Source organism: Calliphora vicina, chromosome 1, assembly GCF_958450345.1.
Source record: "Calliphora vicina chromosome 1, idCalVici1.1, whole genome shotgun sequence".
In the NCBI taxonomy this organism is placed as follows: Eukaryota; Metazoa; Arthropoda; class Insecta; order Diptera; family Calliphoridae; genus Calliphora; species Calliphora vicina.
Window position 1 is genome coordinate 110,745,630 of NC_088780.1, and position 66,291 is coordinate 110,811,920.

Below are 66,291 nucleotides of genomic sequence, written 5' to 3' on the forward strand. Positions count from 1 at the left end.
GCATTATATGGGAGCTATGACTAATTATGGACCGATCCTTACAAAATTTAGTGACATGACTTTTAGTATATATATAAATTATTTGTATTGAATTTCATTGGAATACCAAAATTTTTAAAAGATTTATGTTAGTTAAAACGATTTTCGGAAGTGGGCCTATGTGGCAGCTACGACTAATTGTGGACCGATCATCACAAAATTTGGTGACGCGAGTTCGGCTTATATAAAACTTATTTTTGCTGAATTTGGTTTGGATATCTATCTAACTAAGATATTTATGAGAACTTAACTATTTTCCGATATGCCAATCGTATGGGGGCTAGGAGAAATAATGCACCGATCCTAACCAAATTCAATAGGCTTCGTCCTTTGGGCAATATAAGAGCTTGTATCAAATTTTGTCGAATTATCTTTGAAATTGCCTGTTGTTTGATTACAAGGTTTACATGGTCGGACAGACGGACGGACGGACGGACATCGCTTAATCGACTCAGAAAGTGATCCTGAGCAGATTTATATACTTTAAGGTGGGTGTTGGGACAATATTTTTGCACGTTACAAACATCAGCACTAACCCAATATATCCTCCCCAATATGGTGGTATGTGTAGGGTATACAAAAATATATTATTTGTACCACTTAACTATCTTGTTTTGCTTTTAATTTTGTATGCTTAGATTTTTTCGTGTCCTGTATGAATATTTTAAACCATTTCTCGGTTCGCACCTCTAGGTGACGTGAATGTAGACACAATTTAGCAGGGGAAAATCTAAAAATCAATAACATAGATTGAATGTATCGAATTTCGCGTTAAATTTCAATCGTTGCTAAGAAATAAAAATAAATTCTAAAACAACAAAAATCTCGGTAAACAAATTTCTGAAACTAGTTTTGAATCTATCTGAGATGTTTCCTAAATTCGAATTTAAAAATATTTTAATCGCGAAACGAAAGTTTTAAACTCGTCATCTGTAACAAATAACAAATACTTTTAGTTATTTTCTGCAAACAGCTTCACATTCACGTCTCTCTTTGTTATACAAAAAACTGATATTACAAAAATTGCGTTGTAATTTCACAAAAATATATGTAGATAAATGTGTTAATGTACGATTATATTGTTTTAGGTTTTATTTTGTGTTTTCTTTATCAATATAAAATATATGCATAACATATTCTAAGGACCTTATATATGTTGCGTGGTGTTGTATTTTGCAATTGAATCTTTATTTCTAACCGCCCGTATTAGAGACACCACATTTCGAACGCAATATTGCTGCTAATCTTTGGGTCAAAGGTTCTGTGGGCGATTCAGAGTCACTGCACGAGGCTGAGGGTACTTTATTGCCATTACTGACATCCAAATCGGTTGTATGTAAATCTTTGGGAAAGTGTAGATTTGCAGGCACAATGTCATCTTCTTCCTCCAGCAAGAGACTAGAATACGAATGTGTGGTGTTGTCACTGCGACTGCTGCCTTTGCCACCACTCGATGAGTTGCGTGATGAATTTGAAATGTTAATTGCAGCATCCACACCACAAGCATTGGCTGATGAGGCATCCAAATCTAAAACATCGCCCACAAGTATTTGTTGTTCATCGACGGGTAAATCATCACCACTACTGCTCATGATGTCATCTTCATCGTCTTCGTCGTCGTCATCCTCCTCATCGTCGTCATCTTCACAGTCATCGTCATCCTCATCATCATCGTCATCTTCCACATCTTCGTCACTTAAACTGGCATCTATTGAACCACAGCCTTCTTCTTCGTCCCCCTCTCCCTCCCCATCATCCTCTTCATCTACCTCTGCACTACTACTGCTGCTCACATTTGAATTTGGATCATTATTAACTGTGCTCATAACCGCAGAGGCTGCTTTACCTGTTGCACCAATGTACGCTCCCTCTCTAACATGTCTTAAATATTGTTCATCATGTTCGTCACTTTCTCCAGCCGAGGGATCTGATGATGGTGCTTCCAATATTAATTCAGGCGATGATGAGGATTTGTTATAGTTTTCATCACTGTCACTAGATGTATTAGTACCTAAGGTTTAGAACAAAATGCTAAGATTAGAAATAGTAAATATTTATAGATTTAATTGAATTAATTATACAAAATTTATAGAGTTCGACCAAAAACCGGACTGAAAAGGTCGGTTTCAGAGCTACTGAAAAACGTTTGTCACCGTGCATTTTGTTTGTCTTGGTCGTTGTATGATATATAAATAATTTCTTATTTCTGTAAGTGCAGTGCTCCTTTTCGACTTAGAGAAACACACATTAAAATTATATATCATTGACTGGCCCTGTCAGGCCCTGGTGTAAGTGTAGTCAATGTCAGAGAGTCATTTTCTTTTTACATACAGAGTTAATATTATAACCATTCTCTATACCCAAGTATACAGTCAGGTAACCAGTTCTGGTTCAGTTATCTAGAGAATTTTTCATTTAAAGTGCAGCAATATTTTGAATAATCTTTTTTTATTTACAAAATAGTGTAACTTATTTAACTACAGTTTTAATTTTTTAAACTTGACTGTTTTTGCTTACTTACCCCGTAATTTATCCAATATCAGTGGATAAAACTCCTTTGCTGTGGAATTGTCTGGTTCATATTGTAAAACTGTAACGATAATAAAAACATTTGGATTTAGTGGTAAAATTTATGTTTTAATTTAAACTTTTTACGCCATTTTTTGTTGGGGAAATATTGTGGTAAAATGTTAACAAACAAAACATAATTTTTTTCTTTCTACTTACTCAGTTTGCAATATTTTAAAGCTTTCTTGTAATCCTTGAGCATGACAGCAGAGAGAAACTGTTTAAAATAAATACAATAAAATAAATTTAAGAACTAAAGCAAACAGATATTAAATTATTTTGATTTTGTTATATACTTTTTGAAAGTTGTAAGCTTTCATACAGATTTATTCCTAAATTATACATTAGGGTGGCAATTATATTGGAATTTTACCGATTTTCGGTGCTACCAAGCTCTAAAACTTTTGTCTGTCATATAAATATCTAGTGCAGACATTTTATTTGAAGTTTCGAGTTTTGGGTCAATTGAAATAAAAATAAAATCAAATTAAACATAGATTTTGTATTTCAGTTATCTAAAGATGTTTAAATATCAAATACTGGCTGATCCATATTAAAAAAAATGCTTGTGTTCGATTTGTGAATTTGTGAGAAGCGGTTTGAAATGGGTGAAAATAGTTGAAAAGAAAAAACAAAACGTATTGTTGAATGATAATTTTTATTCATATAGGTTTGGGTTATGTTTGATTTACATTTGATTTTAAAATATGTACAATGTATCTTATGGTCATAGAATAAATTATACATAGAAGCGTTACTGAGAGACAAAGAACCTAAGTCTGTTGTCAAAAACCTAAGTCTTTCAACAGCAGCAATTTGAGTGATTACAGATCGTGCTCCTTTTCTTGATTAAACGCTTATTGGCCAAGTTATTAGTGAATTTAAATATTGTGAGTTTTTATATAAAAAATCGATTTTTGGCCAGAAATATGAGTGATCACAGATCGAACTCTTTTTCTTTGTTAAACGCTTATTGGCCATGTTATCAGCGAATTTAGATATTTTGAGTTTTTATATAATAAATCGATTTTTTATCAGAAATATGAGATATCGAGCTGCTTTTCATGATTACAGATTACACAAATCGATTCGGCCAAGTTATTAGCGAAATTAGATATTGTGAGATTTTATATAAAAAAATCGATTTTTGGCCAGAAATATGAGTGATCACAGATCGAGCTCCTTTTCTTGATTGAACGCTTATTGGCCAAGTTATTAGCGAATTTAGATATTGTGAGATTTTATATAAAAAAATCGATTTTTGGTCAGAAATATGAATATGAGAAATATGATCTGTGATCGAGCTCCTTTTCATTATTAAACGCTTATTGGCCAAGTTATTAGCGAAATTAGATATTGTGAGATTTTATATAAAAAAATCGAATTTTGGCCAGAAATGTGAGTGATCACAGATCGAGCTCCTTTTCTTGATTAAACGCTTATTGGCCAAGTTATTAGCGAATTTAGATATTTTGAGTTTTTATATAAAAAATCGATTTTTGGTCAGAAATATGAGTGATCACAGATCGAGCTCTTTTTCTTGATTAAACACTTAGGCCAAGTTATTAGCGAATTTAGATATTGTGAGATTTTATATAAAAAATAGATTTTTGGTCAGAAATATGAGTGATCACAGATCGAGCTCTTTTTCTTGATTAAACGCTTATTGGCCAAGTTATTAGCGAATTTTGAGTTTATATATAAAAAATCGATCTTTGGTCAGAAATATGAGTAATCGCAGATCGAGCTGTTTTTCTTGATTATTTTTGTCCAGAAATATGAGTGATCACATATCGAGCTTGTTTTCTTGATTAAACGCTTATTGGTCAAGTTATTAGCGAATTTATAATGTAGACAACACTGAAATACATACTTTTAATTAGATTTTTAAAGTTTGTATAAAAAATGTGTTTGTATCCTCTAAATTAATTTTGTTGTATGACAAAGAATGAGTAATTTTATTAGCTATATAGTTTTATTTCAAATTTCAATAGTTCACGTTACCGCTAGTGCGCTGTATTTTGTTGTTGTGTCAGCCATAAAAGTTGGGAGAGAGTAATTATTTTTACTCTCACTGGTGCGTATAAAAAGGAATTAAATAAAATGCTTGCTTTTAAAAATATATTTCCTAACATAAGGCATGATACTTCAAGTATCGTGGGTTAGAGAAGGGATTAATTACGGTCCGGTGATTGGAAATTCTTTTCTGCCTACAATTCCCAAGTAGCAGTATTACAAAAAATGCCTGCCTAGGTAGACAAATTCTTTTAAAAAATCTTTTTTGATGATATTGAATTTCTGCCTTTTTTGGGTAAAATTTCTATCAGCAATTTTATTTTTTTGTATTTAATCCCCAAATGAAATTGAAATTTTATTTCTTTCTTGTTTAAATTGGTCGTCCTTAAATGAGTCGTTCTTTGTCTGCAACATCAGGGTCCCCTCGCCGCCAATTTTCACCAAATTGCTTGTGTTTGTTAAACAATAAATACAGAAAAATAAAAGAAAGGCAAATGCTAGCAAAAACCTTTTAACCTAAACTCTCTGCTGGTAAGAGTTGAGATTTTTTTTATTCGCAAAACATTTAAAACTAAGTATTTTTCCCCTCTTATAACTTTTTAAACTGTTTTAGGAATGTTTTCTAACAGCAAATTTGTACGAGTATTTTGTGATGTTAAGAGGAACATATATGATGTTATATACTTATGAGTTGAAAGTTTTAAGTGTTCACAGTTAAGGGCATAATTATGGTTCATAATTTTTTAATAACTGTCTTAAAATATTTATTAAAATAAATTCACTGTACTGTAATCCAAAGATAAATCCCTGTTTGACAAATTTGTTTATTAAACTAACATACGTTTCAAAAAGTACATAGAACTTGATAAATTTGTGTCATGATATTCAATAGTTGTCAAGAGAAAATAATTATCTGGAGTAGTCTCCATTTCGTCAAAGTTGTCAGAACTTCAGCTCAAACTAACTTTATGATAAATATTTGTATATTTTTGTTGCATATTTACCTCTGCTAAAAATTCGGTTGGTGCTGATATGCTTTCGTCGGCATCTGTGTACTCTGATAGACTTTGACTGAGATCTTCATTTGATACGGAATTCGGTAGTTGGACGCCACCCACACAAGCGGCGGCAGCCGATGCAGCTGCTGTTGCTGCATTTGATGCTGCAGCCATTATATTACTGATATTGTTTGTATTATTACAATTGTTGTTATTGCTATTATTAATGTTGTTGTTGTTATTAGTATTGTTGTTGTGGTTGATGTTAATATTAATGCTGTTGGAAATGTTGTTATTATGATTTTTAATATTTGTATTAGTTATTGTTCGGCTAACTGATGCTGCGCTTGCTGCTGCTGTTGTCGTAGTATTTGAAGTTACATATCCACCATTGCCATTCGATTCATCCATAAAAAGTAACTAAATGAAGAAAATACATTAGAATATTTCAAAAAAGGAAGAGAATTTTTGTTTTCGTCTATTCAGCATTTTAAGCAAACCAATAGTTTAGAAGATAAATACTATAATAAACATCATTAAATTTATATCAAATGAAATATATTTATGATCGATATTTGACTAATCAATAAAACACCTGAACATTCGATTTAATTTGAGCACGCCAAAGTTTATATATTGCAATATATTTTCGGTATTTTTTTTAACGAATTTTGATAAAACGTCACAGAATTATTTTAAACGCATTACTATTGTTACTATTCTCGAACATATTCATCTCAGCGTTAAATTGGTTTCATGATTCGATTTTCACATTAAACTTTTATTGGGTTTATGACTTAAAAATGCGGGATTTACAAAAGATGTTTTCAATAATTTATATGTCATTTTGAAGGGTACATATCTGTCATTTATTTGCACTTAGTTATTTAACATTATAGTGTAAACAAAGTTTTGTTTTGTTTCGAAAAATTGTGTACCAGCAAAGCGTCATATGCGGGAAATGTTGGTTTATTTCTTTAATATGAAAAAAATGACACTGAAGCTCACCTATTGCTCACTAGGGTGTCCCAAACAAATTTTTGTTGAGGCTCAAGCTTAATTTGAAAGGGTAGAGTATTTTTGAGAATTTTTTCAGATTTTTCGGAAGAGGTTTAGAGGTCGCTCAAATCGAGTTTTTTGCTAAAAATCGGGTTTGTCGGCCTTTTTTTGAGTTTTCTTCATAACTTTGTCAAGACCCACGATTTTCATTGCTTTTGAGGACACAGTTTAAAAGAAAAATGTCCATGCTTTATTTTTGTGTGCAAACATTTTTAGTTTTTGCAATGAATTGGCTTATTAAGGTTTAAAAAAATCTCAAAAATACTCTACCTTACAACCTTTCAAATTATGCTTGAGAACCCACGAAAATAACAAAAAAAAACTTTTGTTGGGACACATTATTGCTCACCTTGCGAAAGATGGTTTGTGCGGTTCAGAAGTTGTAATTTTGATACGGAAGACAATGAATTGGAGCCATTACTCCATGAAGATTGTTGTTCAAGAGCTAGCGAAATCATTGGGCGCTTTTCAAGCAGCAATTTCAAAACATTTGCGTAGCAGAGAGACCTTGAACGATATAAAAGAAAATAATTTTTTCACCGATCCATTACGATTACTCGAAGCGTAAGATATCGTATGTGAAGCCCGGCCAACCAGCCGAATTGACGCCAAAGTCAAATATCCATGGCGCTAAGGTTATTCTCTGTATTTGGTGGGAGCAAAAGAGTCCTATCTGTTATGAGCTGCTGAAATCTGATTCGATTGAAGCGAGCATTGGCCGAAAAACGCCCAGAATATGCAGAATAAGACATGAAACCGTAATATTCCATTATGACAACGCTCGGCCACATGTTGTAATAACGGTTAAAAAGTATTTAGAATGAAGTGTTAGGGAAGGTTTGCCTTACCCGCTTTATAGTCCAGACCGTGCTCGTCCGACTACTATTTGTTTCAATCGATTCATAACGCTCTCTCTGGGATACGCTTAACTTTGGAACAGAATATCCCAAATTAGCTGGATTTGTTCTTGGCCTCAAAAGATGAGCAGTTCTTTTGGCTCGGAATCCATATGTTGCCAGAAAGATGGGAAAATTCATAGGTAATAATGGCCAATACTTTAAATAAATTAATATTTTACAAATGTTTCAAAATAAAAGCTAAAAATTCGAAAAAAAATCCCGCAATTTTAAGTCATATACCCAATAAATCCAATAATAAATTAAATTATTATAACGACTTTTTAGGTTGTCTTCGGATGTATATGAGGATTTTGAATGTGGTCATATGTACTTTTAATTACTTAGTTTATTTACAGTCTAATTAGGAAAATATTTGAAAGCAAAAATACATACATCCAGTGAGTGAACAAATAATTCATAACTACGAATTTCCAAAACGGAGGACAGACAAATGTATGGTAGGTTTTAAAGCAAAGCTAACAAATACAACAAAGTATGGGTGAATGATTTAGTTCACAATTTGAAGCATTCATAGTTTATGACTATAACTTGCATCAACACATTTGAATGCGAATTAAAACTAAGAGAAAAACAACAAGTTAGAGTTAGCTATATTCGGCTGTAGCGAATATTTTTTAAACAAATAAAATTTTTGTTAAACAACAAACTATTATTTTAAATAAATTGGCGTTAAAAATATTTTTTAACTAAATTTCTTTTAAAAATGGTTTGAGGAAAAGAAATCTCTGTTGAAAATTTTTTATTTTAATATTTTGCTTTCAGAAAACATCTCGGTAAAGGAATTAAATTTTCAACAGTATTTTAAATGATGTTGTGGGATATATAGATTAGGGTGGCCATTATTTAACGAAAGTTGGATATTGGGCATTCTCACCCCCCCAGTTTGGTGAACATTAGTAAAAAAATCATCCCGAAAAAATTGTAGGTAAATCGGTTGGGGTTAAGACGTGCCGCAAGCCCTCTGAAGTTTTGAGATGCATTTATAAGGGTAAAAAATTAATTTTTTTCAGTTTTTGTAAAAATTTTGCCATTAAAAAATTACTTTTGCAATTTAATTTAAAAGAATTGAAATGTGTACGGCTTTGTGTTATATTTTTGTTAAGTGTCATCAAAATCGGCCCAAAAATGTACAACATTTCGCTATCTTTCCAAGAGAAATTCCAAATATTGAAAAATTTGACCTTTGACCTTCACGATTTAAGGTTTAACGTTCATTTCATTAGAACTTTCAGAGTATATTTAGAATTATCTGGACTATAAAATTCTGAAGAGGTTTTACTTAAAATTCATAACAGTAAGGATCATTCGCTAAGAAATTATCAAGTAATTCATTTGTTTTGTTTCGTTTGGCGTTGTTGCTGTTTTTTGTGTTCTTGATAAATTTAGGATGCTGTAGGCTGAAAGTGGGCAATGTACATACATATACATATACTAATTATAAAAAATAATAATGCATCCACAACAAAGGTGAAGGGTATATAAGATTCGGCAAAGCCGAATATAGCACTCTTACTTGTTTTTACTAATGTTCACCAAACTAGGGGGTGAGAATGGCCAAAATCCAACATTCGTTTATTAAGGGCCACCCTAAGGGGGTGAGAATGGCCAAAATCCAACATTCGTTTATTAAGGGCCACCCTAATATAGATATGTATCATATATTTATGATCATCGAATAGTTTTAAAGTGGATCTAGGGATGAACTGTTCCTAAATATTGAAACACTCTTCCCGAATTATAATTTAATTTTTCAGGCTGAAACAAAACCGAAAATAATATTTAAATCATTGCTCTAACTAATTCGAAAACTTTTCAAATTCACTATTGTTTTTGAAATGATTTATTTATTTTTTTTAATTTTGTTTGGATATGTAGTTCTGTAGCACGCCTTTACATTGTGGACTCTATTCATCTCATACATACATATGTATCTAGAACTGGCTGAAATCGGTCGATTAATTCACCTAGCCCCCATACAAATGTCCTCTCGATATTATAATTTGCTTTTCATAACTGTTTAATATATGTAGGTATATACACAATTTTCGCCGCAAATAAATTTTATATTGAGATCCGCCGTGTCGCTCCTAAGGGCTTTTTAGTGTCCGCCATCAAAAACTGAAGTCAAATACTCCTCTGCTACAGCTATGTGAAATTTCATGCCACCATATTCTGTTATGGTTATTTTTATAACCTACATCTGGTGAACATAGTTTAATGTCTTTCTTAACAATTTAACTTGATTTTCGGTAAAATTTAATATTTTGTTTTTATATTATTTTAAAAGGAAGTCGTTAAACTTAAAAATTACATGATGTCTTAAATTCATTTCGAACATCAATCGATGAAAATAAAGTCTTTCAATCGATGGGAAATTGAATTATCACAGTATTTTTTTATATATTTTAGTTGAGTTTGAGTACTTACATTCGACATGTTTCTTGAGAGAGTATTTTTTGTTTTACACTAAATACTCTTTAAAGGAAACACACACACATGCACTCACTAATACCACACAGGCAAAAGGAAACGACAGAATGCTGATGTTGCCGCTGTTGCTGCTGGTTCTTGTGATATTTGCAGTTCTTCCCGTTTAACACTTCCGCTAAATTGATTTTTTTCTTCTTTTTTTTTGTTGTTGTATATTTTCTTTCACTGTGTTTTTCTTTTCTTTTCTTTTCGCTGCACCACTGAAGACTAATTTAATGCTTGAATATCCTTAAAAGGATTTATTTTTGCTCTATATACGATACAATTTGTTGAATGTTTTTTTTTATTGAGAACTTTTTTCTCGATTCATTTTCGTTGTTTTTCTTTTATGTTGTTATTGTTGTTGTTCTTTGGTTGTTGTCTTCGGTTTATAGTTTCTTTGTTTGGTTTTGCTGTTGGTTTCGTATGTTAATATAATTCAGTTCTTACTTCTGGACAGATACAGGTTTCATTAGATTGTCTAAAAAGAGGAAAGAAAACAAAAGGAAATAATTTAATTTTTTGATTGCTAATTCTGGTATTATTTTGAGTTTTAAATAACTCATATTTTCTAATCTGTTTTAATCGATATAAAGAATTTTAGAACTAGAACAGAACTAGAACAGAACTAGAACAGAACTAGAACAGAACTAGAACAGAACTAGAACAGAACTAGAACAGAACTAGAACAGAACTAGAACAGAACTAGAACAGAACTAGAACAGAACTAGAACAGAACTAGAACAGAACTAGAACAGAACTAGAACAGAACTAGAACAGAACTAGAACAGAACTAGAACAGAACTAGAACAGAACTAGAACAGAACTAGAACAGAACTAGAACAGAACTAGAACAGAACTAGAACAGAACTAGAACAGAACTAGAACAGAACTAGAACAGAACTAGAACAGAACTAGAACAGAACTAGAACAGAACTAGAACAGAACTAGAACAGAACTAGAACAGAACTAGAACAGAACTAGAACAGAACTAGAACAGAACTAGAACAGAACTAGAACAGAACTAGAACAGAACTAGAACAGAACTAGAACAGAACTAGAACAGAACTAGAACAGAACTAGAACAGAACTAGAACAGAACTAGAACAGAACTAGAACAGAACTAGAACAGAACTAGAACAGAACTAGAACAGAACTAGAACAGAACTAGAACAGAACTAGAACAGAACTAGAACAGAACTAGAACAGAACTAGAACAGAACTAGAACAGAACTAGAACAGAACTAGAACAGAACTAGAACAGAACTAGAACAGAACTAGAACAGAACTAGAACAGAACTAGAACAGAACTAGAACAGAACTAGAACAGAACTAGAACAGAACTAGAACAGAACTAGAACAGAACTAGAACAGAACTAGAACAGAACTAGAACAGAACTAGAACAGAACTAGAACAGAACTAGAACAGAACTAGAACAGAACTAGAACAGAACTAGAACAGAACTAGAACAGAACTAGAACAGAACTAGAACAGAACTAGAACAGAACTAGAACAGAACTAGAACAGAACTAGAACAGAACTAGAACAGAACTAGAACAGAACTAGAACAGAACTAGAACAGAACTAGAACAGAACTAGAACAGAACTAGAACAGAACTAGAACAGAACTAGAACAGAACTAGAACAGAACTAGAACAGAACTAGAACAGAACTAGAACAGAACTAGAACAGAACTAGAACAGAACTAGAACAGAACTAGAACAGAACTAGAACAGAACTAGAACAGAACTAGAACAGAACTAGAACAGAACTAGAACAGAACTAGAACAGAACTAGAACAGAACTAGAACAGAACTAGAACAGAACTAGAACAGAACTAGAACAGAACTAGAACAGAACTAGAACAGAACTAGAACAGAACTAGAACAGAACTAGAACAGAACTAGAACAGAACTAGAACAGAACTAGAACAGAACTAGAACAGAACTAGAACAGAACTAGAACAGAACTAGAACAGAACTAGAACAGAACTAGAACAGAACTAGAACAGAACTAGAACAGAACTAGAACAGAACTAGAACAGAACTAGAACAGAACTAGAACAGAACTAGAACAGAACTAGAACAGAACTAGAACAGAACTAGAACAGAACTAGAACAGAACTAGAACAGAACTAGAACAGAACTAGAACAGAACTAGAACAGAACTAGAACAGAACTAGAACAGAACTAGAACAGAACTAGAACAGAACTAGAACAGAACTAGAACAGAACTAGAACAGAACTAGAACAGAACTAGAACAGAACTAGAACAGAACTAGAACAGAACTAGAACAGAACTAGAACAGAACTAGAACAGAACTAGAACAGAACTAGAACAGAACTAGAACAGAACTAGAACAGAACTAGAACAGAACTAGAACAGAACTAGAACAGAACTAGAACAGAACTAGAACAGAACTAGAACAGAACTAGAACGGAACTAGTCCAATTATATGTAAATGGTAACAGTCAATAAAAAATATTTCCTATTAAATATGATAATTTTGAAGGAATATTGAAACATTTATTTTATTTTTATCTTGCAATACGTAATTATCTATAATTCCTTTTTATTGACTTTAAACTTTACAAAAATTATTTACCTCTAATTTAGTTGTCCTGCAGAAAATTATATTGTTGTAAATACTTGTTGCCACTTAAAATAAGTGCCATTTCGTTTTGTCTGTGTTTTGTTTATGATTCGAAGCAATCAATAAATTTAAAGTCCTTGACAAAAGACAAGTTTCTAAGTACAGTGGGTTTTCCTTGCCTTCAAAAAAACACAAAACAAAACTAAACAACTATTGAACGTTTCTGTCTACGAAAGTGAAAGATGGGGGAAAATGAAGAAAACAATAAAGAAAATCCCCTTAAAAGCTGTTAAAATTGAATTAGACATGCATGTTATTCACTTGCAACAAGAATCATACAGTTAAAGAGAGTAACACACACAAAAACACACACGTACTTGTTTAAGCGGCAACAATTCCACACCACAGTACAAACATTTTTAGTACAATAAACTGGTATATATGCAACAATCACTCACCCACTTAGTCAGTCAGTCACTTATACTCTTACAGTGATTAACAAAATAAAAAGAACATTTTGTTCTTTGTGTACCCTAAACAATCATTGATATTATGAGTTTGTGCTATTGTTTGCAACGCTCAAGACTAATGGCTCCACAGCACTCCCTCCGATCTTGTAATCAAACTTCCGTTCGCAATTTTGAAGATATCTTAAATTTTGTAGACGACCTTATTATAAATACATATCTAAGATATATAGATCAACACAACATTCATTCGGCACAAATAAATTTAATGCAATAAGAAATCCCATTCAAACATATCAGACCGTTTCCTGATCATTAATACGTCCATAAATCTGTAATGAGAAAGGAAATGTCTTATGCTTTAATCGAATTGTCGTCCACATCAATATCATTCAATTTAGACTAAAAAAAAAACTATGTTATCATGTCGCTATATCGAGCACCAGTAACAGTCACTTCTTGATCAGCCCCACACAATTGCATGTGGGTTTCTGAACCTAAAATGGGCCAATATTGACGATTAAAAGCCATTAAGCAGCTTAAATGCATTTAGTACGAAATTAAAATTTTTTTGCACAAATACTCATGTCTTAATTCAGGACAGTTAACTGGATTGTATTATTTTAAGACAAATTCTATGAATTTTTGGCTATGCCACTGCAATGCATTCATATTGCCCTGATTATGAAGTCGTTCGACTATACATATTTAAATGAAATTCAATAAAATTAAAGAAAATATCATTGCATTTGAGTCTAAGCTTATGTTATGTTATTTCTATAATTTTTTTATGTATTTTCGTGCAATAATGTCCATTTTTATAAGCTACCACATGTCTTACTGTTCTATTTATATGTTTGCTTATATTGTATGCTTAGATTACTTCGTGCAGTGAATACGAAAACTACTCTTTCTTGCATGGTACTCGTATTTATCGGGCACTAATCGTTACGTTTTAAATTCACTATTAACATTTAATTTCCATTAGTGGGAACCTATGCTATCTTTTAGTCTTAATTTGTTTAGCACTATTTGAAATGGCATTAATTTTGGCGAATAATGAATGAAGCAGAGTTTCTCAAACATAATTAAAAGCATTAAACTCTTAAAATAAGTTGAGTTTCTTTTGGTATTTCTCAATTTCTAATATTTTAAACCAACAACAGATAAAGGAAAACACTATTTAAATAACCCTGAATTTGGCATTCCTTGTTTGGTTAGGCTAAACTGCATAAATAAATCAATGACTACTTTTAGCCATTTTTATGCAATATGTCTTCCCTACCGCCAATTAAAACCTACATATCCATACATACTAAATATTTCCTTTTCCAAAGGCCAACCAACTAACTGCTTTATTAAACGATATCTCGTATCTTGCTAGTGGTATCTACAATTTAAACATGCTATTCGTCGTCGACGTCGTTGTTATCGTTGTTGTTGCTGTTGGCCGTCTGCATGCCTTAAATAATTTGGTAACAAGTTTTTTCATGTCTTCCAACAAAGTGACACACACAAATATTTATTAAGACAAAATAAAAAAAAATCTAATAAAAACAGCCGTAATCATACTTTGTCTAATGGATTTTTAGAATATTTCAAAAAGTAGTTGGTTTTTTTTTTGTTGTTTTCATTTTGCAATATATCCCACCACATATACAGTTCACAGAGTGGCTTCCATTAAAGGTCAGGGGGATATATGGTATATCCACTAAGTGATAAGTATCAGACTTGCATGTGTCAGTTTGTCTGTGAAATTATTTTGTTTTCATATAGGAGGCCAATCCGATGTGGTCATTTAAAAGTTGATTAAATTTTTGTTGATAGACAGTTTTACACTTTTATATAACAAAGAGTTCATTACTCTCTTTCGCATGTCGTTTGGAATTTTATTCCAATTTTCGTGTATTTTACTAGAAAACTGTAAGTTAACAATTCTCCCAAAGCCTCCTCTAATTATATCAAAAATACTACTGATCAATTCAAATATCGCTGTTTGCTTGTAACGACAAGTGTGGACGGCATTGATCTGGAAATACACAGATACGTGACGAATTATTTATCCTCTATTAAAAAATATCTCAACGAAAAGTTTCCATCGAGTGTATGCAAGGAACTCTTGCACAGTGGAACAAAATTAAAATATTTTACAAATAAACTGAATTTCACTGACTTGGTCCTAAAAAAAAGTTGGCCAAACAATCAAAAGTCTGCCGTCAAACTGATTCCAATGTTATTAAACAGTATCGAGAGAACTTGTCCATTGATAGAAACCCTGGTTGAGGTAGAAGGAATTGTCCACATGATGTTTCTAAAGCATTGGTAGGCGTTCATATTGTTGAGATTACGAGCATTTTCGTGAATTTACACGTACACAACCCTAAAGTAAACAAACCACACAGCAAGAGCGTAAAAAATACAAATAACTCATTTAGTTGCAAACAATAGAGCGTAAAAATACAAATATTTCATTCTGTTGCTTGATGTTGTTGCGGATTTTTTATTTTTAACCCATACATGCACACAAACTACAATTTCTCTTTTTGCGCTTCCCTGTTCTAAGCCAATAAATAGAAAGCTTTTTCAATAGATTTCCCAACACATCCGGTAGGAAAGCAGTCCGGTTAGCTCAGTACTCGGACCATTTGGTACAAAAAGTTAAAGCCAATGGAGGTTTAAAAACATACAAGGCTGAAAAAGTTGCTGACAGGAACTCTGCTAAAAATTTAGAGGCCAAAGACAGAGCACATAAATTTTATACAAAAAATATACCTGCTGCACATAGATGGGGGTAGTGCACTAATTTTGCAGTTCGCACTAATACTTAGTGATAGTGCAAAATTAGTGCAATAATTTTGTTCATATTTAGTGCTGAGTTGAAAATTAGCAGCATCACTGAACATTAGTGATAGTGAGTTAAAAAATTTTGCACTCAAAATTAAATTAGTTGATTTAAAAAAATGCAATCATCAGTTTATTGCAACTTTTTTTTTCTGCACTAATTTGAGTGCAACTTCAAATTGTGCACTAAATTTTTAAGTTCAAAATGGTTTAAATTTATTTCTGTGCACTAATTTAAAACATAAGACTAATACTTCATTAATAATAATAAAAAATATTAAAAAATTTTATTTTTCGAATTTGGATTCAACAATTTCATGATCACTAATTTTTGAAAATTAAGTGATAGTATGTTAATGCAGCTTTTTTTTGATTGCAGGTTAAAATTTTGCACTAATTAATTGTAGTGCATATTTTTGCACTAAATCTTCGTTTAGTGATAGTGAAAAAATTATCACTATCACTTTTTTTATAGTGCTAGTTAAGAAATAAGCATTATCACTAAAGCTGATAAAAAATAGTGCAAACTAAATATGTATGTATTTTATGTTCAATATTATATGTTTAATGATAAATGTAACAATAATTTGATGTAAAGAAAATATCTACAAAAAACTGTAAGTGTTCTAAATGTTTGTTTTGAAAATATTGTTTTAATTTTAAGTTTTATTATTTAAATAGACGATCCCTTGAAAAAGTAGACATAACATCTACGAAACGTCGGGAAAATTGTAATAAAAATATGATTTTTTATTTACATTAAGGAAGTTCAGGCCCTATTAGCTTAAGACACTCAACAACTTTAAAATAATTAAATTTGGCCAAATATAAATACTAAACAAAATTTTTTGCAATTTTATTGACAAAACGTACGTACGGAAAATTTGTCGCAGCTTCCGGGTCAATATTTTCGATGTTCGAGGGAATGTTGTAGAAAAGTTTAGGACCCAAAAGCAGAAAACTTTCCCAAAAAGTTCATGGCATGGCAAGCAATATGCAGCACAGAGGGATTTTGGTGTTAAAAAGTCAATTTATCAAACATTCAATTTCAAAAATCAAATGATGCAGTTTTGTAGAGAAATGTTTAAAGATGAAATGTACACTTATAGTTTAAAGAAAAATTTTATTTTATTTTTAAAAAATTTAAGTAAAGTCCATGCAAGGGTGTTAAGCAAAAATTTAATTATATTTTCACGCAATTCAGTGGTTTATATATGTATAATTTTCCTAATAATACCATTTACCTTTAACATATTTCAAAAATATAACATTTCTCCATAAATAAAAAAAAAATTATGGGGATATCGTAAACCGTTAAGAAGATATGCCCAAATCTATAAGTCTCTAAAAATTATTTTATTTTTGATTTTCCATGGAAAAAAAATGTAGCCCCACTTTCCCCCAAGCTGTTGCTTTAATAAAATGAAACTTGGGAGTGTCTTGTTTCGATTAAAAGAAAAAATAGTTTTCGGAACAGGATGAAAACTTAAAATAGTTTGTCGAATACTAAACGAAATATCAAAAAAATTCTTATCTATGTATGGGTTTCGTGCTCGGTGGGCGTGACCGATTTTATTGCGTTCTCGGCATGCGTTCTTCTTTTGTTTCAAAAAATATATGTACCAAATTTCTAGACTTTTACTTGGATAGGAAAAATTTTATGCGAAAAAATCCATTTGGACTGTATGGGCAGTGGGCGTTGGGCGTGGTTGATTTTGATAAAATTTTATTTTTTTCTTAGTTTGGTCCATATAATTCTCTGTGCCAAATTTCAGCGCTCTACGACAACTCCTTATAATTTTTGCAAAAAAATGTATGAAGCCATCCCTCTGTGTGCAGTTGCGGCTAAAGAAGTCAATCATAAGACTTCTTAATGTGTCCACTTATTTTTGGCCTGATTTGGCATCCTTTCATTATTTCTGAGTAATGCAGAGGGTATGTAGTAGTTATTAAAAATCAAAAACTGTTTTAAGACGACATATTTGAAGAAAAATATATAAATATGCAATGCATATTATGGATATATGGTTTTGAAAAGATTCTTTTCAGAATGCCCACGATCAAGTCTATGTATTTATGTGTCAGTATTAGTGTACTCACTCCTACCACCTGTATTTAAGCCAAATTATTTTGTTAGATGCAGTCGAATGTTGTCTGAGTATAAATGCAAACATACAAACATACATATATGTATGTATCTATATTAGGGTTGGCCTTATATTAGACTTTTTCAATTTTCGTTGCTACCAAGACATAGAATTGTTCTCTGTCAGCTATAAATTAAATGCTGAAAATTTGATCAAAATCCGATAACATTCAGAGGATGCAAAGTAAAAATATTTTCAAAAAATTTATAGATTAAAAGTTGAATAAATTTGCAATTAAAAATAGTTTTTGTATTTTATTTATACATAGATCATTTTAAACAAGAGTGTAATATTCGGATGTGCCGAATCTTGAATTCCATATGAATTCATTAACTGAATCATTAAGAGATACAATTTTTTTTTTTATTTCGAAAATGGAATTAAGAATTAATTCTTTCGAATTTGATAAGAGAAAATGTTTATACATATCTTATATTTAAACATCTACTTTGTATACCCACCATAAAAATTTTGTCATTCCGTTTGTAACACATCAAAATATTAGTACAGATATATATTCCGGGTCCTCGTAAAATTCTAAGACGATTTTGCAAAAATTAGTTCTAAGTACTCTGAAATTATACTGTAAAGTATGGCGAAAAACGGGTCACATATTGATGGTGGGTATACACGATTCGGCACAGCAGAATATAACTTATTTAATTGTATTTTGTGTAGTTGAAATTTTCATTTTTTAGTTGTTAGACGACGGAGAACAATTTAAGTCTTTGGGAGCATTGAAAATCGAAAAAGTGCTAAAAACGGTCGCCCTAATATACACTGTGGTTTTATTTGCAATTAAATGTTGCTGTGTTTTTTTTCTGTTTTAGCTGCACCTACGTTGTTGTTGTTCAAGGCAATACAACAACTGATGGATTTAATTAACTAAATTCATTAAAATGATTATCCGCATGATAAGCAGAAGAAAACTGCTGAGTTTGCTTAAACGAAATGTTCGTGCGGTGCAGTGCTTAAACAGCAGAAACCAAATTGTTGAATGTCATTTTAAATACATACATACAAGACTTTTCAATATACGTATTCTTGCATTTTCTTAAATAATTTATTTGAGTATCATAATTATTTAATTACATCCAAATTTAAAAGGATTGTTTAGTTTCTTTGAGTTTTAAATTAAATCCTTTGAATTTATATCAAGGATATACGTTTTTGGTCATTCGTGTTGTTGCCAAAATGTTGCCCCCTCAAAACCAAAGGCACTAACTACAAACAAACAGCAACAAGAAGAAAAACCTAAACTTTATGTATTTGCATGAGCAGTTTTTGCACAAACCTAAACTAGAAAGAAACAAAAAAAAAAAAAACCAAACTTGTTCTTAAATCAATATTGGCTGGCGTTCTTTTAATAGGATGGGTTGGTCGTACAGTCTGACCATCTGTCTGTCCAACATAGACAGTATAATTTTGGCAAACTGTTCATAAATTGTATCAATTTCAATGCAGACGACAACAACAGCACAACACAGCCAAATATTATGGAAATTTAAATAAATGCAGGAAAGAAAAAAGAAAACGACCTATATAGAGGCAGGTGCGCATTCACAAGAAGGAGTCTGTTTGTGCATTTTGAATAAAAACATTAATTTCGTTAATTTTATATTTTCTATTTCTAGAATATATCATTTGTAAATATCAGAGCTGCAAATGAATCATTCTTTTTTGATTTTAGTTCGTTTCGAATTAGCTAAATTTTGAATTAATTCTTTTCCCAACAAAAAAGAATCAATTCAAACGAATTAAGCCGACATTCCAATTCAAATGAATTTGTAAAAAGGAGTTGTAATTCGTTTTCAATTCAAATAAATCTGTAAAATAAATTGCAATTTGTTTCCAATTCAAATGAATTTGTTAAAGTCAATTGCAATTCATTTCCAATTCGTTTAATTTGAATTGATTTTGAATACATTCTAATGATTTAGAACAATGAAGTGCAATTCAAATGAATGAAATGAAAAATGAGTTGCAATCAATCAAATTCAAGAGCAAATAAATAAAATTTTCCCATTTTGATAGGATTTTCGCCGATACCTAATAATTCAATTCCTATTCTGCCGCTACCTAACAATTCCAGTATATCATCATGATATTATGATGGACATTTTAATTCTAAGATTTGTTTGTCTTTGGCTGTCTTTTACATAAAAAATTAGTTGGATAACAAAACGACAGTGATTACTGTAGACTTACTTACAAAATCAATTCAAATTTCAATCAATTCAAATGATTTGGAAATTAATTCCTAATTCTTTTTCCTAATTCATTTCAATTCAAATAAATTGGAAATGTATTGCAATTCATTTTGACAAACTCATTTGAATTAGAAACGAATTACAATTCATTTGACAAACTCATTTGAGTTGGAAAAGAATTGCAGTTAATTTTTACCAAATTCATTTGAATTGACTCAAATTTCATTCATTGTTTTTGTGTGAAAAGCATTAATTCAAAATTTGCTAATTCAGTGCATGAATAATTCGCGAATTAATTCAAAAATTATTGATTTATTTCCAGCTCTGCTAAATATATATTAGGGGTTTAGAATCAAAGTCTGCAATGTCTATTTTTCTCATGAACTTATCTAATAATGTCATCTAGTAACATTTGATGAATGCTTGTGGTTAGTCAAAGTGCAGTTTTGCAGTTTTACATCAAGTGTTGGTATTAGAGTTTTTCACTTGAATTCCGTAAAATTTCCAATCTCGAAATTCCGGGAAATTGTGCGAGAATTCCCGGGAATTATTTGCATTAGTTTTATGTGATTTTTTTGAACTTGATTTTCTCTAAAAGAAGCTTAAGGCTTCAAAACAAATGCAGAAGATTCATACAAGAAAAAAGATTCAACCCAAATAAATCAATAACAAGTTCATTATTCAAAATATTCCAAAAACTCATGAATGTTCACGGCTGTCACAGAAATCTAAGTATTTTGCTTTTTCATAAAGAGTAAAACTAAAATTTTTGGAATAAAACCACCGTCCGTGGAATTGAATTTTGTTTAATATTATTGAGTTATCATCAGGTTTTAATTAACATCTTTACTTAATTTTTTATTTAATAAGCAAAACAATGCAGTTCAAAATTTAAAAAAAAATATTAATTTTTTGCGAATTAACATAATTAATTGGAATCTAACGAAGGTAGAACAAAATCTAATGGAAATTGCAGCCATTCCGATACAACTGACAAATGGTGACAAGTTTGTATATAACCAAAATTAGAAATAGTGTCAGTTTATCTCTTTATATTAAATCTTTATTGGATTTTTTTATTTGTATCCAAGACATTTTTTAGATTTTTAATGAAGTCTACATTTTTAAAATTGAATAATTTATTCTAAGCGGGAATTCCCGGGATCTCGGGAAATTTCAAAATGAATCCCGATTTCCCGGGAAATGTAAATTTTTCTAATATAGGGTTTATACGGAAGGGTAGGATCAATTATGGACCGATCCTCACAAAAGTTGGTAGAAAGATTTATGTTCATTTAAAACTTGTTTATCATTTTCTAAGGGTGACCTTATACGGGGACTTGGGAAAATTGTTGTCCGATTTTCGCCATACTTTACAGTATAAATGCAGAGTACTTAGAACGAATTTGTTAAAAATTTTATCCGGATTGCCGGATAATCAACATATTTATGACAGAGGGGACATTTGTATGGGGGCTAGGTGAAATCATGAACCGATATTGTCCATTTTCAATACCAAACAAGCCCTATCGTGTTTTCATCAGACAGACGAACGTACATAGTTAGATTGAGGACACAGAATATATATGCTTATGTGGGCCAAGTCAAAAATAATTTTGATGGTGGGTCTGAAAGTTACGATATTTTAAAGTTAAAAAGATAAAATGTTAAAGAAGTCGAAAATTTGGACGAATTCGAAAAAAGTGTATACATTTGCCCCTTCACTAAAGTACTTTTTAGTAATTTTATGGAAAAAATTTCGATTGAAAATAAATTTTGGTAAAAAAAATTTTTAATATGATAAAAATTGGTTGACATTTTTTGGGCAACAAATCGAGGTAGTCGTGTTTTTTTGTTTATGTCACAGCCTTTAGTTTGAAGATTTTCTCGACTTTAAATACAATCATTTAACAATCATTATTGTAAGTTATTTGCGGGCTTCGTAAGAAATTTTTCAATTAATCGAACGATCATTATTCGAATGGATACCCTAGTACTTACCGGTTCATGTTCGGCAGCAAACATTTACCCTCATCGCAATAGGGTAGATGTTAGCTTTATTGTATGGTGTTACAAAACCTAAATAAAAATACGTGCTATTTTGTAAATTAAATTTTATATAATTAAAATATTATAATTGTTTAAATGACAGACAAAACTATTGTTTTATTTTAGTCCATAGAGTTCGGAAATACTTATAGTTTTTCTCGATCACTTTGTTCAGTACTTTTTTTTTAATAGCAAATCTAGTGAAATCGATATTCATAAAGTTACAACTTCAAAAAATCATAAATAGGTTGTTTTGAAATTTATAATAAAATAGTTTCGTTCATTTAAAAGATATGTATATATATTAGTTTTCAAACGGTAAATAACAATCAATAAAAAAAATTAATGAGTTATGCTAATTTTTGTGATAACATGTTTTTCGACTTTTTCGGTTTTTTCATGCAAGTTAGGCTTTAGCCTTAGCTTTTTTTCATTTCTCCCACTGTGACCCTAAATATCGGTTTTAGGTTCTCGCACAACCACAATATGAGATTTTGTAACCATCCTCGGGTGTAGTTTATTGTTAATCTCCTCCATTTGCAAAGATTCATCTTTTTTGCTATCCTTTTGAACAATCCCAAACATAGTCAAGTTTCTTAAAAGGCTTAATAAAAAGTTAGTATATTTAAACAAAAATTTAAAATACGAAAGGAAAATTTTTGGGTTAAAAATGGGAAGCTCGGTTTTGAATTTAGACCCATGGTTTCTTTGGCGAAAATTCTTAGAATTCATCGTAGATTACGATTTCGATAACCGCTTGTTGCATTTGTTTGGCTCCATACAAATTGACCCACTCTAATATACATATATATGATGTTTTAAACTTGTAACTATGAGAATAACGTTATTTCACTAAAATGAAGTAATCGATTAAAACTTTTTTTTGCTCACTTTTGTATAAAGATTTTCAATTATCATAATTAAATTTCAGTTTCTGTTATTAAAAATGTATAATGTACAAGATGCTTATGGAGCTACTCCGGATAGCAATAAAAATAATTCTTTTTATTTTTAATGCTATATTACGACTTGAATATTATCCTCCAGAATGGAAGTTTTCACTGGTTAACGTGATACCCAAGCCGGGAAAATATCACACAAAAGTAGAATCATACAGATCCATCAGCCTATTGTCTAATATATCAAAGCTATTTGAGAAGATACTTATGAACAAGTTGTACCCGATGTTAACTGAAAACAATTGTATTCCGAATCATCAATTTGGATTTAGAAGAAAACACAGTATTATCGAACAAATCCATAGACTTGTTAACATGGTGAGAAAAGCGTTTGAAGAAAAGAAATACTGTTCCGCACTCTTCATCGTCATCTCTCAAGCGTTTAATAAGGTATGGCATGCTGGATTAATATACAAATTGAGTCAAAATTTACCCGCAAACACACATAACCTGTTGGAAAGCTATTTAACTGGTCGAACATTTAAGGTTAAAGAGGGAAACTTTTTAAGTACTGCACAACCCATTGAAGCTGGAGTCCCCCAAGCCAGTATCCTGGGACCTTTTTCATATATGATATATTCGTCTGATATGCCAACTAACAATCGCACTCACACATCAACATTTGCTGATACTGCTATTCTAAGCATTCATGAAAACCCTCAAGAAGCGTCTCGTTACTTACAAAACCACATATTTGAATTAGAAAAATGGTTAAAACAATGGAAAAATTAAAGTCAACGAGCAAAAATGTACACACATAACATTTACATTGCGTAGAGAATCATGCCCCCCTATTCATTTCAATAACCAAACAATAATTAAACAATCGGAAGTGAAATACCTCGGAATTAGAGATGCTCTGAGAAAATCCCGAAATCCCGACCCGGGGTTTCGGGATTTTCGAAAAATCTAAAATCCCGAAAATTAAAACAAAGAAATGTACATAATTATGTCTTTACAATTGAATGTAAATTTTTTATTTAGCAATTAATTTTTTTAGGCACTAAAAAGCATAGAATACTTGCATAAGTACATTATATAAGAAGAAATAACAATAAAGTATGTACATTAGAGTTAATTTCAAAAATTTGATTTGCGGGTAAAACTCAATTTAAATCCTCTTCAAATGAAACTGATTTTATCTCAGATGAGGAGCTCGAACAAAATGAAAATACTTCGATTGCTAAAAGATAAGGTACTGTTTTTTACCAGTATGTACATTAGAGTTCGTTTGTGACCAGGTCACTTCATTTGTTTTTCGGGTATCATAATTTTTCTGAAGGTTTTTGCGTAAATAAAAATAATGGCGTCCTTTTTTTTTTGTGTGCACCTAAAGACACACATTTTGAGCACATTTTTCTGTAAAGCAAAAACAGTTGAATATATTGCAAATATGATTTCAACAGTCGATTCTGCATCAAAAATTAATACAACTGATGTTTTTCGAATCCTTAAAAATATTTCCAAAAACCCACACATCTTATAAAAAAAAATTTAGTTTTTTTAAACATGCACGATGAAAAGGCATTTTAAGCTCAAAATCTGCGTCTTTAGGTGCGTTGAACTGAACCACCACAATTTATTTTTATTTACGCAAATACCTTCAGAAAAATTATGATACCCGAAAAACAAATGAAGTGACCTGGTCACAAACGAACTCTAATGTACATACTGGTAAAAAACAGTACCTTATCTTTTAGCCTTTTAGCAATCGAAATATTTGCATTTTGTTTGAGCTCCTCAGCTGAGATAAAATCAGTTTCATTTGAAGAGGATTTAAATTGAGTTTTGTTAGACAACTTACAAGAAATGGTGAATAATTGATTTTCTAGAGCCCCACTCAAGGAAACCCAAAAATACCATTAACTATATTGTAGAAGAATTTGAGCTTAACAACTTTGCTGAACATCACTTTGCAATATTCGCGCATGTAGAATGTCAAAATGCATGAAAAAGGCACACAAAAATGACAATTTCCCCAATTTATTTATGAAAAACGGGATTTGAAAAATCCCGAAAAGCCCGGGATTTAAAATTAAAAAATCCCGAAAACCCCGGGATTTTCGGGAACGGGATTCCCCGTTTAGCATCTCTACTCGGAATACATCTCGATCGTCGCCTTACATGGAAAAGTCATGTAGATGCAAAGTTGACTCAAATGAAATTGAAATCAATTCAAATTAATTGGCTTATTGGCAGAAACTCTACGCTTAGTTTAGATTGTAAACTTCTACTTTATAACATGATCATAACCGATATGGTGTTATGGCATACAGTTATGGGGCACGGCCTCAGCGTCAAATGTAGAAAAGATCCAAAGACGCCAAAACAAGTTTCTAAAAATGATCACAGTTGCCCCTGGTATATCAAAAACGCGAATATACACAAAGATCTAAACGTGCCCATTGTAAAAACTGAAATCTCGAAAAATGTACAAAAATATTTAAAAAAACTTGAAGTTCACCCAAACCCGCTGGCCCGCAAGATATTAGATAACCGTGGCCACACTCGATTAAGAAGGAGGGACACAGCAGACCAAATTTAGAAAGAAAAATGCCAATTTAACCAAAACAACCATGAATACAAAATTTTTTCGTCCGGCACTGGCTGGACTAATTAAATAATAATTATTAGATATAAGATTTGAACCACTTATTGTTAGTTCATTAAATAATGAAGATACAATAAATAAATGATGATAAAAAAAATGTATAATGCTTTTCCTGTTTATGTGTGAAGGGTATAAAAATTGCGTTACGATTTTGGTTATTTCTAAATCTTTATAAAATTTCTATATTTTTTCTATTCTTGAAACAAACCCAATAAATTACATAATGTTGCACAGGTTTTACTATAAATACACTAGCACATGAATGAAATAAAGTTCCAAAACAAATTTATAATAATTAAACTAGATTTTTCATTTGTTTTTAGTTCAGTTTTGTTGATTGTGGTTTAAACTCACATCCATCTGTGGTTTGTGCATTATGTTTTTGATTTGCTTGTAGCAACAGCAGACAGGGTTGTAAAGTTAGCAGCAATTTAATGGTCATAAAAAGGCCACCTCTTTGCTCAACAATTTACTCTGTTTAATAAAGCGGGCATCCTCATCATCATCCAATTCGGTTGAAAAGTAATTTAGCTTTTCCAAAATTTTCGCAAATTTCTTTTCGTTTACATTCGCACATATGCAGAATGATGTGGTGGCTGTTTCTGATGATAATGATGGTGTAGACGTCACATGACCGCCATTATTTGTATTCTCCAAATACATCTCAAGCAAAGGTCTCATGTATGCATTCTCCCGTTGTTTCATATTGTTAAGGTCATAAAATTCTTTCTCTATCGATTCCACTAGTGGTATTATTTCCGTTGCGCTAGTGGGCATTGGTTTAATGCAATATGATTTGGTGGCATCGCCCACCACCAATTCCGAAGATTTGTCAAAACAATCAAGATAAGCGTAGTAGTTGTCATTTTTTAAATCATTGCAAATGTTTTCGCCTAGAGTCTTGATATCGGAACGACGTTTTAGTTGGCGAAAAGATTTACAGAAACTCTCCACAAATGGTGTGCCGATTTGGGGACGTCTTGGCGATATCACTAAATCGGGAACACTGTAAAATACGGAGGTATTTGGCTGCAACTGGGCTATTTGGGTGGGTTGTATTAGATCAAACTCATCGGGAGCTGTATATTCAGCATTTAAACCGCCACGACACAGGACGTTTACGAATGCTAAATGTGCATCCTTTAAGGTAGCGTTCGCTTGTATGGGCTGCAAGATGTCTTCAATAAAATTTAATTCCCCATCGTGAGTGTAGATGATGTTATTTGAGGTGGCATGGGTCATCATAATAAAAATTAGACACTGAAGCGCTTTTAGATTCTTATTTGCCAAATATTTAATCCAATTTAAAAGCTGAGCTTTACTAAAATCTTCAGTTAGTATATAGGGAATACGGGCTATCTTTAATTCGCGTATCAATTTAAGCACATCATTTTCACTACCCTCTCGTATCTCACAGCCGGGTGGGTTATTTGTAAATGTGTAATTATTATTTATAATAGCCAAGGCTGGATTCACATTGTAAAAATACAATTCAGCATTTCCTTTCGATTGCACAGCCAGTGGGTAGTCAGTATCTGGCAGAAATTCACATAATTCTTGAGCCGATATTAATGGCAAACAATCCAGTATGTACAATATATAATCCATTGTTTGGGCGCGTTCATAGCAATCGTCGGTTCTCAAAAAACCTTGAAATAAGAATATATTCTCCAATTGGCTAAATTTAAAATTCAAATGATCTCTAACGAGCTCTCTGTCATCTGCTGTTATATGCCTTCTCTTCATTACATAGCTGTCAATAAGCTTATTCAGCTGTTCGTAGCCAACACAATTCTCTAATTGATAATTATTTGTTAAATTGCTTACAGGTTCTTCGAAATAAGTCTGCCATATATTGGTGTGGTTCTTGTAAGCCGGAGTCAGTCTATAAGTAGTCTTAATCAATTTCAATTTATAGTTTATGTGTTTATTGCACTGAATGGCCTTGAGAATTTTATATAGAATTCTGCTGCGACAAGAACAATAACAATTGATCAAAATTATTATTGCTGAATAGCGCATGTAGCGTGATTTTGCTAAACATTCATAGATTATATGCGGCTCCTCTATATCAAAATCTACATTGAAAGCACTGGGCCCTTCAAAGAATTCCAAAACTTTTCGATCTGGATGTGTTTCACAGTTAACTATGTGCAGTTTTAGTCTTAATCCCAACATTTGTAAACTTAACCAATTTGGTTTTTCCATAACATTTGGAAAAGACATTTTTATTATTTGTTTTTTGATTTCCAATATAATGTAAACAATTTTATAAAATTGCTAACGAGACAGACGTATTTAAAGAGTTAGCATCAAATACCGTTTCTTTTAATATCAAACTGTCATATTTTTTATATTATATATGCATAAAAACAAGCAGACTTTGACAGTTCGCAAACAGTTTGATAAAACAAAATTTCTATTGTGTTTGTACTATTGTATTTGTTATCAAAATGCCACTCCCTGTCGAATGTGCCAAAACAAATACAGCTGTAGATCATGAGTGATCAGTGTTGCCAGTGGACTATGCCTAAATACTCGAATTTAGCAAGATTAGATAATGTTTATTGCCAACATTTTGGACGACAATAGATATTTAACAATTATGATTAGAAACAAATTGTAAGAATTACTTTTACACGTAAGTTAGACAGACATATAACGAGTGTATATCAATGTGTAGGAAATTGTTTGTTTATTTCAATGAATTTATGATTTTTCTATAATAATATTGGCGCATATTCATAAACGATCACCCAGTGTTGACTTTTTTAAGTACCTATTTAAGTTATTCACAATTGGTTACTTTCAGCACAATTAGTTAGCACTTAATCATGGGTAAAGTTGTAACTAAATGCCAACTACTAATACATTCAAAAAAACAGCTGATTGATTTCATTTTAATACATGTATACAAAATGAAAATAATATAGAGATGTGTTTTTTTTTTGTCAACAACATTCTATTGAAAAATTTAATTTTACATGCCCTTATTTTAATTGATTTACATACAACCTATAACTATAAATTTTTTTAATAGCTTTATAAGCCTTTTAATTAATTACAGTATATATCGATCAAAATATTATCGAAATTTTGTTTTCTCTACATGTCAAAGCAGTAACTAAGCTAGTTATGAATTATGAATAAGATCTACAACTATCTATGAACTATTTTTTAGTTTCTGTTTTACTAGTTCCGACTTTAGTTATGATTTATGAATATGCGCCATTGAATTTGTCTGTAGAAGAATTTGTGTATTGCTATTTTTACTATAGAAAACTGTGTGTATAACAGTTTTTTCTATAGAAAATTATGTGTATAACAGTTTTATCTATAGAAAAGTATGTCATTCCGTTAGTATAGATCCTTATAGATAACGGAGTCGATTAAGCCATGTCCGTCTGTCTGTCTGTTGAAATCAATTTTCTGAAGACCACAGATATCTTTGGGATCCAAATATTCAATAATTCTGTCAGACAAGCTTTCCTATTTAAAATCAGTAAAATCGGTCCACAGATGGATGAGGAAAAAACCAGGACAACCTCGATTTTTTACCTACATATATTACTAAGATTACTAAGTCATTAATATAGACAATATGGATATCTAATGATAGATATTTCAAAGACCTTCGCAACGACGTATATAAGACCATAGTAAGTTGGACCTACAATGGGTCAACATTATTTAACCCGAATTTTTTTTTCAACAAAATTTTTTTTTAAATTTAAAAATAACAAAAATTTTAAATTTAAAAAATTAAAAAAAAAATTTTTAAATAATTCGAAATTTTTTTTTCCAAAAAAAACAAAAAAAAAAATAAATTTTGTTTACCTAAAAATATTTTAAATTTGTATTTTGAAGTATAATTTGGTGAATGGTATATAAGATTCGGCACAGCCGAATATAGCTCTCTTACTTGTTTTTTTCTCGTAACGAAATTTCACAACGTTGGAGTTGATGTTTTCGAGTTGATTTATAATTGTTCAGCTTCCTAGGCGGTATGGTGCCATTGGGTGGCTCCTTAAATTTGGTCACGTCGGGTTTCAATTGTTTTAAAAAAACCACATTTGAAAAACGTTCAAACATAGATTTTGATGAGTAAAATCCTCCGAAAAGGATGACCTGTAGTTTCTACACTTGATTATTTTTGTCTATGATATCTTTTATATCTTTAAATATATACATTTAGCTGTGAGAAAATGTCCTTTAAGTTTTTGATTTTCTTTAAATTCTTATTTTTTTGTATAAGTTTTTGATATATCCTTTTTGTTATACTAAAAAAGGTTATGTGAAGCAAAGTATCTATTTTGTTTAAACAAATAAAACTATTTCTTGTTTTCTTTATTTATTGTAATTAAAAATGTGGTAGCTTATTTTTAAAAAGCAAATAATTATAAAAAAATATTTTTACTAAACTTTTTTTAGTAAAATTAAAAAAGGGTAAAATTTACCACCACGTCATTAACTATGTCCCAAAATTTCACCTCGACAGTTAAAGGTCAAGAGAAGAAAAATAGAAAATATATTTTTTTTATAAAAATATAAATTTGTTCAAAACACTTTTTAAACAAAATTACACACTGATTTGCAGCATTTTTTTTTTGAGTGTACATCCAGCTGATGTTGACGTTTTAAATTTCGAAAATTGTGTTTAGAACAAAAAATTAATGACAATACATACATAAAACAATAATATCGGGTAAGTAGCAGTGAAATTTAATCCTTAAAGGTCCTATGGATGACCAAAATAACTTCCTTTGTTTGTTTTTACAGTTTTCATGTGCCACAACATATTTTGACATAGTCAGTCGTTTTACTACATATAAAAAATATTGTATTTGTTGCCGAAACGCTCTCACCTGATTAATACGCCTTGCTGACTAACATTTCATTTTTAACTCACAATTAAAACAAAGTGATTTTAAAAATAAATTCATACATACATATTAAAATAACGAAATATCAGTAATTTATTTGGTTGTCTGGTTTTTTTTCACGTAAATAAGTCTTTCACAAAGCATTGCATCCAAAAATGAGTGAACAAGATCTAGAAATGTCTGGATTAGGAATAAAGCTGATAACTGTTCAATGTAGAGAACATCCAAAAGTTTATACGCAATTAGCTGGTTGCGTGGAGTCATATGCATGGGATTTAAACGAAGACGATGATATAGTGAAGCCAAATGAAATCTATGAACGTTTATCAAGTCCAATATACACACACTATTCCACACTATTAATAAGGATAGATTGTTGTTATCGTCCCTGTCGCGGACAAAATCTACGCAAAATATTAAACGCCATCCAATGCAATAAATCTTTACGCAATAAATTGAAAGTGATTTTTACTTCCTATGTTTTATACGAAGAAGACGAAGATAATCCTTGTGCCGAAATGTGGACAGATTTCGACAGTTTTATAAGCAGTCAACTGGAGAACACTTTTTTGTTTCAGGAATATAAACTAGATCTTCAGTTGGAGACAGTAGTACAGCAATTATTTTCTGCACTGCAATGTCAGAAATTTATAACCGCACAAGAAATGCAAATGAAATTCGCTGGTCGTTGGGCACTCATACACCAGGGTGAAGGAAATGTTGAATTATATTTTTATGCTGTGAATCCAGCATTGGTCATTATCATAAATAATTACTATTTTAGAAATGGCACACGCGAGGGCAGTGACAAGGACGTTCATAATCTTATACATATGTTGGAGAAAGCAAGAACTCATTATATTCTAAAAGAAGATATTAGTCGAGCTGGTCTTCAAAGGTTGACAAAATATTTAAGCCGAAAAAATCTCAAATTACTTCAGAGTTTGTATTTTATTATAATGAGTCATGGCTCTGCAAATGACATGATCCACACGAAGGATGGCAAAGTAAACTTTATCAATGATATATTACAACCCATACAATTCAACGACAGCTTAAAGGAAACAAGTATTACATTCTTCAATGTCCATTGTCGTGGTGAAATAAATGCTGAATATGCAGCTCCTGATGCCTACGACAAGATACAGCAGACCCAAATTGAACAGTTGAAACCCAATATTTCGATAAATTACAGTGTTCCCAATTCATTTATATCACCTAGAATTCCTGAAAGTGGCGCGCCATTTATTGCATGTCTTTGTAAAGCATTTGACACTTTGGATTCTCCATGTCACATCAAAACTCTACATGAAAAAATTTGCAGCTATTTACAATATCAACCTTACTACGAAATGCTGGATTGCTTTAGCCAATCTTCGGAATTAGTTATGGGTGATGACACACAACCACATTGCATTAAGCCAATGTCTGTTAATGCCAAGGAATTTATAAAATTATTTAAATCGATAAAAAATGATTTTCGTAAACCGCACAATAAACACAATTATGCATTACGAAATAGAGTAAATCGTAGTTATTTTTACAACAGATATACTCGTATATTGAACAAGTATAGAAATATACATCACACTAGGACATCCTCATCCAAATCGGTGAACAAATCATTTTGTTTATATGCCAAAGGAAAGCAATTTCAGAAATATATGAATGAAAAGAAATATATTTGCAGCGATTTGAATGAAGAAACCTGTTATTTTGAGGAGACCAAAAGCCAATTAGAATTAGATCAGGAAGGGAAAGGTCGTCGTGTATGGCGCGAACTATATGCATACCGCGATTTGAATGAAGAAACCTGTTATGTTGAGGAGACCAAAAGCCAATCAGAATTAGATGAGGAAAAGAAACGTCGTCGTGTATGGTGCGAACTATATCTAGACCGATGGGTATACATAAACAGGTTTCGACGTTATAAAGAAACACTACTTACATTAGAGGATGAAGAGGATGAAGATATATGAAATGTTTATGAAAAAATCTACTATTTTTTAAAAAAAACCGGTTTGTCGGTTTAATTATCTTAGATATTTCAAGAATATACATACTTATACCGTTTTATATACAGAACAAATAAAATAACAAAAAAAGTACACTACACATTACATTTGTCGTTTTTAGTAGGAATATTGGGACGAAATGAAAAATGAATTTGAAAATGAATGTAGCATATCGCTGGCTTAACATGCAAAAGCTCTAAGTCCATATTTTAAAATTTTACAGGAGAGACAAAAAACATTCAAACTTTTTTTTGCGTAAATATTTTTGAATTCTGTAAACGCAATTTTTTTTTGTATTTCTCTTTGTTTTCTATGTGTGTAAAAGCAAAATGATAAAATAAGTATTTGCCGAGATAAAAGGTTTTTTGAACTCAGAGCTTTTCTATTGCTTAGTTTGTATTTTTTTTATGGACTTCGGTCTTTTTCTTAGAACTTGTCTTTCATTTCTTATTTACTAGTTTTTATATCTGGATTACTAAGTCATTAATATAGACAATATGGGTATCTAATGATAGATAGAAGGCTATAGTTAGTTGGACATACAATGGGTCAAAATCAGGAAAATATATTTTAATCCGAATTTTTTTTTCATCAAAATTTTTTTTTTGCCATAAATTCTTTTTTTTAATTTTTAAAAATTTAAAAAAAAATTTAAAAAATTTAACAAAAAAAATGGAAAAAACTTCTTTAAAAAGGGTACATAAGATTCGGCACAGCCAAATATAGCTTTCCTACTTGTTTTTCACTAATAATTTAAAAAAAAAAAAATTAAAAAAACATGAAAAAAAATTTGGAAACATTTTTTTTTAAATTTTAAAAAACAATTTTGAAATTTTTTTTTTAAATTTTGTATACCTAAAAATATTTAAAATTTGTATTTTAAAGTACAATTTGATGAAGGATATATGTATATTCGGCTGTGCTTTAATACGTTTGTATAGATGTTTGTAACGCCAAAAATATTAGTCTAACATCCATTTTGAAGACATTTCGATAAAATGTGATATATACACTTTTTTTAGGCCCAAGGACGAAGCCTATTGAAACTAGCTGAAATCGGTCCATTATTTCCCCTAGCTCCCATACAAATGTCCTCCCGAAATACGTTATACTATGGAAATCATGTCACATAATTTCATAGCTCGCTTATAGGGCCCGCTTCCAAAAATCACTTTAACGAGCATAAATCTCTTAAAAATTTTGGTATATACACATCTGCTCAAAATAATAGATACACCAAAATTTATTTTTTAAAAACGAAAAAAAATAATGGTATATTGGAAAATTATAAAAAAAATTCAGTCGATTTTTATTTATAGTTAAAAGGAGAGTAAAAAACAAAAACAAAATATTTCATAATTAATAATAAATATTATAAAGTAAATTAAATTTCTTAAATTTCGAAAAATTTGGTGCTCATAATAATAGATACATTTTTAAAAATTCTTATTAAACAAAAGCTAATAAATTTTATCTTAAAAAAATTAGTTTATTATTAAAGTAAAGCTAGTATCCAGTATATCCACCTTTGTTTTGTAAAACTTTCTCCACTCTTCTGGGCATACTGGATATCAAGTTCTGACACTTCTCCAATGGAATCTCGTACCATATTTTTTGCGTTTTCTCCCATAAATCGTCTTTATTTTTGAAAACTTCCTTCGAAAGCCTTATCTTTAATTCACTCCACAAGTTTTCTATTGGGTTTAAATCAGGGGATTGGCTGGGCCAGCTTAAAACAGGTACGTTATTCTCCAAGAACCAGTTTTTAACTAATCTTGAACTATGTTTTGGGTCGTTGTCCTGCTGGAATGTCCATATTAATGGCATATTTTCCGATGCATATGGAAGCATTACGTTTTCCAATATGTCTCTATACCCACTAGCATTCATGGTATCTTCTATTCGGAATATCGGACCAACACCATTCCATGAAAAGCAACCCCAAACCATTATGTTTCCCCCGCCATGTTTTACCGTCTTTTTTGTAAATTTAACGTGGAATTCTTTTCCTTTTGGTCGGCGTACATTTCTTTGGCAGTCGTTTCCAAACAAATTTATTTTTGTTTCGTCGCTCCATAAAATATTTCTCCATTTTTTTCGCCTTCACACCCGGACCATTGTAAGTGCTCTTTAGCAAATTCTAATCTTGTCTTGATATTTTTTTGGCGCATTAGTGGCACTTTTCTGGCAATTCTTCCCGGCAATTTAGCTTGTAAAAGACGACGACGAACTGTTTGTGGACTGATTTCGTTACATAGCTCCACAGAAATAGCTTTCGATGATATGAAAGGGTCTTTTTTAACCATAAGGACGATCCGCCTGGACTGGTTTTCTTTGGTCTACCGCGAGTTTCTCTTTTTTGTTTTTTAGATAAAGCATTTTGGACAAAATGTAAAGATCTTCCTATGCTCTTTGCTATTTCCCGTAATGATTTTCCTTGATTTCTCATCGTTTGAACAATTTTTTTCTCATCTTCGGTACAATGATGATTTCGTCCCATTTTCTTCAAAAGAGTCCTATTTTTTATAAAATTGTTGCTAAAATTTAAATTATTTAATTTAAATTATTTAATTTAAAAAAAATTGTATATAAACAAATTACACATTACTGATGTGTATCTATTTTTATGAGCAAATAATTTTTTGTAATTCAAATAAATTCGTTTTTAAAAATCAACATGAAAGCAAATAGTTGCCAGATTTTTGACTGACATGACATTGCCAGATAGAAATTTTAATAATATGATGTATTCTTAACGCTTGCTAGGAAATTTTCAATATTACCGCCATTTAAATTTTTTCCAATTAGGTGTATCTATTATTTTGAGCAGATGTGTATGTACATATTCAACGCAAATAACTTTGATGGCGATCTTCCGAAAATAACTTCTTTAAATTTTAAAAGAAAAATAATTTTGCTCATTTACTTAGTGTAGGGTATTAAATGGTTGGGCTTGATCGACCATTTTTTCTTACTTGTTTTAATACATGTCATTGAACAATTTGACAGAAATGGTTAAACTGTACTTTTTATAGGGCTTATTCTTGGGATAAATTGTGATAAATGTACGTAGCCTCTAGATCATCTGAAGCAATTATTATAATACAATTTAAAACATTTAAAAAAGTCTAAAGATATTTTTACATTAATTTGTTTTTAGAGAAATTGGATGAATCATCAGAATCTAAAATGCTTCACCGTTGGCAATATTTTTCCCTAGTTCCCATACAAGGTCCCCCTCAGAAAATTACTTGAACATTCATAAATGTCTTACTTATAAACATTTATGAATATTTATTTATTTTCAATATTTCGCTAACAACTTTTGTGCGGAATGAATGGTCCATGGTATACCTCATATAACCCCTGTATCAGAAAAATATTTTATTGTCAATAAATAATAAATATTGCTGGTGGGTAATTTCTACATTTTTCATTTGCGACCCCACAAAGTATATACATAAATTCTGGATCGTTATAGATAGCGAAGTCGATATAGCCATGTCCGTCTGTATGTTGAAATCAACTTTCCGTAGCCCCTAAATAACTTACATACATGATTCATACATCAATATGTCGGGAATTCTCCGGCTCGGTTGCTATTTAAAATCGACAAAATCGGCCCACAAATGGCTGATATATAAGGAAATAACCGGGATGGCCTATTTTTTTTATCTATATCTGGATTACTAAATCTTTAATATGGATATGTAATGATAAATATTTTAAAGTCCATTGCAACGATCTATATAAAGCTAAGTTGGACCTACAATGGGTCAAAATCGGGAAAATATTTTTTAAGCCGAATTTTTTTGTCATATTTTTCCAAAAAAAATAAAAAAAATTTTAAAAAACAATTTGGGAAAGAATAAAATTTAAAAAAAACTTTTTTATAAAAAAATTTTAATTTTGTTTACCTAATAATTTTTAAGTATAATTTGGTGAAGGGTATCTAAGATTCGGCATATAGCTCTCTTACTTGTTTTTTTAGCTTTGTATTTAAAAAATAACAATAAAGACAATGTAGGAGTAGGTATGAATATAAATAATAACGCTCGCATTCATACGTGCTCCTCAAGCTACTCTTCATGTGGCACAAGTAGGCTTGCACCACCTACGAGGAGGTGGTGTTTTGTTTTTTTTGTATTATAATATAAATTTTAATTACCACTTGTACTACAATTCAATCCTTTCGTGAGAAATACATTTGTTCTGTATGTTGACTGTGTAGAATTTGTATTTACATGCTGCAGCTCTAACTGCAGTTGTAGTGTTTGTTTTATATTTAATCCTTTTGGCGGCGTTGCAACGCGTTGTTTTGTATTTGTGATAAAAATTATATAAACACATATATGTATATATGTTTCCACATGCCAGAATTACGCCAATTTTGAAAATCCATTTTCTGGCCGCGACAGGTTTCCTCAGCAATCATCTGTCCAAGATCTCTTTGTCAGCAACATCAATTTAACTCTAAATTTTTAAGAAATAAGGATGGGCATTGCTTTCGTAGCTATCAAATCATATTTCTTTACTTTTGAAAGTGAAAACCAACTCGATCTATATTTCTAGATACTGAAGATTGGGCAGGGGAACACATCAAGGTTTCCAAAGCTGCTTTCCGTTTTCTGATCCCAGCTTTGGGATTTTAGAACATGTGTCCCAAAGTTGAAATTTTTTTAAAAAAATAGGTAAATTTCCGAAGGCCTCGAAAAATAGGACTTTTTTATACCATAATGTTCTCCGTAAAGATACCTTACAGAAAATCATAAAATTGTTATATGTTCTTAAATAATTTTTTTTAATAAAAAAAAAGTTATGTCACCTTTTCGCCCAAAAAACAGCAAAAAGTCTAAATCTAGGCATTCCAAAATTGTTAGTTAGACAACTAAATTACTAATAATATACAAACGATTTCATAGCAATAGCAAATAAGGATCTGAAAATTAACGATTTTCAATTAAAAAAATATATTCATTGTACAACACCAAAAAAATGACAAGGTCCGACCAATAAATTTTGATAGAGGAGACACGTGTATCGGTGTTTTGAATGTTTACATCTGAATTTCATTTGAGGGGGTGTTAGTCCAATAGGACTAACCTTGGTGCATATTTCATATCGATCGGAAGATATAGATTTCAAAAGTTGGTTCACTTGACATGAAATACCCTGATGCATTAAAAATAAAAGAAAACCTTTTTGTTGCTGGCTTAAACTACAGCTTTATAAAGGGTTAAATTTAATTTTTTTTATTTTATATTCTTCTTTCTATATGTCATGCTTTTAGTATTTTCTCAACCAAATACTACTGTCACACTGATGCTGACAGTGATTATATTTTGTGGCAAATAAACATGAACTAACATGGAATAATGCATATAGAAATGTGTTGTAGGGTTTTCTATTTATTACAACACCATTTGTCATTTGTACACATTTCAAAGTAGAGAACATTCATATTAACACTGCGTACTCAGTTCTTCCTGAATATCAGAACCCGGATATTCTTTAAAATTTCAAAGACTAAACAATTCTCAAAAAATTTAATCTCAAAATTGATATCATATAATAGCTAAAAGATCAGGAGTCCAATAATGTAATATGTTTTCGCCTTGATTCAAAAATAATGACGTACAATAATTTTTAATAATTAAAAACTTTTAAACTTTTTAGTTTGAGATCAAATACATTTTTTGAAAACTGTTTATTCTTTGAAATTTTAAAATCCATTTCAAAGGACTTCTGACCCGATCAAAAAAACTGTACGCAGTATTACTATATATTAGGGTGATCGATTCTTCGACATTTTTTAGAAACCGGTTTTCGGTTTCTTCGAAAAATTGCAATTTAATATAAACCGGTTTCGATTTCGGTTTTTTAATACTTAACCGGTTTTTTGGCAAAATATTAAAACGGCTAGAAATAAGAAGAAAATAAGTTTTATTTTATATTAAAGATCTCATACTTATGATAAAGAATATACATACATGTATTCTAATTACAAAAAATAAGCCTTTCTAAAACGCTTAAATACTTTTTAATTCTAATTTTGATTACTTCTTTTAACGTTCACAAGGTCTTCGGGTCAAATTCGACCCATTTTAATATTGAAATGGAATTTTTTCTAAAAGTGAGTAGTTTTTTGATATTTTATGAATTTTATTTAATTTCAAATATCAACAAATACAAATTTCAAATTAAAATTAGATATTTTTTGAACATCCAATAAACATGATTAGTGAATAAGTATAATAACAACTGACATATTTAATTTACATGTCTTTGCAACTTTGTTTGTTTGCATTTACATGTATAGACGAAACTCTTTTGAAATGAGTCTCTTATCATAAATAAACGAAACTATTAAATTAATCAAAATCTAAAACAATCCAAAAAGGAATATTCTTTATCATGCTTTTAATTTCTCCAACATATACAATCAGCAAGAGAGTTTTTTTCCAAGAAAAGTTTTATTAAATCTAAAGAAAAAAGTCGTTTAAATTATTTTCTCCCAAAAATCTCACACATCGCTCATTTGCTGCAAAAGTCAAAGAAAGTCGTTTCGGGAAACGTTTCGTATATTTTGTATTACTCAGTTCAAAAAAACACGGATTTTGAGTTGTTGCAGCAAATAGGCGATATGTTTAGCAAAATGATCTCAAATACCTTATTTGCTGTTTTTTATGTTTTTGTACACAAAATTCGTTGTTGTATTTTGAATTTAAAATTAAAATAGAAATTATTCGGTTAATCGAATAATTTTAAATTAACCCATTATTAACCGAATAAATCTATACCTCGATTAATTATTTGCTCGATTATCCGATTAAACCAGAAACCCGATTAAATAAATACCCTAGTATCTACTAGGGTATTTATTCGACTAATGATCGTACGATTAATCGAATAATTTCTTACGAATAATTATTCGAACAATTTAAAAATGGCCATTTTCGAATAACGAGTAATTCGAACAATTTTGTGTAGAATAATCGAATAAAACGAATAAATGTTCATATATATTTAAAGTTATTAAATTGCTTAAAATTTTTCATAATTTCAAATTTAAATATGTAATAATGACTCACAAAAATTGTATTGTTTCTGAAATTCGACAAATAACTAAAGACAAAGGGACTTTCGATCACTGTAGATGAGTGTTCCGATAGCTCCTTCTATAAATATATAAATATTACTGCAAGAAGTTACAATTCTATAAACAAATCTTTAAAAATTTTTAACTTAGGACTTGAACCAATGAAAATAAAAGGTGCGGAATAAAATATTTGTTATTTAGCCGGCGAAATATTAGAAGAATCGCATCGTGATGTTATTAACCGCGTACGTAAGTGTTACAAAATATTTAATAAATCGAATGATAAACACATATATTGCAAACTAACGTTTTGTTGCAAGAAAAGCAAGGATTTCGACTTATACATGATGTTAAACATCGTTGGACATATTTGTCTAACATGGTAATAAACTTTTTGCGTATTTGTAAATGCATCAATCATGCACTGCCTGACTTCAAATTAGCCACGTTCACTGAAAATGATATCAAACTTTGGACCATTTTCCCTTTATTGTGTAATTCCCTTTATTGTGCAATTTCCTTTATTGTGTAATTCCCAAGACCATTTTATTAATCAAAGATTCGGCAACGTTGATAGAGTTTGATGTATAATACAATTTGTTATAAATAATTTAGAAATAGTGAATAATTAATTTACTAAAGAATTAGTTACTCAATTTAAAACCCGAATTAATGAACGACATAAAAAAAGTTATATTGTATTTGAATTCAGGATCATGTCCAACTAGCTCAAATTTTTTAAAGCATAGATCCAAAACGGAAACTAAAGTGTTTGCTAGTCAATTGTTTTGTAGATTGTTCGGGAGTTATTCTGATCAGAATATTTCTGTTGAAATCTAATGATGTACTTTGTTTTCGAATATTTTTTTAACATTATCAATACTTGAATTTTTAACTATAACGTTATTTTTTGTTTTTCTTTAACAATAAAATATTAAAAAACCGACATCAAAAATTCATTCTTTAATTTTAAAAAAAAATTTAAATTATTCGAATAATTCGATTAATATTAAACGTGTGATCGAATTATTCGAACAAGTTAAAATCTCTTATTCGAATTATTCGTTTTATTCGAACAAAAGAAAAATCGAATAATTCGAATACCCTAGTATCTACTAGTAAATGTTTGAACGTATGAGTGATATTTAATTTGATTAACAATTTATTATTACTCATACCCAACCATTGGAAAAAAGAACTACGTATGTTTAAGAACAGAGACTATGCGAGTGACATTTGTAAGACTAATATAAGAAAGTACATTGAAAACAGTTCACAAATACTCCGATTGAAAGGAACCACTAAACCTACAGTTTTGATTTTTTTTATTTGATTGAAATTATTATTATTACAATTTACAAAAAATATTATTTTTATAGTTCTAATCAATAGTGATTTTCGGGAAACCCTTCCATTAAAGTTTTTATAGTGTTTTCTGTCACTTTGTTCGTGCAGGTAGTCCATCTCCGTTTAAAATCTATGACACTTGTGGACACCTTTTTTGTATTCTTTTTGGATTTGCCTCTCTTGGTACAAATACCACATTAATGTTCTTGTGCCACTCAAGACCTTGCTTGCCATAGTGACAGGATGCCAAATCAGAAGTCTTATGAATGGAAGCATCCTCTTTTGTAAACATTCTTTGATGTAAATTTCGGTATTTATAGAGCCCTTTTTAACATACAGTAAAGGAACATTCAACAGGATCGATTCAGTAGTTTAGCCTCCTATAAGGTACGAACAAACACACATACATTAATTTTTATATATGGGGGATTTCATGTCAAGTGAACCAACTTTTGAAATGGATGTCTTCCGATCGACATGAAATGTGCTCAATCTATGTCGATTTAACCATATTGAAACTGGTAAAAATCTGTACATTATTTACCTAGACACCATACAATTGATTCATATAAATATCCACACATAGATCCCACGTAAGGGAAATTATAAGAGGCACATAGCACACGTTTTTTCTAGATCTAGCCAAGTGCTTTCAAAAAATATAAAAATCTTTGAAATCGAACTGGCAACAAAAAAATGGGACGTGTTTAAAAATTGTACATGTCGAAGAATTTGTAGGGCCCGTTTTAATAACTAATCGATCGGACCAACCGTTTAGAAATGCCAGATTCCGAAGTATTTGAAAATTTGGAAAAGTATTAAATCTACCTTATTCCTCATAAATATATTGATCAAAACTGAAAAGTGTCACATTATTGCCACAAGAAATTGTTGATAAAAATGCTTATAAATTCATATAATGCTGTAAGTGTCATTTACTCAATACAGAAACCCTAGTTTCTAAATTGTGTAACTTTTGTTTTAAATGTTCTACTGTTTACACATCTTTTCATTAATATTTAAGGTTAGCACGAATTGTTGCAGTATTTTCACACTTTTGTTTTCAGTTTTTTTCTTCTTTAGTTTAAACAATTACACTCTACTACAAAATAACACTTTTTGTCAGAACTTGAAAAGCGACCTAATTAATGGGGGTCGTAGGCCTAGATGAGGACATACTAAAACCGTTTTCAAAGATTTTGATACACCCTCAAAATTTAAAGTTATTTTGAAAAAATTGTTTTAGGGTAGGTTAGTACTCACACATTTTTAGAACGATTTTAGAATTTTAAACAATGATGTAGAGGCAATGAACTAAGCTTTCATAAACTTTCAAGTTTTTATAAAAAGTTTCGCTGTGTTTTTTTTTTTTTTTTGTTTTCGTAATTTTTCAAATTTAACAATAGTTATTTTATTTTTTTTATATGAAAACATATTTCTTTTTGCACGGAGATGGACAACATGTTTTAATAACAATTTTATATTGAAAAAACGAGACATTACTTGTTTATATTTGCAAAAGTTATTGAACATTTTCGAACAAAGTTCGAAGAATTTAACTTGTTAATTTTTGTTAATGAAAGGTTGAAAAATTTTTACAATTTTCATCCTATTTTAAAAATTTATACCATATTTTGTTAAGAACTAAATTTACACATTGGTATAAATTTTTATAAGATTTCATATCAAAATAAGCAATGAAAATTTACTAAAATCAAAAAAGTTGATAAATTTTGCTTTTTTATTAAGTATTCTTAACAAAAACAATACCTATAACTTACAAATGTATCAATAAATGCACGTCACACAGTGGTTTAGAAAGTTTTTTTTTTTGGAAATAATTCGGTATCTTGGGAACTATTGTAGATATTGTTACGAAATTTCACATGGTTTTAGCTGAGGTGTTTTCGAGTTGATTTACGTTTGTTCAGCTTCCTAGCGCTAATGGGGGCCAGTACGTAGCCCCTCAAAGTAGGTAACCTCGGGTCTCAAATTTTTTAAAAAAATCGCCAAAAATCCATTTATGACCCGAATGAGCTGAAATTTTGAATGTAAATGGTCCTTGAGAAGATCTACAAAAACCTACAAGTGTAGGTTATCTGTATTAGTTGAAGAGATATTCAGGTTTATTGATTTATTTTTTTTAATTTTACTCGATCTTTTTATGGTTTTTTAGATATGGCAGGCCTACGGAGGGACGAAATTAATTCTATATTGGCGATAAAATTCTAAATAAAATAAAAAAAACTTGCTAACAGTTATCTCTTCCCTATAAAAAGTTATACGCATCCAAAGTTGGAATTTGTAAAAAGGGCCGTATTTTTTAAATTTGTTCCCAAAAAAGCCCATACATTTTTTCTTTTGTAGAAAAAACATTTCTTCGGGACTATATAGAATTTTTATATGATCCGGAAAGATAACTTAATGAAAAAGCGTGTAAAGAGAAATTTGGCTCACTTAAGCGGACATACCACCCCCCAGTCCTATCCAAACTTGGCCAATTTTAAAAAAAAATTTCGGTTTTAGTAATAAATTCTAAAAAGGCAAAGCACCGATCCACAAAAAAGCTTCATATTTATATAACCCCATATGTTTCTTAAATACCTGCTAAGTATTTTTACTATTACACGGTAAATAACGTAACAGTAGGCACTTTTCTAAAAAAACTCAGTTTGTGGAACACATTTTCCCCGTTTTAGGAATTTCGGTATTTGAAAATAAAAAATTTCAAAAATTTTAATGCCATTGATTTAAGGACATTTGAGTCTATATTGGTTCCAAATTTTGTTATGATATCTTTAATTGTTAACATTTTACATTAATTCAAATTTTATATTTGTATTCGTGGAAAATCACCATATGAAAATTTGTTTAGTTTTTATGAAGCCCAAAATTTTATAAAATTATTTAATTTTACTAAAATATAAATCTAAAGGTCCTAAGGTTTTCAACAATATCAAATACTTATATAAAAAGCCTTTATTTACTCCTCAGAAGTTCCACAAACCTTGCCCCCTTTGACAAATTTGTACATTTTTTCATATATTTCATGCAAAATGTTACTAACATATCAAATGTAAATTTTGAATTTTACATTTGTAACCAACTTTGAGGGGCCACGTACTGGCCCCCATTAGCGGTAGAAAGTCGAAAACACTTCAGCTCCAATCATGTGAAATTTCGTAACAATATATCCAATAGTTCCCGAGATACCGAATTATTTAAAAAAAAGTTTCTAAACCACTGTGCGTCATTTTAAAGCGTAATCAGTTTTCTTTCCAAATCCGTTAAATCTTTGAAGTATATTTTTACTTTAAATATTGTATATCGATATTTATTTGTATATGAGTTCTTTTCTTCGTAGCATAACGTTAAACAGCATTGTCAAAAGTTCATTTAAATTTTTTTGGAAAATTTAGTTAAATAAATTTTAGAATTTTTAGAACATTTCTTTGGAATTTATTGAAGATATATGAGGGAATACAATTATGTCAGTATCTCCCACAGTTTTTCAGTAAAAATGCAAAAATATGCTCTAACAAATCGATGTAATTTTTCGCCCTCCTTAAATATTAATAAAAAGAAAGTGTGTCAAAATAATTTCCCCAACAAATCTATAACAATTAAGTATAATCGTTTTAAAAGTAATACAATCTTTTTAATGTTGATTCTTCACCTACATTCTCATGTATACATACATATATGTAAAGGATATTTTGCGTTATCGTTTTGATTTCCATAATGGCCCAGTTTGTGTAGTATGTTGCAGTTGTTCCAAATTCACGCAAATTCATGTCAATAAAGCTTCTCAATGTATCCAATGAATAACAGAGCCAGCGGAGAATGTTAAATGAACAAAGAAATAAGAAAAAAATTGATTTCATTTGTGCAATGAAGTGCATTTTAAAGGATTTTCTTTGTTGTTGGCTTTTCTTCATTATTTACCGTCACAACTACATTTTTGCACTTCAATTAACATTAAGTAGAAGTTATGAAAATGTTTTATTTTTTATTTTTCTTGTAAATGCTAATGTGTAAAGTTTAATGACCAATATTTATTGTACAGATTTTACATACTCATGTGGTCATACTGGGTTTGACGGGAAAAAAACTGTTAATATTTAATTTCTGAATTTTGAATTTTTAATATTTGCTGTTCTCCACTGCGTATGAGTTATAATTATAATTATCATTTAATTGAATTCAGTATCACTTATACGCCCATGGTGATGATGGCAGTACTGTTTACAATGCGTATGAGTACTTGAAATGAATTTAAATTAAAATAGTAGCTACAAATATGTATTTTTAACATAATAAAAATAAACACTAAATGCAGATGTATATGAAAATTTTAATATTTACTTTGTGCTTCCGCTGTATAAAATATGTAGTTAGTTTTTTCTTTTACATTAGGTTGGCCCTTACTTTGCATCTACAATTGTTCTTCTATATCTAGAAACCAAATGTAGGAAATTTAAGCAAAATAGGATAACGTTTAGAGATTGCTCATTTTAGTTGAAGTTTCGCGTTTTGGGTAAGAGGTAATATTTTAAAAAGAATTTCAAAAATTTAATATTGAAAAACAAAAAATCCCATCAAAAAAGACGGGTGTATATTGATTTTGTCATTCCCTTTGTAACATACCGAATTATTGGTCCTGGAACCAAAAAGTATATATATCCTGGGTGCTTATAAGATTCTAAGACGATCAATTTATGTTCGTCCTGTCCGTCTGCTGAAGAAACGATAGGGCTGTTATTTTCAACAATTACTCTTTGTTGATAAGATTTGTTTGGTATTTAAAAAGGGCAATATCGGGATTCGAGATACATTGGATGCTCTTGGATCTCATGTGGATTGGTTTGTCCCAAATTAAACAATTTTGTTTGTTGACGTTTCATTCATCCAGAAATGGGTCTTATCGCTGAAGCTTATTTATTTAATGAAAATGAGGGTCAGAACAGAACACCCATTTTATCATTTGCATGTGCTGTTGAACGCTATATCAGATGTAGCTTTTAGGGAAATTTAGAAATGTATGGGAAATTTAGAATTTAGGGAAATTTAGAAATCTATGGGATGTATGACTCAAGAATGCGAAATTTTTTTAAAATTTGTAGCTTTTATTTTGAAACATTTTCTACAACATATCATTTATTCAAAGAACTGTTCATCTTTTAAGGCCAAGAACGAATCAAGGCAATATCGGATACTCTGTTCCAAAGTGAAGCGTATCCTGGAGAGAGCATTCTACATCGATCGAAACAAATACTATTCGAACGGGGCAAGGTCTGGACTATAAGGCGTGTGAGGCAAGTCTTTCCAATAATTTCATTCTTAATAGTTTTAAACAGGTAATTGCATAATGTGGCCGAGCGTTGTCATGATGAAATATTACGGTTTCATGTCTGGCTGTATATTCTGGGCGTTTTTCGGCAAATGCTTGCTTTAAAAGATTCTGGCCAGATTTCAGCAGCTCATAATAGAAAGGAACCCAATTGCTCCCACCAAATGCAGACAGTTACCTTAGCGCCATGGATATTTGACTGTGTTGTCGATTCGGCTGGTCTGCCGGGCTTCACATACGATCTCTTTCGCTTCGGGTTATCATAATGGAACCATTTTTCATCGCAAGAATGATATTTTTATTGCGTTCAAGCAGCATTTCAGACATACAAAATCGCCTTTCAAGGTCTCTCAGCTCGTATGGTACCCAATTTCCCAGCTTTTGAATGAATCGTGCTGCTCCCAAAAATTTTGAAATTGCTGCTTGAGTAGCTCCCAATGATTTTGCATGCTCCTGTTGAGTTTGGCAACCATCTTCATGTAGAAATGAAACCAATTCTTGGTCTTCAAACTTGTTTGGCTGGGCTTGACCAAACCATCTTTCGCACGATGAAACCGATGGAAGACATTCACCATAAGCTTTGGTAAAAAATCGGTGTGCTTCAGCGGCATTTCTTTTTCAAATTAAAGAAGTAAATCAAAACTTCCCGCATATGACGCTTAGTTGGTACAAAATTCGACATTTTCGAAGCTAAAAAAAGATTGTTTATGTCCAATAATTAAGTGAGAATAAATGTCATTTATTCTCACTCTGACAATGATATATAAGTTATTGAAAACAAAAACCGCGTTCAAAAGATATGACATCTATTGTAAATCCCGCATTTGTAAATCATACACCCATACATATGGACAGGCGTCACCAAACTCCATACAACCAACTGACTATTAGTTTAGCATTCACCCCACTTCTGTATTATTTATTTGCCCCAACAAATTTTCATTTGATCGAATTATCCACCATCTTACTACAAATTACCTCTTATAAAAAAGTACAACAATAATGCAACTTTAAGCAATTTATTTATTTTTTTATTGTTTCTTCCATTATTTTTTTATACTCTTTTTTATTGTTCTAAGTAGTTTAATAAATCATTAAATCGAAAATCTCTCTACAACACACATACTAAGTATTAGTAGTTAGTTTAGTTTACAAACAATTTCAGTCTATGTGTGACTGACTGTTTGTTTATGACACACAAGTGACACAAAACATGACAAACATCTGAGTGTAAAAGTTTGAAAAAATTTTCAAAGCAAGAATATGAAACTAAAAAACAAATGTCCATTATCCATAAGACAAAGTTTTTGTTGTTTGTATAGTCTTTCTTTGAAGTAAAAAAACTAAAAAAAAACAAATTATTTATATCATTTATGGCAAAGTTTAAAAAAAAATGTCTTTAAAAAAAACCCTAAGGTCAAGCATATTAAAACCCACTCATGATACAAGCCGCATATACAATACATCTATATAAACATATTTTAAAGATACATTTTATAATCTATTTTCAACTTATTCGAATTGTTGTCGATGATGTTTTTTTTTTATAATTGCATAATTTTGCATTTATTAGTTTTTATAGCATATTTTTGGAGTATATTTTTCAGTTTTTTTTAATTCTATGGATCTTTAACCATAACTTTGTATTGCTTTGGATAATAAACTGCTTAAACTTGAACAAAGCATCAATAGATATTTGATTTCAGAAATCCACTTCATTTCATGAACAGTCGTATATTCTTTAAAACTGAAAATCGATTCGATTAGAAAGGTGTGCATGGATCCTCCTATATAAATTAAATATTCATTATCTATATATATAAAAATGGATTTTTGTATGTGGGTATGTATGTATGTGTGTATGTATGTTCCTAATGAACTCAAAAACGGCTCCACCGATTTTGATGAAATTTCCAGGGAATCTTCAGAATAGCCTGGTGGGTAACACTGTAAAGTCAGATTTTTGATTTTCGTTCTGTGGGCGGAGAGGCGTGGCATTATCATTACATTATACCGCTAATACCATCTATATATATAAAAAACTTCTGGACCGATTTTGGTGAAATTTTCAGGGAATCTTCAGAATAACCCAGCGGAGAGATGTGTAAAAATCTAATTTTTACATTATACCGTTAATGCCATTATATATAAAAACAGATGTGTGTATGTATGTTCCATATGGACTCAGAAACTGCTGGACCGATTTTGATACAATTTTCACGATAAAATTTCCATATGAAATCTATTAAAAAAATAATATTTCGAATAACTCTCCGCATATCACTTTTAATAAAAAATAACGGTTTTATTCAAATAAAATTTGTTTTCGAAAGGGCATCTACGTCTAGAGTCGCAGAAACGGGAAGAGAACGAGAATCACGGCTTCAGCAAATGCGTCGCAGTGCATCTTCATCGAGTGCTGCAGAAACACCTCAACAGCATATAGTTGTTCGCTCCCGAATGGCTCGATCAAGAGAAAGAATCGATTTAAAGTTTATTACAATAAGTTGATGACTACAGGAATCACAAGGATGTACTAATTGGCGCAATGAACAAACATTACTTACATTGCAGCATTTTGAAGTTCCCTAAGGAATCCCCGGGAATGTGCTGTTCGAACGGTAAAGTTATTCTGCCACCAGTTATAGAGCCGTCTGAGCTGCTACTAAGTTACATTTCCTATTTAATATCCAAAAGTACAACACATGCTTTCAAATGACATCGGCTTGATCCCTCCACAAATTAGATTTCATTTCCGGACTTCTGCCAAATGCAAATGAATATTCAAGACGTTGTCGACAAAGTATTCCCAAGTCTTACAACGAACTACAACAATTCGGATTGTCTGTGGGAACATGCAATTTTGGCACTAACAAATGATGATGTTAACAAGATCAATAAGCAAATACAATTGAAACTGCTTGGCAAAACAATAAAATACAAATAAATTGACACAGTAATGAACGAAGAACAAGCCGTCGATTATCCTACTGAATTTTTGAATTCATTGGATCACCGACTTTGTACGAAACTGTATATTAAAATCGAGATGCAATATAAAACAGATGTTTTCTAAGGGCCAGCAACGCGGACCGGGTTCAGCTAGTCATTATTATAATAGGTGATTCTTAATACTCCGCATGAGTAATTTTGATATCATTGTATGTAGTTGGGAGCCGTGTGCGAGGAAACTCTAAAATTTTATTTTCGAATATCTGAAGAACTATTATATGTGAAATTCTTCAAACTTTGTATGAATAACTTTCCTATTTTGGGCTAAAAATACATATGATACCCATATGACGAATTTCGATATCGAATAACTGGCATAACTAGATAGCACAGGAATTATTACAAATCAATCAAACAACCCGAAATATTACTACACTTCAATATTAGTAATGGTCAATTATAGTTATGTGTTTTACTATTATTGGAGTAGCGAAACGCAAAGGATTAAGCTAGTTTTATATAAAAATATTTTGTTACAGATACAGTTTTTTTTTATAGATTTAATTGATTGCAATATCATAATCTTGATTAAAGAAGGAAAAAAATATGAAATTGGTTAATAATTAAAAAAGTGCTTTATTTTAGCAATTTTTTATACCTGATTCTTATATATTTTTTAAATCTTTAGAGAATTTAATAAACTTGTGTTTTCCACTACTTTTAATGTTTAAGTATCAAGTTTATTTTTTGTTTCTTTATATTTGAGTTTAAATAAGCCTAAGGATAATAAGGATCATTATATTGGAATATATGTATAGCAACCCAGAACATTCCCAGCAGTTCTAGTAGAGTATGCCGAACTATTGGTTAACAACTAATTACATAACAAGCTACCTGACTTGTTATTTTAACATGTGTATTAGTGTGTACCAAAAATTTTGTATTTTTTTTATTTTCATGGGTGCTCAAGCATTTTTGAGATTTGTTTCAGATTTTTCGGAAGAGGTTTAGAGGTCGCAAAAAATCGGGTTTGTCGGCCTTTTTTTGAGTTTTCTTCATAACTTTGTCAAGACCCACGATTCTTTTTACTTTTGAGAACGCAGTTTAAAAGAAAAATGTCCAAGCTTTATTCTGTTGTGCAAAAACTTTTACTTTTTCGCAATGAATTGGTTCATTAAGGTGCCCTACGTTACAATTTTTCGTAATTTTTCCATAAATTTCGTAAATAACGCTTTATAACATTAAAAAATTGTATGATAATGAAAAAAACTAACAATGCAGTTTCAAAGATCAATTAATTCTTAATAACACGGTGCTATGATGGAAAAAAAACTTGGAAAACGACCTAGCGTAGGTTATAGGGATTGCTGAGTACATGAGAAATTGTGTCAAAAAATTTCCGAAACACCCTCTTCAGATGTTATTCTAAAAAACCCGTTTTCAGTGATGTTCGTGAACTTATCGATCTGTAACACAGTCAGTCTCTGTCCGACTTTAAATTTTTAAACGGGGTTGGAAAGAAAACTGAGTACGCTTTAAAATGACGTGCATTTTTTGATACATTCATTAGTTATAAGTATTGTTTTTTTCGCACCTACCAAATTTTGTGACGTTCGGTCACAATCGGTTGATAGCTCCCATACAAAGCCCACTTCCGAAATTCATTTTAAAGAGCACAAATCTCTTAAAAATCTTGATACATTTTAAAAGAAAACTGTTAAACGAAAATTGTTGTCCCTAAATTATTAAGAATTAAATGATCTTTCAAACTGCATTGTTAGTTTTTTTCATTTTCATAAAAGTTTTAAAAGTTATAAATCATTATACCCTACACCACCATAGTGGGGAGGGTATTATGCGTTTGTGCATAATACCCTCCCCATACATCGATTAAACGATGTCCGTCCGTCTGGTTGGCTGGCTGGCTGTCCATATAAAACTTGTGCGCAGAGTACAGGTCGCAATTTAGAAGATATTTCGATCAAATGGGCTACATATTATTTTTCGTCCCATGGACCAAGCCTATTGAAACTGGCTGAAATCGGTCCATTATTTCACCTAGTCCCCATACAAATGTCCCTCCGAAATTGGACTTTATCGGTCATAAATGTTTAATTTATAAATGTATCTGCACAAATTGCACTCCAAATAAGTTTTATATATACAAAATTCATGTCACCAAATTTTATTACGATCGGTCCATAATTAGTCATAGCTCCCATATAGAACCGCTTCCGAAAATCACTTCAACGTGCATAAATCGCTTAAAAATGTTGGCATTCTCACAAAATTCAACATAGTAAACTTTCATATAGACATAAATCACAAGACCTAATTTCATGGTGATCGGTCCAGAATGTTTTTGTTCTTTTACTTAGTGTAGGGTATTATATGGTCGGGCTTGACCGACCATACTTTCTTACTTGTTTTTTACAAATTTTATGGAAAAATTACGAAAAATTGTAATGTAGGGCACCTTAATGAGCCAATCATTGCAAATACTAAGAATTGTTGCACACAAAAATAAAGCATTGACATTTTTCTTTTAAACTGTGTCCTCAAAGGTAATGAAAATCGTGGGTCTTGACAAAGAAAACTCAAAAAAAAAATATGCCGACAAACCCGACTCGACTTGAAAAAATCCGAAAAATCTTAAAAAAATCTCAAAAATACTTTACCCTAAGCTTTCAAATTATGCTTGAGCCCGAACAAAATTTTTTTTTGTCCTGAGCAGTGGTTCAATTGACCATTTGGATTACAAAGATACTGTCTGTTAATTTGTGGTTTACATACCGATTACATAGAGTCAGTTACCTCACTAGCTATCTAACTGGTTACTTGATCAGTTACATAGCTATTTATTTTAAAATGTACGGGTTCTAATTGACTTCAAATAGCAAGTTAAAATACATCTCATAGACAGTCCAATAACCGATTGCTTTCTCTGATAACTCCCCACAATAAGTTCCTTCTAAAGTGCACTACAAAATAAACATTTAAAGTGACTACACTGTAGGTTACTTAGAGCCACTAAAGTGACAATTGACTACACACTAGGTTACATGGGATGTTAGTATACATAAGCAAAATATGAGAATTTTATTTTTTACAATTTGTATAAATCCAGTTTGTACGAATTACTCATAAAAGATGCAGTACAAAATTAACATTTAAAGTGACTACACTCTAGATTACTGAGAGACACTTATGCGACAATTGTCTTCACGCTAGATTACATGGGCTATATAATGCAATACCAATTGACTTATCTCTTGACTTCTAAGAGCACATACATGTCAAATGGTTCAAAATATATAAATTGTAGTCAGCCAAGTGATCAGACATTAGTGACAATTACTGTCTATAAGGGATACATTGACTACTTGGCTAACTGCTGGGTTTACAGTTAGAGTGCATGCATGTAGATTTGTGTATGTGAGAACGACTTACCTTTTAATAATTTACATTGCGGTGGCTGCTTCTGTTTGTGTGTAACTTTTATTGCGACTTGTTTCCCACTTTTTGCTGTGTTGTTTGAATGTTGTAAGTTTGGTTTTGTTGGTTGGTTTTTAGTTTTTTGCCTGTCCGACCGACCGACCGATCGACCGACAGACTAAATGTACCTTTGGCTGTACTGGTGTTTATTAAAAATTTAAGTTACGCAAAACCTTTATATTATATGTATATTTTTAGTTTTTTTTGTTTGTTCGTACATATACATACATATATTTTATATATTTTTGTAGCTGTTGTATAAAAGTAATGTCTGGTTTTATATTTTCCGGTTTTCTTTGGTGTGTGTGTGTTTATGGGTTTGTATTAAATTCAAGAGTTGCTAAATATTTTGTATAGATACGTCGTTTAGTTTATGTTTTTATGTTATTTCTTTTTAATTTTCTGCCTTTTAAATGTTTTTGCTGAGTTTGTTGAAATGGTGAAAATTTTAATTAAAATTTTTCTTTATTAAATGTCATATTTCAAATGTTAATACTTGTACAAGGCGACCAAAAAAAAATATGTATAGGGAAAAGAGAAGTGTACTAATGAAGCTAAATGGTATACTTTTATTTAAAACAAGCAATAGTTGGGTACATTTGGGGATTTATTGCAAAAATAATAATGATAATAAAATAATATACCAATTAGAAAACAAGGTATTTTAAAACTTTAGAGGTTGACATAAGCTTGATGCACTTGTTACAAAACATCAAAGATGATCACCATGCTGCTTCTCTGAACGAGGCACAGTGGGGGAATTGAAAAAAGTGGAAATAAATCTGTAACTTCTAAACGGATAGCTTGATTTTAATAAAGGCGAGGTGTTGATAAATTTAAGTTTTGAATTTGTGCTTAAAACGCCAAGGAGGGGTATCCGACCCACAAAGCCTCAAAGTGCACCTAGGGTATATCATAAATTAAAAATGATGACAAATGTTTGTTCTCGAATCGTATTTGAAAAAATTATATATAAGGACTGTACTAGAGGAGATCTACAAAAAACATTGCTATAGCTATATATTATCTCTTATAGTTTACGAGTTATTCGCATTTGAAATTTAAAATTTTAGTTTTTTTTGCCTACCTTAGTCTGTTTTTTTGGAATTAACAACAAATTTATTAATATTCTTTAGAAAGAATTGTTTAAAACCCTCTACTGAGTCAAAAGTTATGTACGTTCAAATTAAATAAAAATAAAAAAAGTCATGTTTTTGTTATTTTTTTTTTCGAAAAAAATGCATTATACATAAAACTAGCTGACCCGACCGTTGTCCTGTCCAAGTTAAAAAAGCTTGTGTTCGATTTTTTTATTAGCGAATTTAGATATTTTGAGTTTTTATATACAAAATCGATTTTTGGTTAGAAATATGAGTGATAACAAATCGAACTCCTTTTTTGATTCAACACTTATTGGCCAAGTTATTAGCGAATTTAGATATTTTGAGTTTTTATATAAAAAAATCAAATTTTGGACAGAAATATGAGTGATCACAGATCGAGCTCCTTTTTTTGATTAAACGCTTATTGGCCAAGTTATTAGCGAATTTAGATATTTTGAGTTTTTATATAAAAAATCGAATTTTGGTCACAAATATGAGTGATCACGGATCGAGGTCCTTTTCTTGATTCAACGCTTATTGGCCAAGTTATTAGCGAATTTAGATATTTTGAGTTTTTATATAAAAAATCGATTTTTGGTCAGAAATGTGAGTGATCACCGATCCTTTCTTGATTCAACGTTTATTGGCCAAGTTATTAGCGAATTTAGATATTTTGAGTTTTTATATAAAAAATCGATTTTTGTTAGGAAATATGAGTGATCACAGATCGAGCTCTTTTTCTTGATTAAACGCTTATTGGCCAATTTATTAGCGAATTTAGATATTTTGAGTTTTTATGTAACAAATCGAATTTTGGTCACAAATATGAGTGATCACAGATCGAGCTCCTTTTCTTGATTCAACGCTTATTGGCCAAGTTATTAGCGAATTTAGATATTTTGAGTTTTTATATAAAAAATCGATTTTTGGTCAGAAATATGAGTGATCACAGATCGAGGTCTTTTTCTTGATTAAACGCTTATTTGCCAAGTTATTAGCGAATTTAGATATTTTGAGTTTTTATGTAAAAAATCGAATTTTGGTCACAAATTTGAGTGATCACAGATCGAGCTCCTTTTCTTGATTAAACGCTTATTGGCCAAGTTATTAGCGAATTTAGATATTTTGAGTTTTTATATAAAAAATCGATTTTTGGTCAGAAATGTGAGTGATCACCGATCCTTTCTTGATTCAACGTTTATTGGCCAAGTTATTAGCGATTTTAGATATTTTGAGTTTTTATATAAAAAATCGATTTTTGGTCAGAAATATGAGTGATCACAGATCGAGGTCTTTTTCTTGATTAAACGCTAATTGGCCAAGTTATTAGCGAATTTAGATATTTTGAGTTTTTATATAAAAAATCGATTTTTGGTCGCAAATATGAGTGATCACGGATCGAGGTCTTTTTATTGATTAAACGCTTATTGGCCAAGTTATTAGCGATTTTAGATATTTTGAGTTTTTATATAAAAAATCGATTTTTGGTCAGAAATATGAGTGATCACAGATTTGAGTTTTTATATAAAAATCGATTTTTGGTCTGAAATATGAGTGATCACAGATCGAGCTCCTTTTCTTGATTAAACGCTAGTTGGCCAAGTTATTAGCGAATTTAGATATTTAGAATCGAAAAAATCGATTTTTGGTCTGAAATATGAGTGATCACAGATCGAGCTCCTTTTCTTGATTCAACGCTTATTGGCCAAGTTATTAGCGAATTTAGATATTTTGAGTTTTTATATAAAAAATCGATTTTTGGTCTGAAATATGAGTGATCACCAGGGAAACCGAAAATATGCTCTAAAAAAAGCGTTTTAGGTGCTTTAAATATGCAGTAAAAACTTTAAAATATGCTCTTAAAATTTAAAAAATATGCTCTTAAAAAAACAAACTTTTATATAATTTTTTACCAAAAAATATACTTTTATTTAAAAAAATCAATACAATTAATTTCTAAAAAGGTAAAGTAACATAAAATAAACAAAAAATAACATGAACTAAAACAAGTATAACAAAAAATAAATACAACATAAAAACTATAGGAACTTAAGCTATGAAAAGGCCTCGAAAGGTATTTTTTGATGATATTTTATATAAATATAAAGTCACTTCTTCAATTTAGGTTATTATTGCAATAAATTACAAAATGTTGACTTAAATTTTCAAATAAAAATCGTTGTCTATTGGATCTGAAAACATTTTTATACATAGAAAATGTTCTTTCGACATCAACTGATGTTATAGAAGCAAATTTAACTTAGAACGGTTATGTTTGAATTAGAACTAAAATTTGATATTTATTTATTAAAATAGTGCTAATTTTATATTAAAAAAAGTAAGAGAGCTATATTCGGCTGTTTATTTAAATATTTTTAGCTGAAAAGCCATTTATTTTTCAATTTTGAATTTTAAACAAAGGAAGTAAAAACCTGTAACACAACAGCGAAAAATATGTAAGACAAAATTTGTTTTTCATAAAGTCAAAATATGCTATTAAACAGTAAAATATGCTCTAAAAACGCAAAAATATGACATAAATATGCTCTTAAAACAAATATATGCAAAAATATGCATTTAAGGGTAAAATATGCAAAAATATGCACTAAAAAATCGATGCCAAAATTCTTAAATAGTTCTGAAACGTGTAAATATCTTATCCATGTGGTCATTAGACTCACCAGAAAAAACATGCATTTGCATATTTTGGTTTCCCTGGTGATCACAGATCGAGCTCCTTTTCTTGATTAAACGCTTATTGGCCAAGTTATTAGCGATTTTAGATATTTTGAATTTTTATATAAAAAATCGATTTTTGGTCTGAAATATGAGTGATTACAGATCGAGGTCTTTTTCTTGATTAAACGCTAATTGGCCAAGTTATTAGCGAATTTAGATATTTTGAGTTTTTATATAAAAAAACGATTTTTGGTCAGAAATATGAGTGATCACAGATCAAGCTCTTTTTCTTGATTAATCACGCTTAAAAGAGTTAAAAACAGCGTCAGCTGGTTTTATATTTACAGTCGACTTTAACGTCAAAAGTATATATTATCTTGTCTATGGTAGACCTGAAGACCACTCTTAAGTAAAGACGACCTGATTTCTCTTAAAATATACTTTATTTCTGACTATGATTATGGGCCAATGTATTTATATTTTTCTGAAAGATAACATTTCGGGAAATATTACAAAAGCTAAATAATATCAAAATTCGTATTACTGCATGGTCCAGTGCCTTACTAAGTAGACCTATTTTCTATGCAAATTTCAACTTTTGACAATATTTTCTCTAATAAACCAGTTTTCTATGCCCCAATATGTTCTTAAATATTTTGAAAAGGGAATTTATAGTCCGGACTCGATAAATTTTTCTATATAAATTTACAGTTATCCACAAATTTTATCATAAATTTATAGTTATCGACTAATTGGGTTACCAACATTTTTAAAATTTTGTTTGTTATCGATTCATTTTCTATAGAAATTTTTATTGCTATTAATAAATTTTCTTTAGAAATATAAAGTTATCGATAACTTTTCTATAGGAATTTACAAATATCGTTAGAAATTTACAGTTATCGATAAATATTGTCTGGCAATTTATGGATATCGACAAATTAAATGTTAACGATTAATTTTCTCTAGAAATTTAATTTTTATGTATGCATTTTGTTTATAATTTTATAGTGATCGATAAATTTATTAAATAAATTAAACCAATTTGAAACGGTGAAAAGGTAACGGTAACAGTAATTTAACGATATCGGTAGTTTGACTTATTTCATTAACGGTATTTTAATGATAAAGGTATTTCGGCCTGACTTAAATGAGTTAACAAAGAATTCAAAAATTAAAAAAATATGTAGTCGAAAAATTGTGCATTGAAATTGTAGTACGCACTTATGTTAATAACACTGTGCCAGTTGAAAAAACTGTCAAGCGGGGCACCCGGAGGGTTAAACTAATTTCAGTAAGCTGAATCCATTGGTGTTAACCTGGTTTTCTAGGTTAGCTCTTGTTTTCGAGATATACCGTTATTTCGAAAATGGAGGAGGTTGCACAATATATATTCGCGTAACTCAAATACGGTTTAGCTTATTGAATAAACTAAAAAACCGAAATTCCGCAATAAAATTTCGTTAAGTAAGGCTGAAACTTTTACTTAATCTGCGCAGTCGTTTTAGAAATATAAATTTTTTTGGCAGCATTTTCCAATTTTTTACGCCGTTTTAAAAACCAGTACTGGATACAGCGTACTGGAATTAGTTTAACACGCCGGGTGCCCCGTTTGACAGAAAAAAGTGTTAATTTCGAGCATAGTGTAATTTTTAAAGTATTTTGTGGATATAAAATCCTTCTTAAAAAGATTGTAACAACATAAATTACTAAAATTTACTTGTACTTGTGTAGGGTATCTAAATATACATATATTCTTACTTGCTTTATTTGTTGTGTATACATGAGTTTTCTATTCCTCAGTCTTAATTATAATATTCTTTAAATAATTTTTTAACTTTCATGTAGTACGTATTTATCTACAATATGTACTACCTCCATGATCAGCCTTTGAGATTTAACTTTTTATCAAACTTTTTATACCCTACACCATCATAGTGGGGAGGGTATTATGCGTTTGTGCAGATGTTTGTAACGCCCAAAAATATTAGTCTAACACCCACCTTAAAGTATACCGATCGACTTAGAATCACTTTCTGCGTCGATTAAACGATGTCCGTCCATCCGTCTGGTTGGCTGGCTGGCTGTCCATGTAAATTTTGTCGCAATTTTGAAGATATTTCGATCAAATTTAGTACATATTATTTTTTCGGCCCAAGGGCCAAGCCTATTGAAACTGGCTGAAATCGGTCAATTTTTTCACTTAGCCCCCATACAAATGTCCTTCCGAAATTGTACTTTATCTGTCATATATTTATAAATGTATCTCCACAAATTGCACTCCAAATAAGTTTTATATATACAAAATTCATGTCACCAAATTTTTTTACAATCCGTCCATTAGTCATAGCTCCCATATAGACCCGCTTCCGAAAATCACTTTAACGTGCATAAATCGCTTAAAAATTTTGGTATACTCACAAAATTCAACATAGCAAACTTTCATATAGACATAAATCACACGACCTAATATCATGGTGATCGGTCCATAATTGGTCATAGCCCCCATGTAAGGCCCACTCCCGTAAATCACTCAAAAATATAAATTATTGAACTTTTAAAAGAAAAATGTTTTTGCTCTTTTACTTAGTGTAGGGTATTATATGGTCGGGCTTGACCGACCTTACTTTCTTACTTGTTTCACTTTGGAATTCTTCCTTCAAGACATGGTTAAACTTTTGAAAGATTTTCACTTTTCCGTACACACACACTCAAAAACACATAGGAAATATGTATAAACAAATAGAATGAGAAAAAGCTAACAAAAATAAAAACTGCACCACTATGTTCTACATATTAAATATTTATCAATTAATTAACAGGCCTTTTAATGACAACCTTTTAAGTAGTTTTAGGTCTTCTTTTTGCATTTATTTTTTTTTGTTTTTTTAAAAGATGAGAATTTGAAAAGAAAACATCAGAGATATACGCACGCATACATACGCAACAAAACGTATGGGAATAACGGTAACAAAGTGTAAAGAAAACAAAAACAAACATACGTTATTTGTGTTGCACAAGGCACATACATACATATGTACGTATATTGTGAGAGAGGGAGAGAGAGAACGAGAACAAGAATTAAATAAAACGCAAAATAACTGAAAAGAACTTGTGCAAGGATGTGAATGTACTGTGTATGTATTGTATTGAATTGAGTTGAATTCTTGTTGCTGTTGTTTCCTTTCTATTATTATATTTTTTTCTTCTTGTTATTATTATTATTGTTGTTGCAGTTGTAAGCTGTTGGGCTTTTTATTTGTACAACGTAAAAGCGACTTTTACTTTTGCCAACATGTCTTCTATCCAAATATGTATTTATTATGAGATGCGTTTGTATTTGTGCATTATATTTGTTGTTGTTGTTGTTTGCCTGTGCTTCTTTTATTTGTCTCTTTCTGTGTTGTGCAAAAATTCTCTTTGTTTTGATGTGATTGTTGTTGCGTTTCTTTGACTTTGTCAGTCACAGTGTGCGTTTGTTGTGTCGTGTTGCCAGATGAGGGGATTTATCACAAAATCAGCAATTTTATTATTAATTTGTTGGCAGAATATCGGGGGGAGGCATTTGGTTATACAGTGCACTCGCCATAATATGAACTTATTAAAACCAGGCCAGTTCACTTTTGCAAGATTGTTCATATTTGCGAATGGCATCTAATTACCATCAAAAGCTAGGGACCGATCGTTAAAAAAATTGGTGACATGACTTTTGTATATCGATGGCTTAATATAAAAAGGCCCTAACTGTTTTTGTTTGTAAGTCCAGATTTTCGTTTATTTTGACATAAAAAACACGAGTTAGGGCCTTTTTATATTAAGCCATCGATATATCGTCCCCTTAATAAAACAATAGTGTATAATTTGTTTGCCATTTCGAAATAATTGAGTTTAAAATTTTGGTGTTAGTAGACATCTAGAACAAAAATAATATTTCAATTGATCTTTTGACCCACTTTGTGGAAGTAGAATTTCACCAAATTTTGACCACATATAGAATCAGTTATGTAGATTCTTATTATGCAATAAATAATGGTGTATATGCTTATACACTGAGGGGACAATATATAACTTATTTGTGTTGAATTTTATTTGAATACCAACATTTTTAAGAGATTTATGCTAGTTAAAGTGATTTTCGGAAGTGGGCCTTATATGGGAGCTATGATTAATTATAGACCGATCGTCACAAAATTTGGTGGTACGAGTTCGACTTCTATAAGACTATTTTGTGTTGAATTTGGTTTGGATATCTATATAACTAAGATATTTATGAGAGCTTAACTATTTTCAGAAAGCGCAATCATATGGGGGCTAGGAGAAATTATGGGCCGGTCCTAATCACATTAGGTTTGATTACATGGACGGACAGACGGACGGACAGACAGATATCGCTCAAGCGACTCAAAAAGAGATCATGGGCAGATTGGTATAATTTAAGGTGGATGTTGGGAATATGGGTATAAAAAAATTGGAAAATATTTGCCATAACGAAATATTGTCAAAAAGTATAGCAAGCTGGCAAATTCAAAAAGTTTCAGCAAATGAAAATTAAATCTTATTAAAAAAAATTTAGGTACAAAATTGGGGATTTCTATTTTGAAATGCGAATTTTGTGGGGACCTCGAATTTTGTCTGGCATCGTTGAGCACGACTGCACTTTTAAAAATGTGTATGTATATATGTGTACGTGTGAGTTCCTTGGTGCCTTTGTATTTGTAAATGTATGTGTTATAATAAGGAATAAATATTTTATTTCATTTTATATGCAACTTTTTTTTTTATTTTTAAGGGAATTTTTTTTTCAAACTTTTTTATATTTCATCTTTTACTTTAAAATTTTAATATTTTATTTATTTGTTTAACTTTAAGGTTTGATTTTGTAATTACAAATTAAAGTGATAACTATTGTGCGTTTGTTTTTTTTTAAATTTTTTTATATATTTTTTATATTTCTGTTGATATTGTTTTCTTTTTTCAAGTTTTTCAAAATTGTTTAAAAATTAAATTTTTTCCTCGATATAGTAAATATTGCGTTTATTTGTTTGTTTGTTTTTTCGCCCGTCTTGAGGTTGTTTTTCCATTAAATTTACTTTCAAGACTGAAAATGTATCCTGTCTACACACACTTGTTCGCTTCGTTCTATTCGGCTTAAGAGCTTTTTCCGCTTGTCCTCTGTATGCTTCAGGTCCATTATAAAAAGCTTTTCCATTGACTACAGTATATGCAATTGTTGTTGTTTTATTATTGCGTTGTTATTGGTTTCTGTTTGTTTTTGTTTTGGTTTTTTCTTTCTTTGAAAAAGGGTTGTTTGCGTATTTTTGAGAGAGCAAGAGGCACTTGCCAAGTTTTCTCAATTTCCCTTTTGTATGTTAGATAGAATTCAATGAAAATTGCCGATATAGGGTGTGCGAAATAATAATCTTATATATAAATAGGCCACACGTTTTTTTGTGGTACACTTTTAAGTATGTTATTGTCCACCAATATTGATGAAACATATTTGGTTTAAAAGGTTATTTTCTCTAGATTTGCAGAACATAATTTTTTTTAAATTCTTTCCATAAAAGTGGTAAGAAGCGTTTAAAAGTGGTCGAATTTCGGCCACCGGGCAATCCTAGTTATAATAAAAGGTTAACATGTTTTACACTAGACTTTCGTATACCGTTTGGCTGTCAAGTTCTTCTTAGTTCCGAACTTTGCTATAGTTGTCATAGTCTTATTTTAAGTTATTTTTATAAACGCTTTATTCTCGTTAAATTTCACAATTTCTTTTAACTGCAAGGTTTTGATTGCATCCCTCAATAACAAATTGCTTGTAGTTACTTTGTGGTAAATTAGGACTTTATTAAATTTTCAAAATTCTTTCCTCTATACAAAGTACCAATTTGCAGTTACAAGTATTTAAATGTTGTTAAATAGGTTTTTGAAATAAAAATGGTAGGACAACATACTTGTTAGTGAAAACTCTGTTCTTAGCAAAGCTTGATCTCTCTTTAAATAGTTCCCTTTTAACTGCTTTCAAATAATTTGAGAGAATTATAAATCGCACATGCTCCGTTCATTTTTTTTATACAGTTGGCATTTAACAAAGAAAAACTATGTAGAAAAATAAACAAACATTTTAATTTTTTTCTTTAAAACATTTACTCACACTTCTCAACATTCTCATACACATACTTACACAAGTATTTTTACGTTGAAATATTAAAACAGCTGTAATGCAACCGGAAACCAAATAGAAGTAGAACGAAGCTTTTCCGTTCAAAAAAAAAACAGAAAAAACACATACAAATCATTATAAAAAACAGCTGAGTTGAAATGAAAAAATAAAAACTGGTAGTAGATGGTTTTAAATACAAATAGTTTGTTTAAAAGTATTTCACAGTTGATATCTATCTATACACGTACATTATATTCATATATAAATACATATATACTTATTTGTGTAAATATGTACGCAGATTTACTACATACATACTATGTATGGTATATATGCATGACTTTGGCAAATAATGAATACAAAAGAAGAGCTTTATGCTCGATTATCTATACGTGAACTTTAGTATTAATGTTTGAATAGGTTTGTGAATAGATATATGTATATTCAGATAATGTAGTAAATAGTAATGCCGGTTTATGTTGTGCTATGGATACTCAAACATATGTGGGGACTATAGAAAATATTTGTATGTATGTTTGTATTGAAAAAACATAGATATGAATATAAGGACTGAGATCGTAAAAATCTTAACATACATATGAGGAGCCGCAGAACAAAAGGTACTTTTTCGCTAATTTAAATTTATGGGAAATTGAGTTTTATTTATTTCGCCCCCTTAAAAAATTGCATGAACCTGGAAATGGTAACAAGTTTTTTACTTATCAATAGATACATCTATCTAACTGCCATAAATCACCAAATTAAATGTTAAGAATCTTTGATATAAAACAATTTTAATATCGGAAAAATAAACTTTTGTTAAAAAATAAAGAAATAAAAGTACGTTTTGTTAAAAACAAAATTAAAAAGTATGTTTTTTATGCGTTTTTTTTAAACGATAATATTTTAAATGAATGTGTTTAATCCTGATCTAATATATAAACAAATTACACATTGAAATGAAAAAATGTTGCTAACGTGATTATTTCTAGAAGATTTCAACCCAAATTTTAAAAAAATACCAAAAAAAAAACAATTTTTAAAAAATGCGAAAAAGTACATTTTGTTTTGCTAAACTTACAGTTTCGATTTTTTTTTAATGAAATTATTATTACAATTTACAAAAAATATTACTTTTATAGTTCTAATCAATAGTGATGAATTTATGAACCTTTTCCGGAAACTCTTCCATTATGGTTTTTACATTGCTTTCTGTCACTTTGTTATTTTTCTGCGTTTAAAATCTACCACACATTTGGACACCGTTTTTGTGTTCTTTCTTAACTAGACCCAATATCTGTCACTGGCCTTAGCTCCAGGCTGTTTGGAGGATTTGACTCTCTTGGTACAAATACCACATTATTGTTATTTTACCAAGACCTTTCTTACCATAGTGACAGGATACCAAATCAGGCCAAAAATAAGTGGCCACATTAAGTAAATAGTCTTATGAATGGTAGCATCCCCTTTTGTAAATTTCGGTATTTATAGAGCCCTTTGTAGCAAATGTTTGGCTTCTTTTGCCGCAACTGCATATTGCTTGTCATGTCAATAACTTTTAGGGAAAATTTTCTGCTTTTGGGTCCTAAACTTTTCTACAATATTCCCTCGAGAATCAGCAAATATTGAATATTGACCCGGAAGCTGCAAAAAATTTTCCATACGTACGTTTCGTCCTGCAGCAGGTAGATTTTTTGTATAAAATTTGATTTCAATTTCCGTGCTCTGTCTTTGGCCTCTAAATTTTTAGCAGAGTTCCTGTCAGGAACTTTTTGAGCGTTGTATGTTTTTAAACCTGCATTGTATTTAACTTTTCGTACCTAATAGTCCAAGTACTCAGCTAACAGGACTGATTTCCTACCGGATGTGTTGGAAGCTCTTTTGAAAATGTTTTCTATTTATTTTATTTTTTTTTTTTTTTTTTTTTTAAAAACAAACACAAACTGCGAAGCGTTTGGCTTTAGAAACATCATGTGAACCATTCCTTCTACATGAACCAGATTTTCTATCAACGCACAAGTTCTCCCGATACTGTTTAATAACATTGGAATCAGTTTGACGGCAGACCTTTGATTGTTTGGCCAACTTTTTGTAGGACCAAGTTGGGTTTTGTTGAAAATATTTAATCGTTTTAGTACGGACTTTTTTTCTGGTCACTCATTTTAATTAGATTAACAACAAATGAACATAATTGAAGTTAAACATAATAACTGGCATGCTTTATAAAGGTAACTTGATCAAAAATAAATTCAAAAAATACTTGGGTTAAAAGTTTTAATGAAAAACGTGTGTTAAGGTTTTTTCGATCTCAGTCCTTATTTTGCACTTTTGTATTTTTGATGCACTCACAATAGGTATATAACTAATTTGGGCGAAATTTTTGGCACACTAAGAAATTTTGGCAAAAATATACTTTTATGTGCTTAATTGCAAGGGGAATTGCGAAAATCATTTTCATTACAACAAATCATGATCTCGTACTCTTTAGGACTTAGTTAATAAAACTTTTCATAATACATTGGGTGAAACGTGAAACCAAAATTGCTCATGAACGTACCAGTTATTCATTGCATACATTTACAGCTCTGTATTTTCATAATTAACATATCAATCGAAAAATGTTGAATGCATTTTTTTAGTATCAACTATCCTAGAATTATTGTATGCTATAGGTTTATAAACTTGTAAAAAAAATATTTTTTTGAGCTAGATTAATAATTTTTTCCACAGTGCAGTAGTCCCTAATCCAATGCCAAAACTTTGTTGCTAAAAAATTTCTTTTGCAGCACTTAATTACTCAAAATTAGAGATAGTGGCCATCAATGTAATTTCCTTGGAACAAAATATATCCACTAAGGAGACATTTATTTATCATATTTGTTGGTCAATATGCTGCCAAAGGCCTCTGAAAACATCTTGGAAACATTTTTTGTAGACAAATACTGCATGTACGCAATCATTTTCTGGGTATTTGAATATTTTGACATTTAGTTGCTGTGCTCTGCTCTGTTGTCATTTTGAAAAAAAAACATTTTAGAAACTGAAATAAAAATTCAATGATTTTTTTTGAAGTGGTTTTAAACAATATAGATATTATTTTATTTTTATATCTTACAAATATTTTATAAGTAAATGATAATACGTTGAGCAAAAAAATTTAACGGTTATAAGTTATATCTAGATTCTTTTTTGTTTTTTTTTTTTTAAATTTTATATAAACTTTTTTTTAATTCTTGCTTAAGAATAATTACCTTGTAAATA

The 66,291-nt window shown here is 30.5% G+C and overlaps 3 protein-coding genes across 3 annotated transcripts; 1 reads left to right on the plus strand and 2 right to left on the minus strand.

Moving 5' to 3' along the window:
* Nucleotides 1-1,148: 1,148 nt before the first annotated feature.
* Nucleotides 1,149-10,093, minus strand: LOC135955461 (anaphase-promoting complex subunit 6). Its single transcript, XM_065505814.1, has 5 exons — nt 10,028-10,093; nt 5,628-6,041; nt 2,767-2,824; nt 2,561-2,629; nt 1,149-2,050 (listed from the first exon to the last, which is right to left on the minus strand). Exons 1-5 carry the CDS (start codon nt 10,034-10,036, stop codon nt 1,233-1,235), a joined length of 1,368 nt encoding a protein of 455 aa, XP_065361886.1. The 5' UTR covers nt 10,037-10,093; the 3' UTR covers nt 1,149-1,232.
* Nucleotides 10,094-26,176: 16,083 nt separating this feature from the next.
* Nucleotides 26,177-28,252, minus strand: LOC135955469 (uncharacterized). Its single transcript, XM_065505821.1, has one exon. The coding sequence runs from the start codon at nt 28,171-28,173 to the stop codon at nt 26,386-26,388; it is 1,788 nt and encodes a 595-aa protein (XP_065361893.1). The 5' UTR covers nt 28,174-28,252; the 3' UTR covers nt 26,177-26,385.
* A 2,358-nt stretch (nt 28,253-30,610) lies between these two features.
* LOC135955475 (uncharacterized) lies at nt 30,611-32,950 on the plus strand. Its single transcript, XM_065505828.1, has 2 exons — nt 30,611-30,652; nt 30,727-32,950. Exon 2 carries the CDS (start codon nt 30,986-30,988, stop codon nt 32,807-32,809), a length of 1,824 nt encoding a protein of 607 aa, XP_065361900.1. The 5' UTR covers nt 30,611-30,652; nt 30,727-30,985; the 3' UTR covers nt 32,810-32,950.
* The last annotated feature ends 33,341 nt before the right edge of the window (nt 32,951-66,291 follow it).

Bases quoted from the DNA above. Each gene is read 5' to 3' on its own strand.
- LOC135955461 (XM_065505814.1), bottom strand. The intron at 2,825-5,627 runs GTAAATATGCAA...TATTTTAAACAG, and splicing joins CAACCGAATTTTTAGCAGAG to TTTCTCTCTGCTGTCATGCT. The intron at 2,630-2,766 runs GTAAGTAGAAAG...TTATCGTTACAG, and splicing joins TTTAAAATATTGCAAACTGA to TTTTACAATATGAACCAGAC.
- LOC135955469 (XM_065505821.1), bottom strand. From the start codon at position 28,173: ATGTCTTTTCCAAATGTTATGGAAAAACCAAATTGGTTAAGTTTACAA.
- LOC135955475 (XM_065505828.1), top strand. From the start codon at position 30,986: ATGAGTGAACAAGATCTAGAAATGTCTGGATTAGGAATAAAGCTGATA.